The sequence below is a fragment of the Neopelma chrysocephalum genome, unplaced genomic scaffold, assembly GCF_003984885.1.
Source record: "Neopelma chrysocephalum unplaced genomic scaffold, ASM398488v2 Primary Assembly neopelma1_22, whole genome shotgun sequence".
Taxonomy (NCBI): domain Eukaryota; kingdom Metazoa; phylum Chordata; class Aves; order Passeriformes; family Pipridae; genus Neopelma; species Neopelma chrysocephalum.
In genome coordinates this window covers 11,516,678-11,568,342 of record NW_020897689.1, presented here as the reverse complement: position 1 = coordinate 11,568,342, position 51,665 = coordinate 11,516,678, and the positions used below count along the sequence as shown (strand labels likewise).

The following is a 51,665-nucleotide window of genomic DNA, read 5'->3' as shown; positions in this document are numbered from 1 at the left end:
ACCTCTGTCACCTCTGTCACCTCTGTCACCTCTGTCACCTCTGTCACCAGTCACATGTTAAACAGGCACTTGAATAGTTCTGGTAGCAACTTACTGTGTGAAAACCTTTCTGCCCCCATACAGAGTATTTTTGTTTAGCTGTAATACCAAAATATTTGATCCTTTTTCTTTGAGCACTGAATCTCTATTCTATCCTGAAGGAATGACCCTCAATATGGGGATGGATGAAAACATAACGTAGACCATCCTGGGGGGCTGGGTTGGAGTCTCAGCACATCTATGGTGTGGTACAAAGTCATATACTGAATATACAATTAAAATCAATCTCCCCTTTGAACTATAGACCTCAGCATTGTCCTGGAAAAAAAAAACCACCCTGCTCTGCCAGCTGAGCGATGGAGAGAATACTGAAATAGCATCAAGAGTGGCTTATGTCAAGCAGACCAAGGCTGGGGAGAAACCTGACACTGGGACAGGGCTATATCTCTGCGAAGTGATGAGCTGAAGCCAGCTGGGAAGTCTGAGCTGGATCTGTGCTGTGAAACACAAGTCCATTCTCACTGAACATCACTCTCCTTTCATACTGGCAGAGCTGGGGTTGCAGCAGCAGGGTTTGAAGCAGAGTGCTATGGCCTGTTAAGTCCAGAGCAGAAATAAAATCTGTCCCCCAGTCAGAATTCCTGTTCTTAGAGCTCTGCAATCCTCTTTTCCTTAAGTTCTGGTATGCTCAGGAGGCCCCCTAGCACTGCCCCTGCTGAGTCATCTCTGCCCATCCTCGCTGTCACAGCACCAATTCCGCCGCTGCTAACCCGGCACCAAATACCCCTGTTATTCCACAAAATGCAGGTACTAGGGGAGGAGCTGCCATTTCTTCCTCTCTGCTAGTAGGGGAAACATCTACTCATGATTTACAAACAGGCTCCTATACGATGCTGTGATAGCAAAGTAGAGGGCAAAGGGTCAGGGGTGCATTTGAAAAGTGGGGGATTGTGTTAAAATAGTAAAGCATTTGATCGCTTAATCTCCAAAATGGAAGGGGTATTCTCTCACTTTTCTAACTGGTGTGTTCTCCCAATTTTCTAACTACTTTTGTTATATTTATATCCTTTCTTCTCATTTTCACTGCAGGGCATATTTGGGGGTGTGGAAAAGCAAGCCTGTGCCTGTTATCTGTGAAACTTGTCCCTAGCCCTGGAAAGGACCTATTTTTAGGTAGGCAGTAATGCAGTCCTATTTCTTTCCCACATGCAGTCCTTCCTTCACAAAGTGCTTTGGACATACTTTTATGCCTTGCCTGTGAAATGTGGATCTCTTTCTAGCAGTAATGTGTGGAGGGGATGAGGCTTTGGGAATCTCTGGGCTTGTAAAGTTGTGTGTGGCTCAGGGAGATGCTGTACTGCTCATCTCATGTTTGTTATCCCACAGCTTGTCTTTTCAGGCTCAGTGATTTTGAGACTTTAGAGAATACAGATAATTGCAGGGAAGATGATAAACACCTCGTGTTAATTGACTTTCGGAGTCACCCTGAAGGGTACAGCCTGACCACCATTTCTCATCCTGATCTTGAGCACTGTGAAGAAACCAGAATTTTCTTTTGGGAGGGCTTTGTTTCCCTGTGTCCCCTAAAGCTGGGTGACAGGTTCACACCGGCTTGCTGGCACTGCTGGAGGACAGAAGGAAGCTAAAGGATCCTCCTTCTCCCAGGCAAACAGCTGGGGCAACGACCCATGTCTTGGTGTCCTGCTGATGGCAGAGCCACAGCACACAGTAGCGAGTTTGTCCACAGGTTCTCCCTGTTTCAGGGTCTTTTAATTCAAATCCCTGAGGTTTGTCTGATATAATTTATGTTGTTACCACTGATGAATCTGGAACGGAAGTTATTATCTAGTTCATCTACCCTTTCATCCCTTTTTCTGTCTGTTTGCTGCAAACTGTGGAAGTTCCTTGAGCAGGGATAAGCCCAGAGAAGGCTGCTTGTGAGCACGATTCAGCTCAGGTCAGTGTCCATCCCCTGTTCAAAAGAAAAGGGCAGACATCATCCCTCTGGCTGGTCTTTGTAGCTTGTCCCTGAAATCTTGTGTCTTGCACATTTGATGTGCTCCCAGTGACTCACCCTTGGAAAAGCTTTGAGCTTGCCCCTGCTGCTGTGATTTCATATGTGCAAAAGGAAATTTCGAAAGATGTCATTATCTCCTGTGCCGGTCCTTGTTTTTCTGGAGATCTGAAACCATCTCTCAGATTGTTTTTAGAAGGTCTCCAAATACTGACCGCATATGGCCTGTCATCACATATGAGGTACACAAAGACAAATATATATATATGTGTTGAGTGGAAAAAATGTCAGTCTCAAACGGCAACTGTTTTTGAAAGCACTTGTCTCTGTTGCAAAGGCTTTCTGCATAAATTGAGTCATGTACAGGGGTAGTTTCAGTATTTATCATGGGTTGTATATTGATCACATTAAAATCATAAAATGCAAAATACCTTTTGCAGTTTGCACTTGTATAGGTAGGAGGGCTTCATCTTATAGCTGGCTCAGAGGTTTAGTAAGTTGTTGCCAATGTAAGTGAAATTTGAGTCTCTGCAACATACTGGCTGTAGGTGGGAATGTCAGTGCTCACTGTCTGCTCCTGAGGGACTGACTGTTCATGGGCACATACAGAAGGTGAGATGGATGGAGAGCCTCCCATAACCTCCCCGAGGGATGCTTGGCTAAAAATGTAAATCTTTTCAGCCAGAACAACAAGCAGAGTTAGCAGTATGGGAAGAGGGGAAACCTGCATTGTCATTTTGCTCAGTCTCACATTCAGGTGGACAGAACTGGAGGCAGCAACCCGTTAAGATGTTGTATGGGTTGGGCAGCCAGGACTTCTCACTGGAGGTGAACAAGGCAGGGCAAAGCAGGGAGATATAGGCAGATGGATCTGGTGGTCCCCCCTTGCAGCAGCAGTAGCTGCTTCCCTCTGGCCCCACAAGGGCACCCACTAGACCTATCCTCTTCCAGCAGCTGGGCTGTTGTTGAAAGCCTGCATGTGAGCCCCACCAGGCTCAGGAGCACAGGAAGCTGCTGGAGGCAGCAGGGTGGGGCGGGTATTGCTCTCTGCCAGGGGATGATGGGCAGTTGCCATCTGCTTTAGGCAGCTGCCAGTGTAGAGTTCCCCACCCCCAGGCTGGGTGGTAGGGATGGCAGGGTGCTCACTCATCCCCCCAGGACAGGTGGGAGGTGAGGTGGCAGCAAGGCAGGGTACCATCACCCCATGGACCAGGATGCTCCGCAGCACCCACTGTGTCCAGGATAGGATGCCGGGGCAAGGAGCCTGCTGCTTGCAGAGTGGCTTTGTCTCTAACAGGCTCACTGGGGAAGCAAGTCACATGGGAGTATTTTTTTGTCAGTATCCTCTGGCAAAAATACACTTTTTCTCTTTGTTTTCCAGTCATGCAAGAGAGCCACAGGGATGATTTTCTGAATGACACACAAGAGCTTAACAGCACTAGTACAAGATAAGAGGTTACAGAGGGGAATTCTGTGAACGCAAAACCCAGAGATATCATTATGGCATTGAAACCTGAACCTGGATATCATTCAAGCTCTCCTTTCTCCTCCAAATCCCACTCCTAAAGATACTGATTTGCAGTCAGTCTTTCAGGTTCTCCAGGCCAGCAGTCTACAGGCTGCAAGCTATTTTTTGGAGCAAAACAGGAGTTAGAAACAATATCTGTAAAAGCAAGCATATCCTTAGGAGGTAGTGCTCTGGTTGTGTCAACAAAGCCAGGTAGCACTCCTGGGCAAGCAATACTGCAAGGAAAAAAAAAAGAGATCTTTTCTTCTTGGTTATGGATAGCAGAAATCCAGAGTTTCTGTCCAGGAGCGAGGTTAAAGCAGGTCCTCTTGCACATGGCTTGGCTTGGCGACTCTTTGGAGGTGGACTGTGCGTGCTGGTGGTCTTCCCTTGCAGGTGTGGAAGGGGAGGAAGAGGAGGGGGACAGGGCTGCCAGGAAGAGATGGGAGGGTGCCAGGCTCTTTCTCAGTGCAAGTCCTTCAAAGTCTGTCCTAAGTCATGGCTAGGCTTCACGAACGAAGATTTGGGAAGGGCTCTACCCACGTTTGTTACAAGCGCGCTGGTGGCTAAAAAGGCCAATATGAGACAGGCACATCTAGTTGCAAAAGGCACAGCAGAAAGACTCCTTAGGTGGTATATTCTGCAAGGCACGATTCTTTCTGCGTTGCCTTTTCTCCTCAAGAGTGATCCTGCGTGCTTTCTCAAAGGCATCAGCAGCATTATAGATAGTGTGTCTCCAGACCTCCTGACTGGAGGCCAGAGTAGACCAGTTATGTAGATCAATATGGCCAAGGCTGAGATGTTGTTTCAGGGAGTCCTTGTATCTTCTCTTCGGGGCTCCTCTCATGTGGCAGCCGTCCTAAGTAATCCCTGCTGAAAACCAGCTGCAGGGCCTTTCCATGTCTCCACAGGCTCTTGGACTTTGCTCTTCTCTTCCTCCTTGTTGCAGAGTGGTCACACAGTGTGTGGCTTTCCTGGCACTTCTCGTCCAACCTTCACAAGTGTGGTCAAGCCTCCACATTTCTTTACCTAGCAGTCACTGCTGCGGCTCATAATACCTTGACAGAAAAACCTGTTTTAACTGTTCATGTGTCTGAACTCCATATTCCTGCCATAAAATATTTCAGCTCAGGCCTCGATGCAGAAGGTGGGTTTCTCTTTGTTTTGTTGATTCCTTTTTGTGGTTGTACTGTTTGTTACCTGTTCCATGTTAGCATGCTTCGGCACACTGTGGTGGTTTCAAAAAAACCTTTTCCCCTGGGGCTGGTGATAGTCTGCCCCAGAGGTGGTGTTTTTGATACTGGATCAATTAAAAACTTTGTGCACCCTTGCGGAAATTGCATACTCACAGAATCGGAAGAGAAAAGGTTAATTTTAACTGCGTAGCTGAAGGAGAGGCAGCCATGAGTTGAAACGCCACACGTGACATGGGCCCGGGGAGCGGCTCCTGGCCAGGGGGCCAGGAGCAGTACAGTGACTGTCTTCCAAGAGCTCGTCCCTGGGGGCCAGAACCTTCACGGAGCAAGAGCAGGGTATAAAGACTTTAAACTTTAACCCCTTGCACTTTGTGCTGCACACGTGGTGACACGGGTGTTTCCCTGAAACCCACGGTAATACCCTCGGATGAGGCGGCTGAGGAGCGAGAAGTGGGGGCAGACCCCCCACACCCCTTAGAAGAAAGAAGAATTCCAGGTACGACAAATCAAAACTGCTGCCTTAAAGATAAGAGACACTTCTAAGTGCTGCAGAAATTAATTTGGAAGAGCTGTGGCCTGAAAGTGAAAAGAAGACTTCTTTTTCTTTCTTTCTGGACTTTTTTTGAAGGGAAGGAGAGACAGTCTATGTATATATATTGTTTCACCATAGAAGAGATAGTTGAAATTGTTATATATATATATATATATGTATTTATATGTATTATAGTATTTATTGTGTAAGTAACAAATTGTAATATAATTCCCTTCCCCCATACTGAGTTGCACGGGTCTGAAAACTTCTCTACACACATTAGAACAAATTATAGAAAAACTTTTAAAATTAGCTTTTTGACAATTTTTTCCAAACCACTGCACACACAGAAAGGGGAAAACCAGCAGCAGACCAGACTGTCCCTCACCTCTTTGCCATCAGATGTCCTCTGCATCAAGTATCCTGCTCAGCTTGATAACAGAAGGCTTCTGTGGGTTACCACAGGTAAGTATAAATTCACCAGAATCACATCCCAGAGGTACATTACACCCTGAGGGGTGCTTTGGTTCATTGTCCAAAGGACCAACACAGCGGCATGATCCCCCTGCTTTTTTCCATGCCATGAACGCCCCATTCCCCACATCACCATATACCAGTGTTTCTGTGTGTTGACATTTCTAGCCTTCAGCTTTTCCTCCCAGAATTTCTCTGCTTCTGCCTGTGCAGCGAGGTGGAAGTGCCTGCCCTGCCAGGTGAGGACAGCTTTCCTCATCTAATTCAAAGCTACTTACTGAAGCAGGTTTTGATGTGCAAGGGGCAGCTGACTCAGAGTTAGGAGGACAAGAATGAGGCGTTGAAATTCCTCCAGATGCAGAAGTCACCTCTGACCCAGCCATGGAGGGGAGGAGGAGAAATATCTACTTGCTACTGCCAGGGGAGGCTCCCTGCCAGCCCTGCCAAAGCCCCAGCTGTCCGTGGCTCAGCTGCCAGAGCAGCTTCTCCCACTCAACTCTGGGCTCTTGTCTGCACCAGGCAGTCAAAGCAAAAGTGTGATTTAAAATGGGTTTAACTAAGCTATCACTAATTTCCCACGGTTGCAAGACTTCAGAGAAATCTATTTGTTTTTATGGGACTGCTGACAGACACACATGTGAGTTTACAAAGGGGAATTTCCAGCTCAGGGAGCTGGAAATGAGAACAGGAGTTCACCCAAACACTTAAGAAGCATGCAAGGTATTGAAAATAAAATAGTCAATAATACATTTAATTTAATATGATTCATTACCATTGCATGCAGAGAACAGTATTAATTTTTGTGCAGAAATCCATTGAAACCTTCACTTTTATATATTCCTGAAGTGCATAGTTTCCAGACTGGTATTGCATTCAGACAAGGGTCCTTCCTTTGGAATTAGGGTCTGCCCCTGGATTCATAGGGGACTCACTCAGCTGCTCTATTGCATATTTCAGATGCAAGCCCTGTACAGGCATGAGGCAGAATAAACTTTAGAGGTTTCTACAAGACACTTAACAGAGAAAGTATTGTAGTTATTGATTAAAATAGAAGGCAATATTCTGATTACATGTACAGTACAGTGGCAAAGTGATTTTATACAGTAATGCAGGGACTTTGGCTTAAATTTGAGGATGAGATATTTATTGCTTGTACAGTTGTGTGATAAATTATTGGCAAGTAGAAGCACAGATGGCTTTCCCTTAAGATCAGGCATCACATGTCACAAATTATCTGGGAAATTGTCATTTTAAAAATAACTCTGGAATAGGTGCCAAGCCGAGAGGGATATCAGTGTCTAATAAACAGATATAAACACAGCAGTGCCCAAAACTAAAATATATTTGAATTAAACTATGCGGAAAGAGCATAGGTGCAACTAGTACCTACTCTGTAGCAGCACAAATTAACGCTTTTCACACTGTATTTCTTTTGTTTCTTTCTCATCAGGAAATTCAAATAATGTTTTTCATGCATATTTAAGCTGCCGTGGAGTTAATGGCATGAATAGTCATGTTAGATTCTTATGTTACAGTTCCTAAAACCAAAACCTTACCAGAAGAAACTTAGGCACAGTTATAGGCAGGCAATTTTTTTTATCTAGTTTTCAAGGTGGTGACATGTTTACCCCCTGAAGTGTCCAAGCTCCAGAGCAGCCATTGCTCCTATTGTCTTCTCCAGTAACCACATGTGCTTCACACCCTGGAAAGGTAGGATCCTGGAGCTCGCCATAACACAAGGGCAAAATTACATCCTGCATCTCATGGCCATGGCTGCTTGCTCAAAATAGAGAATTTATTAGGCTTCAGCATGTGGCTGGGGCAGCCCTTCACTCTCCATTGCCCTACAAAGATAAGGGAAGGGAGTGGATGGCCTTTGCTTATCGATCCCCCTCCTCATCAAGGGGTGAAGGCTGCCATGTGTGAGTGAGGAGAGCCAGGGCCTCTCTGGCCTCCCCCCCTTCCCCCAGCAGCCGTCACCTGTCCCAGCCTATCCTCCTCTCACGCGCATATATGGGCACGGCAGGACGGCATCTTGTGACGCAGCGCTGCTAAAAACAGCCCCAGCTCCCTCCGGCCCTCGCTTGAACAATGTCCTCCGGCCAGAGCAACCCAGAGAGCCTCTGATCCCAGCACAGCCTTGGACTTATTTCAAGGGAAATTAACCCAGAAACCTCTCCACAAGGCCGTGGTCCCGAGCATATGCCCCTGGAAAGGCTAGGGATGAGCACCTCCCTGAGCTATAAGTCTTTCTCCAAAGAGCAACAAACTATGGACAACCTGGAGAAACAGCTGATCTGCCCCATCTGCTTGGAGATGTTCACCAAGCCCGTAGTCATCCTGCCCTGCCAGCACAACCTCTGTCGGAAATGCGCCAGTGACATCTTCCAGGTAGGTTTCTTCCCACAGAAAGTTCTGCTTCCCAAGCAGCACAGGCTGGAATGAATGGGAAAGCAGGTTTTTTACATGTTTTGGTTGATTGATTTTTAACAGTTGGTGAGACGGGAGGGGGAGAGTGATTTAAAGCCAAAGTTGATGTCCCCAGGGACCAGGGCTGAGCTAACAGCAGGTGAAAGTGTCACCTGTTCGCTGCGGGGACATGGCCAAGTGTGAGCTGAGGGACTGGCCTCTCACCAGTAGTCACCAGGTGCTTTTCCAGGGGTGGTGTGTTGGAGCTACCCTCTTATTGGGCATAGTGACAAATGGTTTCCTACCATTTGGTGCTTTTGGAAGAGATTTTCGTGATTTTTCATGGCCTTACCCTCCTCTCCTTGCACTACTTGGCAAGAACAGGCCTCCAATCCCTACCTGCCGACCAGGGGAGGTACAGCTGTGGCGTCGGGAGGCCGATTCCGCTGTCCCTCGTGCAGGCACGAGGTGGTCCTGGACCGACATGGTGTCTATGGGCTGCAGAGGAACCTGCTGGTGGAGAACATCATCGACATCTACAAGCAGGAGTCCACAAGGTAATGAGGGAACGTGTGTCCTTCAGAGGGGGTTTGACACAAAAGCAGATATGGCTTAGGGGACTGACCCTTTGGTCTTTCTATTTGGCATGCGTGAGGTTGATTTAGTTGTTTTCTCTCTTGGAACTGTGAAAAAGGATCATGCTGCCATGCCTGCCTGTCTGTTCGCTGTGCAATGAAGTCAGCTCTCACTGAGCACAGAAAACTTATCCAAATAGGTGCTGAGCTTCCCTGAGCTTCTCTTGCAGCAGAACATTGGGCTTATTCATACAAGCAACACTTGCCAGTGCAGGCAAAGTCCTTGAGGTCAGCACAGCTACTCACATGAATAAGGGAAAAGTAGCTCATATTATTTACTTAAAAACTGTTCAGACAATTCTTATTTGTCTTTAACCTGTGTGTTCTCATGCTAAAAAAGGGAAAGAATTTCAAATCTTGTTAGAAAATCCTGAGGGACAGACAGTGCAAAGAAGGAGAAATCTGAAATTCACACAGAAGGTCAGCTGCATCATAATGTCAAATCAAAACTCAGTAATAAAAAGTCTCCATTCCCATCAACTTGGGATGTGAACTTATGAAATCAAGTCTTATTTAGGAGTCTACAAAAGAGAAGGAATAAAACCAAAATAATACGTATCAGGGCTGCATGGCTATGCACAAGGATCAAGATCTCAGGGCAGAGGAATGGGTTAATCCTAAAAAGTGAGGTTACTCCTGAATGGTAATTTCCTGCATTTGATGTGCACTGAATCCAGCAACAGAAAAAGGTTTTCTCATCTCTCTTTCTCTCAGATGGGTTGGACGCATAATACCACTATGGAGAACTTAGTAGGGGGGAAGGTAGGAGGGAGATGATTCTGTCTCTCTACTCTGCTCTTATGAGACCCCACCTGGAGTACTGCATCCAGGACTGTGATCCTTAGCACAAGAAAGGCATGGACCTGCTGGAGTGAGTCCAGATGAGGGACCCAAAGATGATCAGAGAGCTAGAGCACCACTCCTCTGAAGATAGGTTGAGAGAATTGAGGTTGTACAACCTGGAAAAGAGAAGGCTCTGGGAAGACTTTAGAGCAGCCTTCCAGTACCTAAAGGGGACAGAGGAGGACAGTCACCAGCAGAGAGAATGTTTTGGAGTCTGACGGTGGCTTGGCTATTCTCAGCTGTTTGAATCCCTCTGAGGACTGTTGTAGCTGGGCACAGATTGAAGCTCCAAAGTGTTGGAGAGCACGAAGCTGGCTTAAAACTGTTCTTTCTGCTGCCCTTTGCGCTCAGTGCCAAGTGAAGGTCATCTACCCCTGTGTGTGTCATTGATACCCAAATATTATTTTAGTCAGGAAAATCTCGGAGGAAATTAATCAGCAAAGCTACAATGATGGGCTTGGCTTTTGACCAAATAAGCTGGACATTTGTGGTTTTGCTTTATTTTTCAGCTCACAGTTGTATTTAACTTAAAAAAAATAAAGAAATACAGCTCCTTTTCCCCATGTAGTTCATGAGCAATTGGAACAAAATTCAATTAAACAGAAATGTAAGAATAGATTTAGTAGATTTGTTTAAGATTCCACAGAAATAAAACACATGATGAATAAAAAGGGAGAATAGAAAAAAAATATAAACGCATACTTTCTTATATATTTGTCCAAATGGTTCATTTACTTAATCCATTAAGGTGCTTATTTAACCTTCATGTATGTCCTTAGAATGAAAATTACTGTTAGGATTATGTAGCAGCAGTTATGCATAGCAGCATTATCTAAAGTATTTGTCCCTTTACCGGCCTCAGCTGCTTATCTCCCTCTGCCTAACATTCCTAGGGCTCCCCTGAGAGTGTGAGTAAGACGGCTTTACCCTGTGCTGTCCCACTGAAACCAAAAAGTCCAGGGAAATCAAGTCTTCTCCACTTCCCCCTTTTGTACTTGTCTCTTCCATACTGATGATTGGGGTCTGGCAGAGGTACATAAGAAGAAGGATGAGATGTGATCTTTGCCTCCTTGTTTGTTCCCAAGACAACCCTTCCTCCTTCATGGGAGCATCCATGATTTCTAGACAGGAACCCCTTCCCCCAAGTCCTCCTGTGGGTATAATTCACTACAACTACATGTGCCAGAATGATGCCAGCTCCCAGCTGCATTTTACATGAACTTAGGAGAGTGAGGGGAATTCATTTAGGTAAAAGCCTTTTCTCCTGCTTAGACAAAAATAGCTTATTTCAAAAGTTTTTTGGTGTTTGGAGTTTTTTGTTTGTTTGTTTGTAATTGGAATTTATATTTGAATTAGGGAATTTGTTTTTTCTAAATAAAAGCTGGGGCAGGCACTGGGCTATGGGGTTGGGAGGGTCTACCTGAGCCATCACATGCAGATCTACTGCATATCACATCATATGGTCTTTTATCCCATTGCTCATCAAATTCCAGCTGATGGCAGCATAGCCTGTCGCCCAATTTAGAATGTATTAGCAACACAAGGGAAGAAATCTTCAAGCAGGTGGTGGCTCCTACAAAGCTTTAAAGGATGGCAAAGGACTGAACCCCAGTGGAAATTGGGTTGGCTAAAAATTAAACCAATCTTTGAAAGTCTGTAGGCCACTGATCACCTGAACTATCTGAGGAACATCAGGATGCCTGCTGCTACCAGAAAAGGGTAGCAACAGGAGGCTGTGGCTTTTTGTAAAACCTGGCAGCCTCTAATGAGCTCGGCTGGCTGTTCCACATCAAAAGGTGCTGTGGGCTTTGTTACCAGCTGAATCCTGATCAGGGAGGGTCAAGCACTCTTTCTGCCTTGCACCTACCAGAGAGAACCCAAGATACAGGCTGTCCCTGCAGCCCCATAGTGTGCAGCAGGGACCAGGCGCTGTGCTGAGAGTCAGCCTGTGTGGGCTCTGCAAAGGCAGTGATGGGCTGTGAGGCTGGGCAGCCAGAACTCCAGAAGCAGCTCTCCCTGACCCCTCCGAGGTCTTAGTCTGAGCTCCCAAGGGAGGACGAGGCTCTCCAGGGCACACCGCAGAGGTGTCTGGAGATCTCAGATAGGCTGGGCCAGGGAAATGAGCTCTCTGACCACAGGTCACCAAGAAAGGGAGCTGCAGGAGGAGCCTCGCAGGCTGTGCAGTGAAAAAGATGAGGAGCGAGATGACGTGAATCTTCTCCTACTCCCCATAGACACAAAGCCCCAAACTCAGCTGCACCAATTGTTTTCTTGGGCCAGGCATTCATGATACTACCGTAACAGAGCTATAGGAATCCTTATGTCCACATGAACTTCTATAGTCTTCTCATTTTTCAAGTCCCATTTCTACCCTGGGTATTGGTGGGCTTTTCTCTGCTTTTGCAAAAGTCCATTGTTGTGGTTGATTTTCAAGGACCACCTCCTCCAAGGTCAAAAATGGTCTATCCCCATATACAGGAACTCAAGCAATGGTGACAGCATATCTGCATTGATTAACCAGGAGCTCCTGATAAAAATAGAACTTTGAAAAAGAAGCAAAAAGAAGGTAGACAGGTGATTCGGAAAGATTTTGAGACACTGTCCAAGCATGTACAGATGAAGTTAAAAAAGCCAAAGCCTACTTGGAACTGAATCTGACAAGGGACATGAAGGCTAAAAAGAGCTTAATGAGGTACATCAACAGCAGAAGGAAGAATGGGAAAAGTGTGAGTTCACTGCTAAATGGAGGAGGGTCTCATGTAACAAAAGAAATAGGAAATGCCAAGGTGCTCAATGCCACCTTCACCTCAAACTTTACTAACAAGTTCAGTCTTCAGGAATCCCAGGACCCTGAGACCAGTGGGAAAGTCTAGAGCAAGGAAGATTTACCTTTGGTGGAGGGGGATCAGGTTAGAGAATATTAAAAAAAATTGGAAATCCTGAGGAGAGGCATCTATAAGTAGTGAGGGAGCTGACTGATGTCATTGCCAGATCACTCTCAATAGTCTTTGAAAGGTTGTGATTATTGGGATAGTTTTCTGGGGTTGGACAGGACTGGAAGAAAACAAATGTTCCTCCAATCTTCAAGGAGTGCAAGTACTAGAATCTGGGGAACTACAGGCTGGTCATCTTCACACTTGTCCCTAGAAAGTATTTCAAGCAAATCCTCCTGGAAACCCTGTTCAGATATATAAAAGACAAGAAGATGATTAGAAATAGTCAGCATGGATTTATGAAGAAGAAATCAGCCCAACCAATCATATAGCCTTTTATGATGAGATGACTAACTCCATGCATGAGAGGATGTTGTTTATCTACACTTTAGATGCTGTCTCCTGTGACATCTTTATTGGCAAACTGTTGAAATAAGGTCTAGACTGGACAGTGGAAAGTGAACTGGACAGTGGAAAGTGAACTGGACTGAAAACTGCCTGTACTACCAGACTCAAAGGGTCATGGTGAGCAGTATGAAGTCGGGTGGAGACCAGTCATTAGTGCTGTATGGCCAAGATTGATACCAAGGCAAATACAGTTTAATAACTATTGACTTTACATAATGTGCCTCATACAGTCATGCAGATTCTCTTCATCCCCTGACCAGCTGCAGACACTAGGTGATGTGATGGTACAGGAAGGGCTACAGCTATCTTAGGATCCTCAGTAAAAACACTATCAAAGTTGGATTCAAGATTACAGTAGGGACCTTTTTGGATTTGAAAAAATCCTAAGGAAAGCATGCCTTCTAACTAAACAGCAGTTATGTTCTTAATTAAAGTGTGCTTCTTTATGCGCCCAGCAATTGTGCATTTCCTCACCAAATCAGAGTCACAGAATGGCTGAGATTGGAAGGGACCTCTCTCTGGAGGTCATCTGGTCCAAACAACCCCTGCTCAGGCAAGACCACTCAGAGCCGGTTGCCCAGGACCATATCCAGATGGCTTACGAGTATCTCCAAGGATGGAAACTCCACAACCTCCCTGAGAAACCTGTCTCAGTGCTCAGTCACTCTCACAGTAAAAAAGTGTTTCCTAATGTTCAGAAGGAACAGTTTCAGTCTGTGTTTTAGTTTGTGCCCGTTGCCTCTGGTTCTGGCACTGGGCACCATCAGAAAGAGCCTGACTCCGTCCTCCTTACACCCTCTGTTCAGGTATTTAGACACCCAAATGTGTTGGTAAGATCAAGGTCATTGTTAAGATTCCTCTTAACCTTCTCTTATCCAGGCTGAAAGTTTCAGCTTTCTCAGCCTTTCCTCACAGGAAAGCTGCTGTAGACCCCTAATCATCTTCAAGGCCCTTTGCTGGACTCTCTCCAGTATGTCAATATCTCTCATGTACTGGGGAGTCCAGAACTGGACACAGCCAGTACTCCAGGTGTGGCCTTACCAGTCATTACTTAACCTGAGAATCCTCCTCTCCATAAAACACAAACAACACTCTGCATATTAATGTGCAAACCAAGTTTTAATGGAAAAGAATAAGCCTGTAGCAGTCAAACACAGGCTTTGCATCTCAAAGAGCAGAGTCCGAGAATGAGACCTCAAAGCTATGAGGACATTTCAGCAACCTGCCATTTCTTTGGTCACAATCACAGCTGTGGTGAAGCTTTTCTCTTACTAAAGCCACGCTGTCATTTTCCTATCAGCTACTCTTTAATCTCCTCTTTCAGAAGCAATCTCTATTTTAAACTTAGAGATTGTGTTTTGGCCTTTGCTACACCAACATAGACCTAGAGGATCCCCTCTGAAGTCACTGAAGAATGTTGTGCTAAAAATCTCTCCTTTTGCACAGCCTAGGAAGGAGACAGTAGATCTGTTTATTTCTAGTCTTCTGACACTGTCTTCAGGGCCCCACTAGTTCAGGGAGTTCTGCCAGGTTTCTTCCAGCTCTATGCGGCACCTTTGAAGGTTGTCTGCTTCTGGCCGAACTTGCCTGACACCTCACCTTTTTGCTCTGTGCAATGCGTGTTTCGTGCAACTGGCACCACTCCAGTGTCCAATAAAATTCTAGTAGCTTCTGGCTCTGGACTTGTAAATATTTGCAGGGAGAGACACTATTTCAGACTTAATTAATCACTTTGAAATTCATTATATTGCCCTCACACATGGGCACTCCCACTGTGCACTATAATGTGCTGTTTGCAGTCATCTGCAAACAATGTAAAGCATTTTTTATGGATGAGACACACCTCTTTTGACTAGTGTTGAAATGATGCTGGATTTGACAAAGTACCTTATGTTAGTGGAAATCTGACCCAAATAATATAGGCATCCTTCAGAAGTGTTCGACTTCTTTTATTCTGGTATATGGTATTATATTTCAGATTACAGATATTCCTTATGATCCCTTTAAATCCCAGGGCCCTCTTGAATTACAAAAAAAAAAAAAAGAATGTGTGAGACGTTTTCTTTCTTGCTTTTTTTTTTAAATGCATCTAACTGATCACATTCCATCCCCTTCAGAAGAGAAAAATCTGTACTTTATCATTAAAAAATAAATGCCATATCGACTCTATCAAGCTGTATGGAAAAACTCTACTGTAATATAATATAAAATAATGATTTTTCCAAACATTTTTAAGTTTTAATAGAGTGACTGGTTGTCTCCTTGCTACAGAGCTCTATAGAATGGCTTTAAAAAATGTTCCCATGTAATTCCACTAAATTCTGTAGTTTGGGAAAATGTTTTCTATCTAATGATGAAAAGATATATTTATATGTTTGTTGTTCCATTGTTATATTGTTATATTTATTGTTCCACTTGCTACATCTAAGTCATAGTTCCCCTTCTAAACAGTAGCAGAAGGGGATAATGGTTTATGCTGGAAATATTTAACATTGCCACAGTAGAAGTGTCAGCTTTTGGAAGCTTAAACACCCAGACACACTCTCTCCATCAATCTACTGACTGTCTTCTGGTGCCACATCGTCATACGCTCATGTGCTTGACACAGATGTGCTCAGGGTGTTAAGCCTGAAGCATGGCTCAGAAAAGCACCACCCTGCCCACATGCGCCAAACCAGAGGTCTCGCTTGCACTGGGAACATCAGCCAAGTGGCTCATTTGAAGGAACCTGCAACTAAATTAGTTCCTAAAATAGGAGGTTGTGTAGACTTGTGTGTATACAGCTAAATCGTTTTGGGGAAGGGAAGATCAGGACGGAGCTATAATGTCATGACAGTTCCTGGCTTAGCATTCGTGTGTAACCCAAGCTCTTTGTGATGGGTACAATTGACTATCATACTATTAAATCGTTTGACACTATAAGCTAGAACATAGGCCACAAAATTAGTTTGTGTGACACCTTTTTTTGGTTGCTGGTTTATATTAAAGGCTTAAGGACCTAGTCCTGTCTGGTATTGACAATCCTGACCAGCATCTCACAAAGTTCATCAGCAGCGGTACAGAGTTGAGGGCCTAAATGTTCAGCAGTATCTACAATTCTTGCTTCAAACAAGTCTCCTTCGTAAGAGCTTTGCTGCATTAAGGCCAAGTGCCCAACATTTTGCATGATGAACCAGAAAGAAATTAGGTATGTTTCATATTTCAGACAGTTGTTAGATAACATGCTAATTAAAATACATGAGTAGTCTGAAATCAGGCTTAGTGAGGCTGTTTAAATTTTTAAATATGAGCAAGGATTTTGTCACACTCCGAGTCTCATTCCTCATTCATATGGGAATCCCCATATGAATTCATGTTGCTATATTGTCGTCACATCCTACTGGGTCAGGACTTAAGCTGTACCACTGTCTATTTAGTCGTACCACAGAGCAGGTTTAAGTCTATGCTGTGTATTCAAGTCAACTTTGGATGCTGCTATTCGAATGTACCGTATTTCATGCTAATACCATAAGTGTTGTTATCAGAAACCCATGAGCACAAAGTTTGTTTTAAACTTGTTTTCTTTTGCAGACCTGAAAGGAAATGTGACCAGCCAATGTGTGAAGAGCATGAAGATGAGAGAATTAATATCTATTGTTTGAACTGTGAAATGCCCACCTGCTCCTTGTGCAAAGTCTTTGGTGCCCACAAAGACTGTCAAGTTGCTCCTCTCACAAATGTTTACCAGCAGCAGAAGGTAAATATCTTCGAGTATCTCATAGTCCTCCCACCAACCATTGACAGGAGATTATTCCCATGGGCTTCCTGCGAGTTTACAGAAGGGTTTGGGGGTTCCTTAGCCACTCCTGTGTGTGAGTGAAAGGCTCTTGTAAATCTGCAGGAACTGTTTAGAAACACAGAAAAATAAATTTAGGAGAGATCACACAGAAAGGTATTACATTGTCCCAATTTTTTTATTACAGTGACTAAACATTTTAGATAGCAATTTGATGTGAAGCTGAGGATCTCTCTTTTGATGTTCCTAACACTTTTTTTCAATGCTTTTAGATCAGACAAGTGAATGGTATTTCCAACACATGAACTGGAAAGAGAACAGACCATTTCAAATCAAGTAGTTATCTATTAGGCACTTTTACATTTAAGCATTCCATTTTTAAGAAAAGTTAAGTGAAAAACCTCTTCCTGCAAGTGAATGCAGGAATATTCAATAGTTGGCAGCACAGGATGTACCTAACATCCTCTGCCCTTGCTGTCACCAGTAAAAGACTTGTTTATTTTTAATACAGTATTAATTTAAAACCTGACTCACTGGGTTATCCTCCTGAGATAAACAGCTCATTTTTCTGGAGGGCCCCAGTGGGGCAAGCAATCAGACAGGCCAAGTTTGCAATCCCAGCCTCCAACTTTGTCACACAGATGCTTGTGTGTAGAAACTACAAATGAGAAGTCACTTCAGGAAAGTAGTTACAAACATCCTTTTCAATCAAAATAGGTGGGAGAAGGAGGAGAAGTTTCTTGGACTGAATCCATGCCCCCAGTCACTCCTTTTGCATGGAGATTTGCAAGCTGTAGTTTCAATACCAGTGTGCCTGTGAGAAGGGGCTGTCACGCCTGAGACGGGAGGGGTAACCTGGAGGCTGTAGGATGTGTGCTCCGAAGGATCCTTTACAAAACTGTGGAGGCCACGTACACAGTTGTCTCTGTTGCTACAGTGGTGTGCCAAGGGCCCTTTGTCCTCTCCAGCACTTTTCCCAAGTTCCCTAGGGACTAGCATCTCTGTCTCTCCTAAGGATACCTCACAGTCTTCTTCATACCCACACTCAGGTCATTTCCTTCCTCCACTCATTTCCCTTGCACCAGTGGCTCAGCCTCCACCTTCTTCTCCTCCTTTTCTCCTTCCCCTCTCACCACAGCCCTAACTCCGCTGCTCACACGCCAACGACTCAGTAACACCCTGGTCCCTCCAGGTCCATGGACTACCTCTTCTCCTCTCCAAGGCCAAGTGCTACAATCCTCATGGAAATACCACTGTGGTGTGACTAGACCTAGACACTGAAAAAAACAACCCCTTAAGAGACGAAGTCTTTTCTCTCTACAAACCCAATGAAATATTTTGGGTCTGTTGAAACAACGCTTCAGACAAAAGTATCTAGAAGATTTTCTTAAAACAAAGTGCTTCCTCCTCTCCAGTTTCTTCTGAAATAAAAGTTCCAAAAAACACAGTTTCTTCTCCATTAAAAGTTTAAAAATGTTAATTTTTTCATAGTGTGTTGGGAGAGGAAACAAATGTCAAAGTACTAGCAGGTATCCTGTGAGCACATAAAGCTCCAATTTTCCTCAGTTCTGGTGGAAAGACAAGCTAATACCCTGGTATGGCTTATTTATCTCCTGCTCCCCAATGTTACATGTGCCACTGTGAAGTGGGACAGTAATTAACACCCTCCTGCTTGCTCTCCCCTTACTGCCTAGTCTGAGCTGAGTGATGGTATTGCAGTCCTGGTGGGGAGCAACGACAGAGTGCAAGGAATAGTCACACAGCTGGAGGAGACCTGCAAGACAGTTGAGGTAGGTACCATCTCTTTAAATGCAGCTATTTCAGTGTGAAGTCCCACCTTTTAAACTTCTGGTAATGACCATGCTTTAACAGACCTCACTTTACCCAAATACATTCCCACATTGTGTCACTAAACCATTACTTGGGGCTTTGTACATTATCAAGATGTACTACCTCAACCAAAGGATACATCCTGCTCAGCACCTCTGACATTTGCCATGTGGTGGAGGATAAAGAGTAAGGCTAGATCATATCAGCACATCTTGCTCAACATTCTTAGTGGAATAGGATATCACTGAAGTTAAAAGCAGATTCAGTAAAATGCCATCAACTCCCAGCTCATTTAACAGTTCTAGAGCCGTAAACTACCAGCATTAGTCTGAAGCCTGACTGGTCCTGTGAACAGAGCCTTATTCTATGCCAGAGAGTAGGCACAGCATGGCTCACAGGTATGTCCGAGCTCTGTATTTGGTTGCTTTGCCTTCTGCACAAAAGTAGTGTTTTAATATACTTACATTGTCCTTTAAGGAGTCTTGTTTTATTGCTCATGGGAGGGAACGGTTTGGATTCTTACCGGATTTTCTGATAGAGTCCTCACTCTGAAAGAGATGGAATTAGTTTTGTGTCATTCAAGAGCAGAAGTGGCTTTCATTTCCTCCGAGAGCTTTGCATCAGCAAAGCAAACATAAATATCAACTTTGACCAATTTGAGCAATAGGCTGAAAGGAGCTCGTATGAATTGATTTTGTGATCAGAGTTTGATGAAGCATCTAGTGAAGGAGCCACATCCCTCTCAGCCCAATTAGAATTATATTGACCCTTCAGAGCTGGAGCAGAAAAGGGAAATGGTAGAGAAAAAGAAGTTAATCCAAGATGTATAGATTCTGATTGGTAAGAAAAATTGATTACACAACCTATGTACACAATCCCCCAAGGCTCCTATTTCCTCAGAGTAAGGAAGAACAAAAATTGTCCAAGTTTGGTTTAAAGAACATAAAACCATTACCCCAAGTAAATGATAGAGCACGTTTGTGGCAGTCAGAACTTTGTAGTCAGGAAGGATTCACACTGCAAGGATGAAACTGGCTGCTATCGGGACTTTGCAGACAGAAACAAGCCTTTCAAGTAGGTTAACTGCAGAAATTTGAATGATACAAAAGCAAAAGCTTGCACTCATTTAAGTTGAACTAGCTGAACCAGAAACAAAGCTTCAAACATTTAGTATGAAGTATGGAGAAAATATTGTGCTAAAAATACCTTAAGAAACAGCAGTGTCTGGAACTAGCCTTCTCAGAGTCATCCACTCAGTTTAAAGTCTAACCTTTAAAGTGAAACCCCAAAGTAAGTGCAGCCATTTTACCATCAGATGTTTTAGCAGGTTTTTCACCTTCAAAGCCAAAGATTGCACAAAATAGGTCTCAGAGTCTACCTTGGCACTTCCATGTTATATTTCAAGCAAATCACATTTCCTGCCATACAAGAGCTTTGTCTGAATTGACATCAGTTTGTCCTTTAAGACAAAAAGTTACAGCTGGAACTGAGAAATGTTCACACATGGAAATAATGCTTACAATCCAGGATTGTCTCTTCTGTCTGCTTAACACTTGGCAGAGAGCAATAAATATCTGCTTTAGCAGAAAATAACATGATCATTTTCTTTTTAGATGGAGTAAGTAATAGCCTATAGTTCTATATTTAGCTATTGCTCTTATCCAAACCTAAAAATCAAAAACAAACAAACAAAAAAGTTGATCAATACTTGTATAGCTTTTAACTGATTGAAAGGTAGACCAAATCCATATATTATGCTGAAAATTGAGAAAGGAATATAAAATGCTGGAAAACTGTAATAAATAATTAAGTACTGTTTAGCCCTGTAAATGATATGAGTAAAATCATGGCTAGGCTTCGCGAACGAAGATCTGGGAAGGGCTCTACCCACGTTTCTTGCAAGCACGTTGGTGGCTAAAAAGGCCAATACGAGAAAGGCATGTCCGGTTGCAAAAGACACAGCAGAAAGACTCCTTAGGTGGTATATTCTGTAAGGTTCGATTCTTTCTGCGTTGTCTTTTCTCCTCAAGGGTGATCCTGCGCGCTTTCTCAAAAGCATCAGCAGCGTTATAAATGGTTTGTCTCCAGGCCTCCCGATTGGAGGCCAGAGTAGACCAGTTATGGTGATCAATATGGCCAAGGCTGAGTTGTTGCTTCAGGGAGTCCTTGTATCTTTTCTTTGGGGCTCCTCTCTTGCGGCAACCAGTGGCAAGTTCACCGTAAAGCAGGATCTTAGGGAGGCGGTGGTCCTTCATCCTGGAGACGTGCCCAGCCCAACGCAGCTGTGTTCTCAACAACATGGCCTCAATACTTGTGATTGCTGCCTGTTCGAGAACAGATGTATTGGTCACATAGTCTGACCAGTGGATGTTTAGGATTGTGCAGAGGCAGCGTTGATGGAAGCGTTCTAGGAGTCGCAGGTGGTGGCGGTAGATGACCCATGATTCGGAGCCATATAAAAGAGTAGACAGCACTATGGCTCTGTAAACACTGATCTTGGTACTTTTCTTCAAGTGTTTATTTCGCCAGACTCTTTTATGAAGCTTTCCAAAAGCACTATATGCCTTTGCTAACCTGTTGTCTATCTCCCCGTCAATCTTACCATCCGAGGAGATGAGGCTGCCTAGGTAATTAAACTGTTGGACTGATTTGAGTTCTGATTGGCTGATGGTGATGTGGGGATGATGGGGGACTTCCTGAGGTGCAGGCTGATGGAGAACTTCAGTCTTCTTTAGGCTGACTTCCAGCCCAAAGAGCTCAGCAGTGTCTGCAAAGCAGGATGTTAAACGCTGCAGAGCTGCTTCTGTGTGGACAACAAGGGCGGCATCATCAGCATAAAGCAGCTCCCGGACAAGATGGTTTAGGGTCTTGGTGTGGGCCTTCAGTTGCCTTAGGTTGAATAGGCTTCCGTCAGTACGATATCGAATGTAGATACCGTCCTGATCATCGAGGTCTGCTGTGGCCCTTTGGAGCATCATGCTGAAAAAGACTGTGAAAAGGGTAGGAGCGAGAACGCAGCCTTGTTTCACACCATTCTTTATTAGAAAGGGCTCAGAAAGTGTGTTGCCATATCTGACTTGGCCATGCTGATCCTCATGAAGTGAGATGATCATTATGAGTAAAATAAAGAAGGAAAAATTACAGTATTTCTTTCAAATGCTAATAGCATAGGCCAGTCAGCAGAGATCCTTTGGAACAAGCAGTGAGACTCATGCTCAATAGCAAGGACTCCTTTCTTTTTGCTGTAGCTGTGCTTTAAAAAAACATAAAGGCTGGGAACTTTTTCGAATGTAAAGTCATGTATTTGTTAACCTTCTTCATTACACAGAATCTGATTAGGGTAATTCCATCATGCAGAGACTTTGTATGGGAACATTTTATGCAGAAAGAAAATATTTCAGAAATATTTCAACATTTACAGTTAAGAATCTGCTTTGCACTCTCACTCTGGAGATTCACAACTCTGTAATATCTGCTGGCAGGAAATATTATATATTAGAGCTTAGAGATAGGGAAGGATCTCTCAGAGCAGCCTGCTATCACTTGCTTACTCTTCTTCCTCTAACATTTGTCCTGTGTCATATGACAAAGATAGCATACACCTGTCTTGAAATCAAGGTTGTTTTACAAGTGATCTGAATGACATTTCACAAGGAGAAAGCTAGGAGAGAGTGAAAGAAGAGAAGAAAATTATTTGAGGTCAAAACAATAGAATGACACATAGGAACCATGACTCACTTGGCTTGAAAACTTCCTTAACCCCACCCTATAATTGCATTAATCAGGAATTTCTGGGAAATGTCAAGAACCTCCAGAAGGGCAGGAAAAGCTTGCACCCCCTGCAAGGAATTTTAAATTAGGAGTGCCTGTTTAGCCTATTCTTTCTCATTGGGAAGCAGAGCTGGATACTTGGTTCAATGCAACAAGATGTTTATTCGCTCCCCACGCCCCTAAACCTAGACAGTGATTTTTGGCCAAATGTACATCTTTCTTCTTTGAACAATGCAGAGCAGATTGTTACCACTCATAGGAATGAGCTCTGACTGAAAGGCAAGAAAAAAGTGGGATTCTATCTGGCTAAGTGCTATGAATAATCAGTCTTATCACTTCCAAAAGTAGTGTGAGACTGTTAATAATACTGTGCTGCCAGGATCTCAGCATTATGCCCCAAGGGACAAAGATGAGGAATTGATTCAGCCTCAGTTCCTAGAAAAGAGATTTAAATAATCACCACCATTCACAACCAGGTATAACCACAATAAGGTTATGCCCTGGGGCATACAGGTTTCTCAAGTACTTTGGTTTGGTAGACTTCAGACGTTATACATAACCTGTCTCCCATTTCCTCCCTATAGATCCTCCCTTACAAGTGCAGTTTGTGCTCTTTAGAGAGTGCTCAATGCAGCAGTCATCAAACCCATCCTCCTTACTCAGTGAAATATGCTGTTGTCTGGTTGGAAGGACAATAAAAGTGTCTCAAAAACCGATGTGAAAATCGGTGCCTGAACTTAGGATTGGAACCTGATTCCTCTTTCTTTTCTTTGTGTTTCTGTCACACACCATTTTCTTCACAGAACCTCTACTTCTTTCAGTGCACAGTAAATGGAATATAATGGACACCTATTGCCCAAATGCAGTCTTAGAGAGCATATGTGAAAATCAAGCCCAGCCACGATTGTTCCATGCACTCTGGAAGAAAAATAAAATTCTCCAGAGCTGATTTGAGATGACCACTCCTTTTAAAACCATTCTGTTCGCGCAGAGGAACCCACTACTAATATGGTGGAGGCTTTTACTTTTTCTGCAGACTTTGATGTATCACTGCAGACATCACAAATACCTTTTACATTTTTTAGCAGACTGACAAGTTATACAATAACCTGTTTGGGGGCTTTCAGTGGCTTGAAATTCAGAGTTTGAGAACAGTTTTTGAACTTTTGTTCCAATAGCTTGGACTTTGAAAATTATAAAAGTCTCTGGGGTCATTCAGAATCCTTTGCACTGTTCAGAAAGAGGAATTTCTTTGATGAAAATGCTTCCAAGTAACTGTAAAAATAGAAACTCTTTTAAGAACATAACATGTTTAACATAAACCAAATGATTCACAGGAATGCTGCAGACGACAAAAAGAACAGTTGTGTGAAAAATTTGATTATCTCTACTCTGTATTGGAAGAAAGGAAAAATGAGATGACACAAATAATAACTAGAACCCAAGAGGAGAAACTGGAACACGTCCGCTCCCTGATGAAGAAGTATGCAGATCATTTGGAAGCTGTGTCAAAACTGGTTGAATCAGGAATCCAGTTCATGGAAGAACCAGAAATGGCCGTGTTTTTGCAGGTATAAAGTCTATAAATAGAGATACAACAAGAATGATAGGTTTATTGATACACTACTTAAGCATTTCTCAATTTTAGGCCCATTCAGAGTTTGGTTATCCTTAAGTGAACGTTTATACAAACTCGTTTTGTAAACATTTGAATCAGCTCAGACAAATGTCTAGTCTTCTTGTGAAAAGTATCCAAATCTAGAACATGAGTATTTGCTATTTGCACCAAAATATACTATCCTGTGAATGAATTTCTGGTCCCAAAGAAGAAACAGGAATTTAAACATTTTCCAACAAATCTTTATTTTCCCATCAATATCATGGTGGGACAATATGTCCATTTGCACATGAATTTCTGTGAATTATAGGTTTCATTTGCATATTGACAAAGTGATTAATGTTTCAAGAACTAAATATTTATGTTTTAAGTTACATTTTTATACCTTCATTTAACTTTTTTCTTCTGTTTTCTTACTATAAACAGAGGAGAGAAGAGTAGGAAACCGCTAGCAACCTGTCCACTAAATTCATTGGTGTAGAATTTCTATCTTGCAAGTTTACAATTCCTCTATATTAGAAGCTGGAAGGGTGTCTTCTACAAAACAAAACAAACAAAAACTCCAAACAAACAAAAAAAACCAAACCCCAAAACAAACCAACCCAAACCTTGCTTCTTTTTATCAAAGAATTGCCTTTGAAGAGTACAATAATCTTTCAAGACAAATAGAATTTTGTCTCTCCAGAAGTATGTCCTTATGGATAGTCAAAGATATAGTTACTGTGACTAAAGATGGTAATGGAACAATTGCTTTTAACCACAAACACAATAAAAAAAGAGGAAAAGTATTTCCACTTTGTTTCTTTTTAACAATTGTACATATTTCCCATGATATTCAGATTTTAATTAAAAAGTCTTCAACTAACTAAAAGGTTTACTCAGCTGTATACTACCATCCAAATTTGATCTCATTCATAGATGTCATGGCTGTCATTAATGAGATCCATATTAGTGCATTTAGAAGCAGCCAGTGTAAGAATTAGATCTCAATGCATAAAGTCTCTGAAAAAATGGAACCATTTAAGAAGTCAGTTATTTCCTTTTTGTTTTCACAGAATGCCAAAACATTGCTACAAAAGTAAGTATTTAAACTTTAGACTCTTTTTCTTTATAATCAATTACAAATTATAAATTTATCTGCAAATCCAAATGGCAATAACCAATTTCTCTGTTTTAGAATTACTGAAGCTTCTAAAGGATTCCAAATGGAAAAAATAGAGGATGGGTATGAAATTATGAACCAATTCACAGTGAACCTCAGTAGAGAAGAAAAGATAATACGAGAAATTGATTTTGACAAAGGTATGTCATTTATTTCGCCAAAATTGCTCTCTTAAATTGCAGCTGTGTGTGATTACACAATGATACAGAGTAGGAAACCTTGAATTGGATATTTCTCTCCATCCTGAAATGTAACCAGAGCATTTTGTATCAATTGTAATCAGGAGCAAAAATCCATCACGGTTAAAAAAAACCCAAAACATAACCTGTTGACACCATTAATCTTATCTTGGCACAAAGGCAATGGTATGACCAAGTTTGACAGTCTGGCTTTAGGGATGTTGGTATCCCAAACCTCCAGTCATGTGTTGCAAAGCACTGGCCTGGTAAATGTTTATGATGGCAGATTCAATGATGTTTAAAACAAGCATATACCTAGAATTGGAAGAGGGGCTTTTTTCCTGGCAGATTGTGCCACATCCTGGATATCCTCTCCCCAGAAAGTGCAGGGCCATGCTGCACATCCCTAATGAGGATTAACTGCATTGGCAGGAGTTTCTGTACTCCTTCACATGGAAAGGGCCAGCTTTAGGTTTTAACCAACAGGTGTGTTCAGTGTCTTCCCTGCCACAAAGCACCTGCTGGCAGCCTTATGGCGGTGCCCAGTCCAGGCTGGCAGAAGCAGTCTCCTCACCAATACCTTCTCTGCCAGGCAGCAGATTATCAGTGGCTTTGCAATGCAATTGCAAGTGGCTTTTTAATTACACAGAGACTGTAGCCATCTTCACATGGTACTCAACCCTGTCTTTTTACACGTGTCCTATCAGAGGAGGAGGGAGAAGAAGAGGAGGGCACAGAGGATGGTGAAGGTTTGGATGAAGTCCACACAGAGTCATCTGGAGAGGAGGGAGAGGAGGAAGAGGTGGAGGAGGAAGAGGCTGAGAGAGCATCACAACCACCTCAGCAAGACCCTAAACTGCAGAGTGCAGCAGGGGAGCCCTTGGCTGAACCCACTCCAGTGTCACTGCCTGCTGCCCCAGCTGGTCAGGTGAGTGTCTTTGCTTCCCTGACAACTATGCTGAGTGTGCATGGCAGAGCAAGAAAATGCTCCCCTGTGGCCTGTAGGTACCATAGGTAAGGAGCGGGGCTAAGGGAATCAATGCACTGGAGAGCAAAATTTGTTTATTGCCCTTGTACACATATATGCAGCTTTACCCTGTCCTCTTGACCTGCATATATATATATATATATATATATATATATATATCACTTGATAGGCAAAAAATTAGCTGCTAGATAAATTAAGATATATATGGGATACATAAGTTATAAATAAAAGAGATTCCATTTGGGAGTCAAGTGCGTTACAATGGACATTCTGCTGTGGTTTAACTCAGACTAACTGTTGTAAATGGGACAGTTGTTAAAATATTTATACTAAGAGAATTTGGCATTCCCCCTGGATTTAGTGAGCTTTCCACCATCAATTTTTAGATCATATCTCTAATCTGTTTTCTGTGAATGGTGTTTGCTGCCTTCTGCTCTGGACATCTTAGGTATATGTCTAGGTGGATGCAGGAATATCATACACCAAAGAGGAGAAGTAACTGCCTCTTACAACCTGGCAGCAAACAGGCTCGGGGTGTGAATATTTTAGGCCAGCACTTTTTCTTAGGGAATGTGATTAGAATAAGAGCATAATTCCACATATTCTAAAATATCTACATTACAAATATACTTAATGTGCTACTTTAGCTTACCTTGCATACAATTAATTGGCAAATTCTCCTCTTATGCAATTCACCCAATGAAGTTGCTGAGTGATAAAGGCTGCTGTGAAGATATTCGAGGAGGCCAATATGAAATCAAGAAAACACATAAAGGATCTTTGATTGTAGCAAACCTCCCACATAAAATATGGGAAAACAAATACTATAGGTTCATTCTTGCTTTGATCTAAAAACATGTGTGTGTTTTCACCAGTTGTGTGAAGATGCTCTTAAATGAGGTTTTATTGATTTAACCAAAATTTGTCTTTTCAGGATTTGCACTGACTTAACTAAACTTATGTTCCCAAAGTGATGTAGGGTTTTATGCAAACAGACATAAGAAATTCTGCCCAGTGACATGAATTCTCTCACTTCTAAATGCTAAAGGCTAAAATGAGAAAGGTACAGCATGCTACTCTAGCAATTGTGAAGTGCCATTAGGAGATGGTCAGATGTGGAATCAGACATGGCATATAGGTGTTATGGTGTGAGAGATACCTGTATTTCAGCTTTTGCCTTCTGGTGTAAGAAAAGCAAAGCAGAAATGCTGTGGGGACAGCAGGCAGCATGTGTGGGAACCCCAAGAACTTGATGCATGTAGAGAAGTGCAGTTCAGATGGCTGTTCCTCTTCCTGGCAGAGCAACTGTGCTTGGCTTATAGCATTGATGGCAAGGCTGGTGGGCAAATGTTTCTCTCCAGTGTCTTTTTATTCACCTTATTCCGACTGCTCGTATCATACTCATTGGTAAAGGTGTTGTTCTTAACACAAACCCAACAAGCCATTTGAAAGTACCTACACCAGCCATGAATGGCTGGTATGGGTTTATGAGGTTCTTATGCAGAATTTCCTGTGTTTTTAGAGTTTAACTGGGCATTTATCTTAATTAAGGAACCTCTTTTTCACTCTATTCTTAGTCAGCACCCCCCTCCCAGCTAGTTCTACCCTCCTGTTCTATTTATCTTATTTATTTTCTTTCCCTTATCTGTGTTATTCAAGTGATAGTTGCTTTTGCTTTGCATTTTGATTGCAGTTCTTTCAGACCATATATTAGGATAAATCTATGCCTTGCAGTGATATGTAACAAACACAACACACAGAACAATATGACTACAGCAGGAAAGGTAACGTGGTGCACTCTGCTTGTTCTTCTCTTTATCTGTCCTGATTAAGGATGTGGTTGTGACACCAGGTGGTTCTCAGCAGACCCCAGAATCTGACACTCAAATGCCGGCCACAGCAGAAACCATGGATCCCTTGTTTTACCCTAGCTGGTATAAGTCTCAGTCACGGCAACCAAGCAGTCCAAGCTCAACCCCGGTGAGTGGGTTGGGGAAAGTAGGGAGTCCTGTTTCTCTGGAAACAAGTGCAAAGAAGTCAGAAGCCCCAACAGCAGCAACAAAAGAGGAGAGTGCACCAGGGAGTAGTAAGGAAAGTAATGCCACTGCAGCAACGTCCAAGGTCAGTGCTTCCAGTGTCACCCCGGAGGGCTGTGATGCGCAGCAAGGCGGGAACAGCAATTGCTAAGGAAAACGTGGCTTCATTTTCCTCTGCATGCTAAAGAATGAGAATAATTTAAAAAACACGTGAACAGCATAAACTGTCATTCCAGCAAGTCTGCTGGATTTGTAGATGGTTTCAATATGTGACAGGCTGACTCTTGAGCTTCAGAGCAGCATGCTGATGGTTGCTTGTGCTTAACTGCCAGTGCACCTCGCTCGTGAGAGCTGTTATCCAAGCTGCTCACACACAGTGACTCAGGAGCTGTTGGAGAGGCTGACAAAGTCTCTGTGCATCATATTTGCATGCGTTGGTAGCCGAGAAATCCTGTGCATGAGATTACTCTTGTCACCTGTTGAAAGCCTGTGCACATGCCATCCTACAGTGGCTGGTTGAGCAGCTATGGCCTAGCTTTGCCTTCCACAGCTCTGTGGCTGCACCTGAAGTGCACGGCTTCCTCACATGAACACGAAGCTATGCAGACACTCAGAACCTCCTTGTGTGTTTGATTGCCTCTTAATAAGCAGTGTGATTTCCTGGGTTCAGATGTGTGTCTCCAAGGATTTTTGAGACCTGAATAAAGGAGATCATGAAGATAATACATTCCAGTTCAATGTTAGACTGCCAGCAGCAAGATGGGATAACAGAGACTGATGTGTGGAGTACAGCAGGAGGTTTTCCTTAAAATTACAATGTTAGAGTTGGTATGACCTGAATTTGAATATCCCTCCTTCTGCACCTGTATACAAATTCCACATGGGCCAAAGATACAAGCAACAGAGCTGAGGGAGCTGTGCAAGAATTTGCGGATTTGCACAGTACACCAGCTCCTGCTCCAGTGCCTGGTTACCAGCCCATGAGCAGCACTCTCTAAATCAAACAATCCCCATTTACAGGCTCATGCTGCATGTTTTAACAAAGCAGCTACCTATATGTGTGCAACAAGAGATTATGTATCTGTGCGAGAAAGCACAAGTGAGTAGTATTTCATGCTGTTTCCTTTAAAGTTGGAGTTGACTATATAGCATACATAAGCAGGCCTACCATGTTAAACAATCATGTGCAAGGCAAAAAGTTAGGAGAAGGAGTTCACAGAGATCTGATAAAAGAGGCTGGATACCTCTAATTTGCTTGCTATCACTGGACATCTTCTAGCTAGAGGTTTCAGTCAGTGACACTTGAATTTAGGGGCTGAAGGATTCTCACTGACTTCACTCACTTTCTTAACAAAAGCACCATTTGGCCACCAAATTTCAGTAGCTATTTTTCGAGTCAGGGCTTGATTTGAGAATATTTGAGTGGAATTTATATGAAAAAGAAACTACTTTAAAATGGTCAAATCTGCTATGACCTTATCTTCTTAAGTATATTCCAAACAAACTAGCAAAAGCAGGTAAATCCATAGTGAAATTTATTGCTGCTGTTCCTTCCTATCAGTTCCACTGACGACCAGGCAGCCAATCCTCACCATGGGCAGGTGAAATCTGTATTAGATTAATTTCCTGGAAGTTTGTTTGACTGTGATCTGCTTCCATCGGTCCTAATTTACAGCAAGCAAAGGAACAACACTTGCATTTGGTGTGGGCAGCTGTCTGGAAAAAAGCAGTAGTCTGGTACCTGGTTCTCTTCATTGTTGTGTACCAAGAGTGAAAACAGGCACATGGGAAAGATGTCAGTTCCCATTGGCGTGTGAGTTTGAGGGTGCTGCATTTTGATGTCTTCCCAGACCACACGTGACCGTGACATTTTGGGAGGAGGAGGATGTCGAGAAGAGTAGTGCATGGTTCTGATGATGTGGGGAGGAAAGACACAGGGGAAAGAGCTGAGAATGGGGTTACCCCTGGGCTGGAGACAGAACGAGGGATAGGAAAGCTCAGGAAGCAGAAAGGTGCAGAGTGTGCTCAAGAATAGAAAAACCAGAGTGACCAAGTGATGGTGATGCCGTGAAATGATGCTGTGGTCAGATTTATGGATCTGAGCTGAGAAGTGTCTATGTCATGAAGAAAATGGCTGCTGTTTTGTAGCAGTGATAATTTTTAAGTACGTGAACTTCATATTTTTCCTGCATGTGGTTTTACACAATCCACTTGAAATGCTGTATTCCTTTATTTTTCTTAAACCTCCAGATGATGTTCTCCACTGTTTTTACTCCTTTCCTCCAATTAGGTATATAATGGAAAAGTGCTGTGGAAACAGAGCTTTTTCACTGAACGTAGTGGTAATGACTAGTTTGTGTCATGACAACACTGGTGAAGCACTCTTCTTATTTTCTCACAGGAGTTAGCATTCTGCATAACACTTTTGGCATTTCTTATCATACTACATCATCTTTGGAATCTGATTCAATACATTTGTACTTTCATGGGTAGGAAATATTTCATTTTACCATTAACTAACAGTTCAAATAGTGTATCTGATTATGTTCTTACATGGCTTTAAAGGATTTTTCCCTTTCTTCCCATCCAAAAAATATCATGCTAGTTCACAATACAAGCTGCCTAAAACATTTCTTCCTCGCTCCTTTAAAATGCCACCCTTCAGCTTACTCCTGCATGGTTAAACACTGCATCTCCCTGGTTCAAAATAAGAAAAGAGACATTTACACCCTCAGATATATGGGCTTATATTTTAGTTGCTGTTCAGATGACCAGCAGGATGGAGAAACTTTTGGTTGACAGATGTGAAGAGCACCAACCTTGTTCGGTCCAATAGGGGAGGAAGACCTAGAGATTAATGGTTGTCATCAGAAAGGTAAAGGTCAGGAAAAACAAATCCACTGAATAATCCTGCTACCAGGATTCCCACTGCAAGCAAATCACCGATGCTACCTCAGGGGGTGGCTCAAGCCCTGATCTCCAGACATCCCCATGGAGAGAGTGGAGAATGTCCCCTCACACCCCATCTCACACAGCACACCCCACATCCTCTTCAGGTCCGTTTTTCAGCAAAGAATTTCAAAGCTCTCTCTGCATGGAGTACCAGTCACAGCCCTGAAATGGAGCCCCATGTATCTGCAAGGATCCCAACTCATTTAGACAAAGGCTTTTTTTTCCTTTAGGTTACATTACACAAAGAGCTGAAATAACTGCAAGATCAAGGACTAAGAATTTCACTACCAAGTGAAGTTGTCCCAAAGGCAAATTTAAATTACATTTAAATGTAATTTAAACCTTAATTATTCCATAACATCTCTTCTGGAATAGCCCCTTTTTCTGGTAGATGCTGTCCGTCCAAATTCGCACCCCTCTTAGGTAAGACATATGAATGCATTCAATTTCCAAAGTGATATAAATGATGTGCAGAGAATTCTGTGTTACCATTGGGGCATTTAATCTTATTTACTGAAGGCCAAAGACCTCTGACAGAAGCAAGAGTAGTTACCTGTGAGTATTTGCACTAATGACAGGCAGATTCAATTATTATCTATTCTTCAACACAAAAATGCTTGGTGTTCCCTGCTCACTTTCTGCACTGCATTCTAAGCACTGACCATGATATGGTTTCTCTATGAAAATTGATTATTATTCAGCTTTTATGTGAAGAATTTCCAGCACTATGACTGAAAAATATATCTCTCTGTTAAAAAAAAAAGGGAGAGTGGAGAAGCTATCACCTACACTTTACTTGCATAAGTTATGCAAAAAGATGCACTGTCTGGCAGTAATTTGAATTTGAAAAGCATCAGACACTGTGAATCTCAATTAAATTTATGGATCATAGTTTAATTTTCATTTATTTGTGTTTGGTTTTGAAAATTTGTTGTAATATTACAAGAGGACGTAGAGCTTGTTTGTACTCCTGGGAAATCAAGCATGCGAATAGCATCATGCTCTTTCTTCCCCCTCTTTCTTTTTTTAATTCAAAATACCTTTTGAAATTAAAAATAGATAAATGCGGAAAGCTCTCATTTCCACCATTGAGACCTCTTCCTATGTGGTCTCCAGTGGCATCTTTATGATTTATTTAACAACGAAATAGAAAGGAGGTGAAGGGAAAAGGCATTTTGGTCTCAGATTCTATTTGCATAAAAATTATTTTCTTGTCCATGTATAGTGAGGTGGCTGTTTAGACAGTCTATGTGTCTTTATCTTTCATGTGAGAGATCAGGTCACAGCACCTGAAAGTCAAATAACAAAATTACTTTGAATAGCTGTAATAATAATTTATAATAATAATATAAATCTGCATGACTGTCATCATAAGATCAGCATATAATTTATTTTCAACCTATTTTAGTAGAATGCACGGGACAGATTTCCTTTTTTTTCAGTAGCAAAGAGAGGTCAGCCCCCCTATTAAATTCCCAACATTCACTTTATTTATTGGTTGTTTCTCTAAGAAATTGTATTGATGCATCTATAAATTTCCTCCAGGGTACAGGAGGGTATATCAGCAGGGATAAGGCAACAGGAGTTGCAGCTCACAGGTGTACAGATTGTTTGGTCTAAGAAGGGACAGAAGGAGATGATTCAGCATGAACAAAATAGATAGCTTCGCACTAGAGAGCCGCATCCTGCTTCAGGGAGTGCCTAAGTCAGAAGTGTAGTCACCACGGGCTGCTCCTGCCTCTGACAGAGAGTGAGAGGCATCTCCAGTAAGGGAGAGTTCACCAACTGCTGCTGGCTCACACTTGGCACCTCTTCAATCTGCCTGCTGAGTGTGAGGTGACATTGTTCCTAATCAGGTGCCTCTGCTCAGTGTCTGAAGTTGGGGGGGTCTGAGACCCTGCATGTGGCAACGAGGAGCAAATGATTAAAACACAGGGAGCAGGAATAGCGTCAATGAACTGCCTTGCCACTACGGGGTGTAATGTATTGGTGAAGGGTGATATGGACATTATGAAGCAGCCCTTTCCAGTGCACGAGAAACAGATCTTGGAGTCCTGCAATTTTTCCTAATCATATTTTGTAGGCAACATCTCTCATGTAGTAATGCCATATAAATTTGTAAATTTGTGAGAGCTTATGAAAGATTTGTGTTCACCTGGGTCTGTGGTTACACAGTTAATTTCAACTAAGAGGAAGTACTGGATGCTGTATTCTGTTGCTCAAATTCCCCATAAGAAAAGTGGCTGCATGTGGCTCCAAAGGACTCCAGAGCATACATTTAGTTTGAAAGGAAATACAAGTTAATCATCCACAAACGGTAGTCAGATCTAATTTCCCTTTGCAGCCAGTAAGTACAGTGCTTTAATTCCATGAGGATATAAAATATAATCAGGATTGAACTGTTTGGGAGGAGAAATACTAATGTAGTGACCTATGTTAATCTTGTTTCATTAGTTTTAAAATTTCCTATTACTTGCTTGCAACCTTATGCCATCTGCCAGAATTACCATAAGGACAGTCCTCTCAGTATTCATGTACTGTAGTTCTCTTTGCCCTGCTGCTGAATACTTCAATTTCAGCTGGTGATCCTTCAAATTTTTTTCCATGAGACAGCTTTAAATCACATGTCAGAGAGGTCAGTATTTAGCTACGTTTTAGCCGATTGGTTGTCATGTCAATATGCAGACAATACAGACAAGATGATTTAAAACCAAAATAAGGCCAAGAGATCCCGCCGTGCTCTTTGCCTATGTACCACTGCTTTTCCATCACAATATAAAAGATATGGTCCCACATTTCAGCACAGCACTGCACTGGAATTGTTGCACAAGCATGGCAGCAGTACACAAATAATAATTTCCTTTCTCTTCACCAAATTGGAAACTCGGTCTTTCCAATCTGCTCAGATAAGGAAGCCAGGTCCCCACTTCAAGAGAGATGCTCCAAGAGAGGAGATTTCTTGCTCAAAAGAAGGCAGTCTTGCAAGGCTGGATCTTGCACGATTGATGCTGAGGGAGAGTGTCCCTTCCCTCTGGCCCATCCGACACAGCCTTCCTGCAATTTCCCCCAGAGCAGGACGAGCTGTCTGTTACCATCAGCAGCAGGCACAGCCCAGGCAGCTCTCTCCCAGAACCCCAGCTGCTGCTCTGAAAGCTCTCTGCTCTCTGCAACAACTGTATTTAGTGCTAATGAAGGATCTGAGAATGCACAGAGCAAAGGTCAACTTGATGTTTGCCATCTAGGTCTTGATATACCTGTACTTTACCTTTTCTCAGGTAGAAAATTGGGTGGGTTTATTTCTATACCATTAAAAAATCTGAGACCCCTGGTGGCCTAGTGGTTAGCGTGCAGGACTTTCACTGCTGCGACCACGGGTTCAAATCCCGGTCTCCTGGCCTGATGGAGGTCGTTAGCCCTGTGTGGCCATCCATCTATGAGAAGGACACTCTAAACAAACCTACGTCCTGAGGACCTCACTGCCATTGTCCAAGCTTGCTTGGCCCCAGCAGATGAACCTTAGGATTAAAGGGTGGGCTCAGTTCAGCGCAGGCTGTGTCTCACCTAAAAAAATCCATTGCGCAGGCTGGAAAGGTAAAAGACCTTTCCCCAAATCTTCGTTCGCGAAGATGGGCCATTATATATATTTATTATTAAAAAATCTGCAAGGTTTGACTGAATGAAATTGGGTCATCTATTCTCTGTGAAGCTAAGCCTTTTGTAAGAGACTTATGCATCCACTGGTATACAAGCCCAAATTAAACTCTGTTTGAAGATTCTTCCTAAGCATCTCTTAAAATTCATTTGGAAAAAAAGAAGCACTCAGGCTGTAGCTGAAGTACAGGGCAAATACTAGATGCAGGAACTCAGTTAACAGTCAAAAAATTCTACCTTTTGCTTCTCTGTAGTTTGACTTAGCGAGTTGGGTCTTGGTCATAGGGTGATAGTGGCCAAGTCTGAGGCCACTCAGGCTGATGTTCAGTTGGTGGCAAATTCTGCCCGTAAATTTCCACTTTGTATCTTGACTTTGAGTTCAGATGAGATTTTTTTCCTCCTCAGTTTGGCAATACATGCCAAGAAAATCAGGAAAGTCTTGATTGTTCCTCTTTTAACATCTCACTCTCCCTTACTTCTGAGAATTACCTGGGTGATTCAGAGACAGCAGTGATGAGTCGTGAGGGCAATATGTTAAGACCAGCTTTCAGACAACAGTTTCCCATAATTAATATGAGTGGCAAATACTTCACTTAAATTTTACCTTGAATAGTCTGTTCTGTGATTTGTCTGGTGAGTCATAGATACAATCTGATTTATGTATGTTTCATTTTTTTCAGTCCATTACTAGCAAAAGGATTTCCACAATGACAGCTTGGATAAAATGATTTCTCCTGATGAAATTAATACAAAGCCGGGCTCACCTAGACATTGTCTTTTGTGACTATCTCATTTAAATACTGAATTCTACCTCTACTTGACCTCATCCTCCAAGGATAACTCATTCTGCTCATTGTTAAGGTGTTTGAAAAGGAAAATAGAATATAAACAAAAAATATTTCTTCATCTTGGATGAACTGTTGCTGGTTTACATCACATCATGATAGATTTAGGTCACAACAAAAACACAAACCATCTGTTTGTAGAATATTTGGCTAGTTATTCTACTGCCTTGAGACAGTTCAGGCTTTCAGTGTAGCCATACACTCACCTATGGAAAGCAGTGGTTGTAGTCCTGTAACCATTAGAGATGGATCAATATTTAAATGCCGGCCTATCTGATTGAAAATCCCAGTGGTGATAATTAGTAAACTGGGCCTGAGTCTCTATGTTTGGCTAGTGTATCATGTCACTTCCAGGCTTTCCGCAGTTGTGAGCAGGCAAGGGGATAGACCAGAGCACTCTGTAGGATGCAGTGCCCACCTAGTAGGTGTTTGAAATGGAGATAAAGATTGAAGGGCGAAATGTGCAGCCAAAATTAAACAGAAGAAAGGGAGAGGGACATATCAAACAGTGATGATTCAGTCTTATATCTGTTTTCAGGTGATATATATTCCTGGCATCTTTACAATAATCTTCAGGTCATTAAGTAAGAGACCAATGACTAATTAAAAAACCCTGTCATCCCTGGCTACCAGCCAATAGGCACTGCATTGTTCAAACCGTGCTACAGACGCCTGACAGAGATATCATGCCTTTCACTGAGCAGAGGATGAGGATCTCACAATCCCCAAGTACAAGTGATCTGAATTTCTCATTGTTCTTTTCAATTTAGAGAGCACCCTATAAAATCTGCCTGAGTCTATCTCAACCACTGAAGGTGGTGATCAAAATACTAATCTCAGAGCACTCCTGGCTCAGCACTTCTGCACATAGAACTGGCTTTCATTCATGACGAAACACTTGCTGTATGACTTGCTATATTACAAAATGCCTTACTGAAGAAAGGTAGCTGACATTTCGCCCATCGGTTCTGGTGAGGCTCTTCAACATCTGGCATGAGATTTATTTTATAAAATATATTCATTTTTATATTTATGCATAATTTCAAAATTTAATTCTATAAAATAAATAAATTTCTTTTTAAAAAAATTGAGCTGGTGCCTGCCCAGATGCAGGTCAGTTCCAAGCTTGTCTCTGGTGACAGTGACTATCGTCTGTGCTCTATATCCTGTAATAACGTGGTTAATAACTGTGATTGAATCTGAAGCTCTAAGAGTAACACTTATCACAGCTTCCTTGGACTTCACCTGGGACAGAAGAAAACTTGATTTAATATCTTGCTCATCACTTGGCTGAGTGCTGTGCAAGCAAGCCAGCATTGCTAATGGGCAAGCAGAGATTATAATGTGTGATGTGACAGACATCTATCTGGGAACTCACAGTGCTACTCACTGAGCAATGTATTGTCGGAGTAGAGTCATATCTTGGCTAACAATTTCAGCTACTGTGGTTGTAGTAAAGAGAAGACTCAGGCAAGTGGAGACATGGAAAAATGAGCACACAAGGGGAAAATGGTAGGAGCAACAGCCAATGAGGGAAAAAATGTTTTAACTGTGACCAAGACTTTCTTTTTCTGTTATGTGGTGGCTTTAAGGAAGGGGAGCAGAGTGCTTTAACTGACATTCCAACTTTTCTTCCTGCATCTCCATTGGTGTGGTTTTGTCTCTCAGGGAAGATGTGCTGTGTCCACAATTCACATGTATCACCCTTGCCCCCTGCATACTTACAACAGCCCCAGTCAGTCACTCAGGATGTGAGCAGTGCTCCAACCCTGAATCATGAGATGCTGTGTCTACACACATGGAAGCTATGCTGGCTCTGTTATCTGATCCCATGAATGGAGCTCCAGGGTGAGTCACAGTCTGAACTGGCACCCTGTTTAATTCACGGGATTTACAAAAGTGCCATTTACAGAGAAAGAAAAAGCTTTGATTTACAGCAGTCTATGTTACTCAAAGGAGAGACTACCTAACAGAGACAGACAGGATGTTAAACCCTTACTAGGTTTGCTACTTCTCTCTGAAAGCTAATAGCAAAGCTTCTATGGCATGGATTAGATCGGTTACTGCCATGGAGAAGTTATTGGAAGGTCTTCACCTTTAACTTGTTGATCTGAAGTAATATATACTTGTCTGACAAAGCAGCAGTAGGAGGAAGAGGGGAGAACTGGTAGCCATGAGTAACTCTCTGTCACTAGTGGCCAGCATGTACCACTTACTCATACAGCCTCTCGTGCCTCTCATATCATCCTTCCTTTTCTAGACAGTTCTCCGGCAGGGCTGGAAGGAGCAGAAAAGATAGAAGGCTAATTGATCAGGAGGTTCTCAAAAACTTCAAGAGGAACGAAGAATTATGTAGATAGATGCAGGACAGATTTTTCTAGTCATGCAGTCTTAATATTCGTGTATTTTTAAGACTCTCCTCTTGGGTTTCCTTCGTTTTCCTGTATAGTGGCAGGACTAGGTTTTATACAAATCTGTATTTAAATCACTCTCAACAAAAAGTTGGAGCAATGCGGTGCAGCAATGGGTGAAATATTACACGAGTATGTTATTTCTGCCTTTATTTTGTTTGAGTGGTGAAAAAAATATGTGACTTAAATAAGGGAACTGTATTTCCTTTTGTCCCAAGTAATGGTTAGAAGAAAGCTGCTCTCCCACATCATTCTCTAAAACTGTTTCCACCACAGGTTCAAGTGTCTGGACCTCCATGTCCCATGGGAGATGTGTGGAACCTATAGCAAAATAAGCTAGCTGGACTGTTTTCCTCTGAAACATATTTGGTCTCTTTAAGGTCACTATGTAAGAGACTCTGCAGTAGACATTATCCACATGATGTTAATTGTAACATAATCAAAATCTATTGAAGAAAGGCATTTCCTCACTATGGACTTTTAAAATTAATTACTGACCATTATTAAGAGAGTGATATGTCTAATTCTGTGACTGATGGAGCGTAATTTTTTGCCTGCTACCTTATATATTTCTGTGGCAGGTAATCATAGCAATTATTTTAGAGAATACTCTGTTGGTTCCTGCTAATAAAAAAGAAAATATACTTGCAAAATAAGCTGCCTCTTAGCTTTGAAACAATGTTGTTGTGATTTATATGACAGCTGCCAGGTGTTGTGCTGAAGGAGCTAGACTGAATAAAAATATAAAAACAAAATGCTTGAACTAAAGTTTAAACTATTTAAAAATAACCTGTTGTGCTCCCTTTGTTTCCACTGCCTGGAAGTGTTAAGTGCCAGAAGTGTAACACTTGACATTTGAGGCAGACAAACATAGCCTACAGATTTTGTGATTGCTTTGCAACCAGCTAGAATTTTTTAATCATGCCTGTTCTTGTCAACACTGGGGGTTGTTTCTAAACAAGCCAGCTAAAAATGGGAATCAAATTTATTTTCTTGCTGATTTTCTGAGGCTACAGAAACCCTAGAAACAAGAAGCCTCTATTTTCACTGCTTTTCTCTCCAAGACCCATACTTTCTAACAAATTCACACTCTTGCTCTCCTGTTGGGTCAAGAGGAGGCAGTGAAGGCACTGTGACTCTAAGAGTGTAGATCCATTTTTTCCTCTGGCAGCAAAGGTGATTTAGGAGTTTCTTGCCAAATGGCTCTGCTTCTTATTGCTGCCCAGATGCCACCACTCACAGGGCAATTGTGCTGAGGCAGCTGTTTGTTGAGCTGTGCTGGAATCAAATCATTCAAATGGTCCAGGTTTAAAAATATCTTCCTTCACCTCAAAAAAACCAACAAAAAAAATTGATGTCATTCCAGTGACATTCCCATTCTTAGCACATCCCCGCAAAGAGCTGCAGCAATTCAAATGGGACGTGAACCATGGAACCAAAGCAGGAAGAGGTGGATGGGGACCCACGGTGCAGAACCTGCTTTGGTTAGCATTGTTGCTTCAGAAAACATTCATACAGGTTGTAACCAACCATCTCTCCATCTGCATGAAAGTAGATTATGAAGACCCTTCACCTTTCCTCCCCTCTTCCTAAATTTAAGAGTTAGTGATCTTGTAAAAATAACAATGCAGTCAAAATTCTCAATTCCTGTTAAGCAGTTTTCTGATATCCTGAAATACTTGGCTGGAATCTCTCTTGTGTATTTACTTAAAAGACAGACCTAGTCTAACTTAGTCACACAGAGCACCTCTAGAGTCAGTAGAAAGAAATAGGTACCTCCAGAGGGCAATCCACTTCTTTGAGGATGGGACAAATCACCCTTTGGTTGTGCCTTTCTCTCATCACTTCCGTTGAAGGGGATGAATCCAGTTTGCTTGAATGGATATCTCACTTCTGGATGACTCAAGTTTGGCAATATGGATCCCAGTGTCTGTACCTAAAGGCTACAGAGACTCATGGTGGTAGAGCAGAAAACGATGTGTTGACTTCAATATCTAGAAGGCCTAGACTTCATATTTTTCCCCGGCATAAATAGGATAACTGCTGGGAGCTAATAAATGAAAATATTATGACAAAGCCATCCCACTCACCTCTTTCCTCTTCTCCACACCCTTTTACAAGAACCTTATACAGATTTAAGTAGAGCCCTGTTTAAGGAAGCGAATACTGAAAGATGCTGAATAACTACAGCTTTGAAAGTACTCATCAGGCTCAACTCTGAGATCCTTATACTGTTTATTCATACAAATTCTAGTGTGCCAGATGCTGAGGAGTGCTGAATGGCTCAGTGGGAACTGTGGTTGCTCAGCACCTCCAAGGAATTGGCATGTAAACTCCAGCCTGGACTTTGCTTTTATGGGAAAAACAAAAACCAACCATCAGTCATGCATGTTGTACTTCCCTCCCCACTTCATGAGCTGACCTGGTGAAAATTCCTGGTGCTTCTTGAAAGCATCATCTGATGTGACTCGACACCACAGGGGAAAATATAAATCAAAGTGTAAGTATTCAGCACTCTCTCAGCATTGGCCTAATGTGATTAATGTAATCTGAGGTAAACACTTTAGTTATTCCTTATTACTGTTAGGGACCCAAATCAAGGGTTGGGACTTGTTAATCTAGGTAATGTGAAAAACAAGCCCTACCCATGAGATCTCCAAGGCTAAGATAAAGCTCAGGTAGAAGCTTGACAACAGTTACTTAATAGCAATGGACAGACATGATGAAGTGTTAAATCTGAACTGTCTTAAAGGCATGTGGCAAGGGCTGTGCCATGCTCAGCACAAAGCTTTCCTCTCTCAGCAGAGTAGAGTTGTGGTAACAGGGAGAGTAAAGTAGTCCAGGATGCGATTCTAAGGAACTAGAGAGCAGTCAGATGCCTGAATCCCAGTGACACTGAGCAGACCTGCTTCTGCATTCTGCCTTTCAGAATCACATCCTGGATCAAAAAAAAATTGTTTTCTGTAAAATCTACGGTTGAAACCTTTGTCTCAGACAATCCCCAGCACACTGTATAACTCTGAATTGTGCAGGCTGCTGGTGGAAGGGGGAAACAGACTTAATAACATGGATGGAGTTGCTTCTGGCACCTTTTGGTGGTTTCTTGTCTTACAAGAAGAGAGTGTACCTCAGTCACTGGACGACTCAGAACACAAACTCTAAAGTGTCACAGGTGTGAAAACACAAGTCTAAAAGCCAAGGAATGTCCGTATTATCAGTTTTGGGCTTACTTCTCTCCTGGCTGGGTGTGATGGAAAACAATAGCTCTTGGAAAGGCGCATCGAGGTATTGCAGACCAGCAGCTTGCTGAGTCCAGAGAGCTGCAGGGAGCAAATGCTTCATCCAGCCAAACCCAGTGGGAATCTGTTGGAGCTCCAACATGGTTTTGCTGACACAGGAAGATGTCATCACAGCAAAATATGAAGGAGTTAACACATTATGAAATACAGTTTGGCAGTGATGCAGACAAAGATTGTTTTGTTTGAAATGCAGTACCAGCAGTGTTGGTTAACAAGGTAATGCAGTCACCTTGCCAGTCTAAGTCATTGCATTGTGCCTTTTTTTCTAACGTGTTAAGTCCAAATCCTATGAAACAAGCTGCATAATTTTAAGCCCATAGATAGTACTTTGCTTCAAAATTAATCTTGATTTAATGTAAATTTCTGTATAGTAGCTAGTTAGAATAGCAAGTGGAAGTGCTAAAGGAAGCCTATATTGCACAGGAAGAGAAATTACAAGGTACCAGTGATGGTTTAAGTAAAAAAAAAGGAATAAAAATGCAGGAATTTTGTTTTAAACTTCTTGCCAGTCCTATTCATTTACAGAGTGAGAAGTGAGGAGGGTTGTCCCATGCCTGCTTACACACACTGCTGAGGGCTCGGTGCACAAAATTGCACAACCAGTTTCAAAATTACTCTTGGCTGGTGCAGGCACTCTGACTGCCCTTCCAAAAATAAAGGCAAAATTTTCAGCATCACAGAAGACTCATAAACCACCTACGCTCCTACATCTACCGAGATTAAGAGAGCCCTGAATCCCATATAACTCAGAAAGTCTAACCATGTATTTACTGCTGAAACCTGACTTTTATAATCAGATTGAAAGGTTTGCAATCAGCACTTCGCAGGTGTGACATGAAGATCTTCTATATTCGGGACTCAATTAGCTACCGGCCTTTCAGCTGAAGATCTGGTCCCCTGGGCCAAATTCTTTACCATACTTTTGCATAAGTCTGGGAAACAACCCTTCTAATTGGCATTGCTGAAAATGAACTTCCACTCTCAAGTAGGCAGCTATTTCTCCCACATTTTTCACCATGCTTGTGCTCTCATTAAAGTACATTATAAAGTTAGCAAGCAAAAATTATATTCTCCTGCAAGATCCTTGCCCAAAAATATCCTTTGAGTCCTGTATACTGTAGTGAGTAGCAATGAGTGCCATGCTTTGAAAATATGAATCTAAGTCAAAGATTAGCCCACATTTCAAATATTAAAGCACTTTCTCAGATAGCATTTCATAAATAGGGCTATTCCAGTTTAGGATCTGGGTCTAAAAATGGCACGGTGAACTCTAATTAGATATGAATAAAGAAATAGGGAGCTACTTTTTTCGTGTCTTCATACTGTCTTGTTTGTTGGTGTCATGGCAGTTAAATAGGTAGTGACCAGAATGAAGCCCAATAGCCAATTTATACTTAACATACCATTAGTTCTTACTAATTCTTGTGGCAAACTTTAATAGTAAGTACTTACAAAAATGCTTAGGAAAATAATCCATCCCATGCTTCAGTTCCTCACAAGCATCCCTGCTTCAATGTTTTTTGCTGGATATGTCTGTTAGCATCACTGTTTTGGTAACTTTCTGGTTTAGGACAATTTTAGGACATGTTAAAATTCAGAGGACACTATTTTGTCATTTTCCCTCTATTGAGTAGCATGTTTACATCAAGTAGTTCACCTGAGATCATGCTACAGTTCCCAAAGTAAGGTGAAACTCTGCACAAAGAAGGCTGGCAGTATAGCTGTTTTAATTTTAAGAATGCACAATGATGTATGTGCATATCTAGGAATATAGAGGGAAAAAATCCTGTATATTGCAAGTTAGACTATGGTTTTAATGATGAAGACATAAGGCATTCCTTAGCTAACAAATCACCAATTTTTATGTATTTTATTTTTAATAGGATTTCTGATACTATCACAAAGTGGTCTTCATTCTCTGCCAAAGGGATCTGAAAACACTGGAACTAGTAAAATATTTCCACCTATTACACTGGTCTGTTAAATATTCAACTAATTTTAGAAATTCCTTTAATTAGCAACTACAGTATATCGTGTCCAGATTCATTTTTCTAATGTACGTGTAGGATACCTATGCAAACAAAAACAGGAAATAAACAGAAGCTTTTATCTCTATATTATTTATTTCCTGTTCTTGATCTGAGTGAAACTGAAGTGAAATAAATATTAAAATTCTTTAAAGGAAAAAAAACAGAAAACACATCCAAGGCAGATTTCATAACAGCAGAACAAGAATCATTTTGAGTGGCAATGCACTGGCAATAACTTTTGGCTTTGGTTCACATCAATCTGGAGGCCCAGCTACACAAGCCAAGCTGGCTCAGAATCTCTTCTGAACAGGCATTAATCACCTTCAGGGCAATAATATTCCAGAGGTCCTAATCAGGACAGCCCTTTGCACAGATGTAACATGCTCACCTGTCACAATCCTTCCTCTGCCAGTGGTCATGGCAAAAGTCCCTCTGACTTCTCTGGTGTTAGAAGTCTGGCTGGCCTCCCCAAATTTCCATGCTCCCTGCCTTTTCCCCTCTTTCCCACTTCATTCTGTTTTCCTGCATGTTGTGAAATCTTAAGGATTTTAGTGCAATTCATATTTTCCTCTTCCCTTTGTCAACCTTTTCTTCCTTTGCAGACTGGTTCTGAACCATATGCTCAAGGACGAGTGGAGGAAGCACCTGTGAGCAGTGAGAGGGGTGACGAGCCGGCTCGTCATGTTTTCTCCTTCTCCTGGTTGAACTCATTGAATGAATGATGACTCACTCTGGCTGGCTTCTGGTGTGCTTCTCCTGGGAGGGACCGTGAGCACAGGCAGCCTGGCTGCAGTCAGCAAAGAAACTGGCCTGGAAAGGGACGTCCGAGCAGGTTTCATTCCCAGGAACTCAGTTGGCCTCCACATCATACCCTTGAGATGATAGATCTGAGAGGGATGGGAGCATGGGGACAAATTACTATACTATATTGTAGTCAAAGTGTTTTCCAATAATTTTTTACTTGCAAGGGGAAAGTAGCATCACTACAGCTTTAGGCTGAGCACTGCTAGTGTTTTATTACTCACCTTTTGGCACATCCCCTCATAGGGGTAAGCGCTTCATCAATGTTGTTAGCTAATGATATTCACTAATAGCACCCTTTCCAAACCAGTGTTTCTTCTCAATATCCTCCTGTATCTCCACTTGTTGGTGCTGGTGACTTTAGTGACACTATCACATCCTTGGCAGCCCCAAATCAGGGTTGTGTCTGACAATACCGGTGCCTCCACGGCTGAGGAACACGGGAGGAAAGAAGGAAGCTGCCATTTCTGCCTTTGGACTTGCTCTTCCTGCTAAGCCACAACAGATGACGCTCACATAAACACTTTATTTGTAAGGAAGGTTCCCAGTGGCAGGAATGAGGAAGATGCATGCACCAAAAGCACTGGCCAAGACCCCAGGTGTGGATGCAGGACACAACTCTGAGTATGTGGGGCAAATGCTGTAGTTCTGCCCAGCCTGTCCAGCCATAATCTGTGTCTATGTCTTCTCAGTCATCACTGTGTGTAGAAAAGGGGACATGTTCTTATATGAAATCAGAATGCAGTGAGGTGGTCACAGGTTTAATTTGAAGTCCCAATGGTGCGCAGTACAAAAGGCAGATGCTGACTGTCCTGTTCCATGTGCATTGCAGATATTTATCCATCTAATGAAATCAAATTTGTGTCTTAAAAGAAGTTCTAGAAGCTCTATTTAAGGTGGCATTCTGCAATTTTTGTCACTGGGAGCAGAGTGTCAACACTCAGTAGTGATTAAGAGAGATTTGAAGGCTGCCGGGATTACTTGGTGCCACAGGGGACCAGGTGTCAAGCTCTGCACTAGGGTTACATGTGGATCTTTCCCAGATCCCTGAGCCAGGCCGTCAATACAGTTTTGTCAGGTGACTATGTGAGGCCGTAGGGCTGCGCTGTGTCCCAGCAGGACTGGTGAACTGGAAGTGCAGACCACTTAGCGGGCTGTGTGGGGTTAGCCCCCGTCCTGGACATCCGCCGCTATTGGCCTGAGTGACATCAGCCCTCGTTAGTATCTGTTTTCCCTGGAGAAGGCTCCTGCGAGAGTTTGTCGGGCTGCACAGGCGAGCTCCACGTAAAGATTTGGAACTCTCACAGCCCAGAGAGAGCACCGCCCAGCACCGCCACCGCATCGCCTCCGGCTGCTGGAGCAGCTTTTCTCTGGGATTTGGTTCGGGATGAGGGATTTCCTAAATTCTCCCAGTCGTCCTGGAGATTTCCCCTAGATCCTCTGGCAGTTTCTCCACACATACTCAGAGCCCTCTTGGGCACCGCCGCCGGGACGGGGGAAGCCGAAGCGCGGAGGAACCTGCCCTTTTAGGGTGCGGGGAGGATATGCAGAGCCAGAATGAAAACGCAAAAGAGATGCGGGAAGCGCCACACCGCTTTCCCATCGCTGCGCTCTGGCGGGAGGAGGCTGCCCGGCCCCGACCACAGCGGTAGGAGCCAGTGAGCCCCCTCGGGGGGCTGCCGAGATGGGATTCGGCAGTGCTGGGAGGCATCGATTTGCCCTCGACACCCCGTTCCCGGGAGTAGCCTGTGCCGAGGGCGGCGGCGTGGGGCAGCCCTCGTCGGGGTGCACCTCTGGGAGAGCCGGCGGGAACGGGGGCTTCCCGCGGCGGGGAGGGGAAAAACATCCCCGGGGGCTATATAGGGCTCCCCGGGTGCCCGCGGACGCGGGTGCCCCCCTACGCCCCGGTAAGCGCTGAGGGAGGCGGAGCAACCCTCAGGCGTCTAGGCAAGAAAGTATCAAGTCGTCTTTACTTTGCAATTTTTATTAAAAATATAAATATTAAACATTCTCTTACACAACCAAATCGACCGAGCGCTGAAAAGATGTTTTATTGTGAAAATGTTTACAGGAAAAAAAGTGAATTGAAAGTAGCTTACAGAGATTCCCCCTCCCACCTCCCTGCCCCTAGCAGAAAAGTTTTCTGTCTTCTTGGCACCATTTCTTCCAATGCTCACACATCCCTACGTAGCGATGGCACTAGAATAACTGGGAAATGGAGAAATAAATAAAGGTAGGGGAGGTTACAAACGACACTCGAGTTTCTGCACTTGGTACACGGTTGTGCATGCTAGTCAAGGGACAGAGGCTGTTCGGAGCACACCCTTCTAGGTTTAAAGCTATATAAAAATAAAGAGATGACATCAGAGCAGCACTATGGTACATCGGACGGTGTAATTATTCTTGTGCTAACTGCGGAATCTCTTTGGCAAGGTGGGGCGGGGCCGTTTCACTTCCCGATTATCTCCATCAGTTTCCTGTTGCTGTGAGCTTGCTGCGCTAACTGCTCGGCTCGGGCCATCTCCAAGACTTCTCGCAGGAGGTGGAAAGTCAGATCCAGAGAAATAGGGGGCTCCTCGGATCGCTTTTCCCTCTCCACGGCCTCACCCTCGGCTTCGCCGTTCTCGGGGCTCCCCGGCGAGCGCTTGGGTAGCTGCTGCAGCTGTTGCACCGCCGCTCGGAAAAAGTTGCTGGCGGAGGCTTCGGGCTGTAGGTGGCTGGTGCTGCTGGAGGAGGCGGAGAAAGAGCCAAGGGGTCTCTTGTGGAGGTTGCCCAGGCGCAGGAAATACTCTTCTCCCATGCGGAGCAGAACGGGCAGAGTTTGTGGCTGCTGCAGTTGCTGCTGCTGCTGTTGCTGGAAGAAATCTGGCTGGTGCAGAGCCCCGGGGGCGGCTGCCGGACTCTTGCTGAGAGCTCTGCACTCCTGGCAGGGCAGGAGGGCGACCAGCAGAATTCCCGTGGAGACCAGCAGCGGGATCTTCATGGTCGGGGCCCAAATCTGCGGAGGCAGACGAGGAACGGGGGTTGGGTTACACAGCCGAGCCGCGGCGGCGGGGAGGGCAGCGACGGGACGCCCCCGCCGCCGCTGTCCCGGTGCTGAAACGCGCCGCTCCGCGCCCCTCCGCGCCCCGCACACCGCACACAGCACACCGCACACCACCGCCCGACCGCGCTCATCCCGGCCCGTCCACCCGCGCCGTCGAGGCGGCCGCTTCTCGCGGAACAGCCCCGCGGGGCAGCTCCGAACAGATCCCGCGGACCGAGCTGGGCTGAACCCCTGCAGAGAGTCCCCGCATGTGCGCGGACCCGCGCCCCTTCACCCACCCCGGGCGAAGGGGAGCGTGGAGCGTCTGCGGAGGGGCAGATCTCCCCAAGAGCTGCGGGGTGCTAGCGTTCTCTCCCCCGCGTCTCCCCGTACCCTGGCCGGCCGGGGCAGCTACCCGCGTTCTGCGGGACTCGGCGCTCAGCCCCGCTCAGCGCAGGGCAGCGCATCCCTCTCTGCGCCGGACGCGGCCCCGCACCTACCTGGGGCGGCGGTGGCGGCGGCGGCAGGGCAGGGCGGGTGGCGGGACTTTGCGGTGCCCGGCGTCCCTTCCTCTCGCTCTCCCTCGGAGTCGGCTCTTGGCGAACTTGGAATCAGATTTGGTCCTAATCAGAGCCGGGGTGCGGGATTTTTATAGCTTAGACCCTCTCCTGGAATCACGCAGAACTTGCCTAATAAGCTGACGCTCTCCTGACAGCCCGATTGCGTGCCCCGATCTACTGCTGAATAAATCATGGGGGCCCGTCGGAGCGGCGATGGGCAGAGTTTCGCTATCGCAACCCCAAATCTCACGTCCAATTATATCAACAGATATTTATCGCCTCTGCAGTGACGTCAGCCGGGCCGGGGGCCGGGGAGCAGGATGCCCCCCCCACCCCATTGACAAAAATACTTGAATGAGATTTCCTAGCGAGCGCGTACTATGAGAGGTCACTCCGGGGAAACTTTCCACTCACGGGCCAGCCCTGCGGGGCCGGGGCTGCTATCCCGGGTGGACTCCCTCCCCTATCCCCGGTCCTGCCCGGGCCCCGCCACCTCCGATCCCGCCCGCACGGGGCGACTGTGGCGGGTCAGCACACGAAGCTCCGAGAGGGGCGCGTTTTTCGGGGATCTCGCTTTGCTCCTCGCCTCGGGCAGGCCGAGGCAGCGCTTGCCCTGCAAAGCGGGCAGAGGCGCAGCCGAGCCCGCAGGGAAGAGGCAGAGCAGGTGCCGGTGCCGGTGCCGGTGCCGGTGCCGGTGCCGGTGCCGGTGCCGGTGCCGGTGCCGGGAGGGACCCACGGCATCGCTGGCACCGGGGCTGCCCGGGGACCCGCCAGCGGTAGGGGGGGCTGAAAGTTCCCGGGGGTGGCGGGGACGGCCGGGGCCGCCGCCGCCGGGGCCGCCGGGAGCATCTGCCGGGGAAGGGAGCGCAGCCCGGGCCGCGCTCCGCTCGCTCCTCCTCCCCTGCCACCGCTCGCACCGCCGCCTGCTCGTCCCGGCCCTGGCTCCGCGCTGCGGGCTCGCGCTCCCCCGGTCTGGCCCGTGCTCCTCTCCATTGTCTTCCCACTTCTTGTGTGCAGGTAACAACTGCTCTTTTCCCCACTCGTCGACTCCACTAGCTGATCTTCCCCACCTCTTCAACCCCATGGCCATATACCTCCCTGTTTGCCCTCCTCAGCTAAGGCACCCTCCCTCCGGGGTAACCTAATCCCACGTGGAGCTCTCTTTGAAGTGCTCTCCTATGTCCATTAGGCTCCAGACCATATTACACCAATCTCTCCAGATGGATTTCATGCCCTCTGATCTCTTCAGGAAATAGTGCTACCTATAGAAATTACTTCTGTCCAACACCCCTTCTGTGTGTCATGTGTGTTCTTCCATTTTTGCATCCCATCATCCTTGCCAATGCATCTCAGCCGTGCTTCTTCACTGCCTCAGTTGCAGCACCAATCATGTCCTCCCCTTTAAATTGGAAAATTTTACAGAAAACCTACTGGTTTTATCCTGCCTAGCCTGTAAATACCTGGGGTCACGCACTTGTGTGTCTCCCATCATAGTGAGGTGCTGCAACAGAACAGGTGGTCATACGCTATCAATGCTAAATAAGTGATAAATCTGCAATCCATTTGTTTAATAAAATAACAAAGTTCAAACACCTTAATGCATGAGGTTGGCTGCAGCCCAACTCTGAGCATCTCTTTAGGCATGTAATACACTTCAATTTTAGTTATACCTACCTCCAGCCTCAGATGCTTTTGGTGAAGTGCCAAAGAATCAGATTTTGTGCATCATGAAGAAACAAATGGAAAAACAAGTAGTAATACCAGAGATTTAGCTCTTCATTACCTCTGTTAGCTCAGGCGTTCATGAACTGAAATGCGTATTACAGAACATAATACATTGTGTAGCTAGTCACAGCAGAAGCTATTTGTATGCTTTTAAAGCATGTCAGCACGGCTTTCAGTGAGAACAAGAGGTTCAAAGAAACAGGAGCTAAGTTCAATCAGCTGATGAAAAATGTAAGAAGTACTTATTAAACTCAAACCCTTCAGATGTGCTCTGGGGTGGGTTTTATCACCGTGTCTCCATTTTTTGGTTAATATACCCTTTAAAACACAAAGCCTCTTAAAATAATGTGATCATAAGTGTAAAGAAGGAAGAATTCTGAATACATTTTTTTAGTGTTGTGGATAAAATCTGGATAATACAGAGCTGCATCCCTCCGAAAGATTGATGCCAATGACAACTAGCTCAGGTTATGTTTCATTTTTAATCAATTACAATATTATTTAGGTCCCTTTAGGCAAATTGTTTTGGCCTGTTTTATCCCTTGAAGAAATCCAGGTAAAGCAAATGCAACATAGGAGCGGGCTAGGATTCTCAAATTTTCACAAGAGCTGTACAACCTGCCAGTTTCTTCTCCCCTTTTTACTGACCCCTGACATCTGCAGTGTCTCATGCAAGCTTGTTTCTAATCCTGTATGGTCTTATTACCCCACTTCCCTCATAGATCCTGAGTGATGTGTGAAAGGGTTTGCAACAATTTAAATGCAGGGAAGACTGCGAGACATTTGGATACCTTGATAATGAGGACTATAAAATATCACAGATACACAAACCAAAAAGTACTTCCCTCAGCACTTCAGTTGCAGAACTGACTGCCTAGGAGCACAGAATTCCATTCTCCAGAGTCACAAGTTTCTAAGTGAAATCTCACTCCTGAAGGAGATTACAACAGAAGAAATCATGGGTTCTCACCGGAGAGGTGAAAAAGAAAGACAAGGAGGATATCAGGTACATCTGGATTAGAGTTTTATGTTTAGTGATGTAGTTTGAGATTAGCATACCCTTCATAAGAAAAGTATTCATATTTGACTCATTCCACAAACATCAGGAGCAAACAGAATTTTTACAGTGAATCACGAAATAAAATTGTCTAGAAATAAAAAGCACTAACAAGGCCCATTTCCTCTCCACTGGCTTGGGTTGAGTGCATCTGCCCTTTAGCCTTAATGATCTCAAACTCAAGCACCTCCTGAAAAGCAATTATAGCTAGTCTGAGGTAGCTAAGGGAAAGCAAAAGCACACCCAGAGCATGATACATCCCATTGCAATATAGTACTTTCAGGTTTCTGAAGAAGCTCACCTCATTCTCTTGCCTATAAAGGGAGTGCAGACAACTACCTTAGCTAGTCACTGAATTTTTAGATAGCTAATGTGAGGTGTGAAGAATCCCCTCCTCACTGACTGACCATAACAGAGAGGTCACACAGTTCTAAATATAGTAATACAGAGGGGATGATGTTAAACTGAGGGTATGGCTCTTACCCCATGTATTTTTGAAGATGTCCAACTACAAACATGGAAGGACACACACTCAATGTAGATCAGCTTTCTACCACAGTGCAATGTTTCATTACCCCTCCAGCCTTTGTCAGAAGGCAGTAAGGATTTTTCTTATTGTTGCATTCAGCAAACATTTCCACATCCTCTCACGGAACCCCTTCATGTGATCACCATCATTCTTGACCCCTGTGATCAGCTCTCTAACAGGCACTCTTACAATCTGCCACTATTTCAGGTAAACTCAGTTCATCTCTCCCACTCTGAAGTGCCAGTAATCATACACTGACACGTGTATGTATCACATTTCCATTTCACCTTTTGGTAGTCCTGATATAAAGAAAACTAAATCTGATGGTCATAAATATTATGGATTCTAGGACAATCGGGAGGAGAGAAAAGGAAAAGAAAAAAGAAAAGAAAAGAAAAGAAAAGAAAAGAAAAGAAAAGAAAAGAAAAGAA

At 43.7% G+C, this 51,665-nt stretch overlaps 2 protein-coding genes across 3 annotated transcripts; one reads left to right on the top strand and one right to left on the bottom strand.

The window, feature by feature from the left end:
- The first annotated feature begins 7,858 nt into the window (after positions 1-7,858).
- TRIM55 (tripartite motif containing 55) lies at positions 7,859-44,639 on the top strand. Of its 2 annotated transcripts, XM_027702666.1 has the most exons (10): positions 7,859-8,153; positions 8,556-8,728; positions 16,561-16,726; positions 18,460-18,555; positions 23,704-23,937; positions 25,040-25,062; positions 25,162-25,286; positions 26,033-26,253; positions 28,147-28,434; positions 44,140-44,639. In XM_027702666.1, the coding sequence occupies exons 1-10, from the start codon at positions 7,965-7,967 to the stop codon at positions 44,257-44,259; spliced, it is 1,635 nt and encodes a 544-aa protein (XP_027558467.1). In that variant the 5' UTR covers positions 7,859-7,964; the 3' UTR covers positions 44,260-44,639. The 2 variants fall into 2 exon arrangements, with proteins under 2 accessions (XP_027558467.1, XP_027558555.1); XM_027702754.1 differs by lacking the exon at positions 28,147-28,434.
- A 1,667-nt stretch (positions 44,640-46,306) lies between these two features.
- CRH (corticotropin releasing hormone) lies at positions 46,307-48,315 on the bottom strand. Its single transcript, XM_027691582.1, has 2 exons — positions 47,864-48,315; positions 46,307-47,336 (listed from the first exon to the last, which is right to left on the bottom strand). Exon 2 carries the CDS (start codon positions 47,319-47,321, stop codon positions 46,788-46,790), a length of 534 nt encoding a protein of 177 aa, XP_027547383.1. The 5' UTR covers positions 47,322-47,336; positions 47,864-48,315; the 3' UTR covers positions 46,307-46,787.
- Positions 48,316-51,665: the final 3,350 nt, after the last annotated feature.

Bases quoted from the DNA above. Each gene is read 5' to 3' on its own strand.
- TRIM55 (XM_027702666.1), top strand. From the start codon at position 7,965: ATGCCCCTGGAAAGGCTAGGGATGAGCACCTCCCTGAGCTATAAGTCT. The intron at 16,727-18,459 runs GTAAATATCTTC...CTTACTGCCTAG, and splicing joins ATGTTTACCAGCAGCAGAAG to TCTGAGCTGAGTGATGGTAT. The intron at 28,435-44,139 runs GTCAGTGCTTCC...CTTCCTTTGCAG, and splicing joins CCACTGCAGCAACGTCCAAG to ACTGGTTCTGAACCATATGC.
- CRH (XM_027691582.1), bottom strand. From the start codon at position 47,321: ATGAAGATCCCGCTGCTGGTCTCCACGGGAATTCTGCTGGTCGCCCTC.